Below are 68,725 nucleotides of genomic sequence, written 5' to 3'. Positions count from 1 at the left end.
AAATGATAAAGTAATAGACAAAATAATATAGACAAGACACTTCTCTACCTTAATCTCTCTCTTACTTTACCATTTCTCCATTTTAACTATATATTATGATTTTTACAAAACATGTGTGCAAAAGTGACCGAGACTCCTAAAGTGAGACGGTGGGAGTATAAAGTAAATGACAATTTCCCTTAGAGATACGAACAGTTTTTAGGAACGAGTCTTAGGTAATAAACACTAATAGTGTGGATTTATTTAAACCGAAATTGAATATAAACTTGACACAACAGTATGTTATGGCATATTAAAGAAAATAGTAGTATTTCTAAGTCTCAATTACTATTATATTTTCTAAATGCAACTATTAAATCAAGCCACTCACAACAAGCTTTCAAAGACAAAAAAAAAATCCTTCAATATACGCTATCCAAGCGAAGCAAAAAGTCTTTCAATCACGAGAAAAAAGTAAAAAGACAAGCAAAGAAACAAAAAATGTAAAACAAAATTATTATCTCACCCCCTATGTATAGCGTGTTAGGTAAATCACTTAGAGATTTATCAAGAACGATGATCTGATTACCTAAGAGCATCTCCAATGTCGGCGTCAAAATCGCGACGCCGATTTTTCGCCGACGCCGGTTCTGACGCCGAACCATTGGAACCGGCGTCGGCGAAATCGGCATCAAAATCGGCGTGGCCATCCCGATTCGCGCGATTACGCCGGTTCCGACGCCGATCCTCACGGCGCCATTGTAGGACCCCTATTCGGCGTCAAACCGGCGTCAGATTTTAAATTTTTTTTTTCGAAAACACTATATATACGCGCTTTGAACGTCATTTTCATTCGCACCACTTGTTTTAACGAGTACTCTCTCTACCTTACTTTCTGTTCAAGATCAATAATGAGCAATGGAGAACAACTACGAAGGTACTCCAGTGACTCCCGGGGGATGGTCTCAGACTCCCCCGCCTCCCGGAGACGAGGACGGCGGCGATGAGTAATTTTGTTTTACTTTTTTAAATTAATGTACTTTTTAATTTTTGTACTTTTTTTAAAATTATTGTACTTTTTTTTAAAAATTAATGTACTTTTTAAGTTTTAATATTACTATTCGAATTTTCCGTATTTGTCTCGTAAATTAAATTCCGTATGTTGATACGAGTGTAAATTAAATTATATAATTGTTATTAGTGATGTGGATAGTTAGTGTGAAGGCTATGTAAGGGCTATTTGCTGTCCAGTTGATGTGGCAGGAGAATTGTAGTGCTGATGATGTGGCAGTGTGAAGGCTATGTGAGGGCTATTTGACGTCCAGTCTTACTGGAGATGCTCTAATATTGTCACCTAATAAATTTTCCATTTCGCAATTATTTCATCATTAATATTTTATAAATTTGGTATTGGGTTGTCATATTAAAATGATGTGGTTGGATATAGTGTGACATTGTCGCATTTCAACATAGATGTTGTAATCAATATGGGTGGCACAATGCCATGCCTCCATCACCATTTTGCACCACAAAATGTGCACTTTATGAAAGTGGATTTCATTCACTCCCTTGATTAGACAGTTTTTTTGAAAAGTAAAAATAAGTATTAAGGCAAAGGAGGTCCATGGAATATTTATATGTCCACTCTCCACTACGTCCGGTAACAATTGCTACCCACTAAATGAATTTATTGCACACCATGTGTTATTACAAACATATATATATATATATATATATATATATACAGGGTCTTGTTAGGTTGAGATTTTTTAGCTTAATTGAGAATTGAGATGCATTTTCAGCCACTCATTTTGAAATGTCAACTGCAAGTAGATTATGTCAACTAAGGGGTATTATCGTCATTTCATTTCAATAGCCAGAATATCAAATGTCAACAACTCGTATTAAAATGTCAACAACTAAAAAAAAATTAATTTTTTTAATTTTTTTAATTTTTTTTTAATTTTTTTTAATTTTTTTTAAAATTTTCGCGCGATGTCAACTACTGAGACATTATGTCAACTACGATGTGTAGTCTGCACATCAAATGTCAATAGCTCTGCACATCAAATGTCAACAGCTTATAATTGACATTATATATGTGTAATTGACATTATATGTGTGTAGTTGACATGAATTGTATATGTAGTTGACATTACATGTGTGTAGTTGACATGAATTGTATATGTAGTTGACAAAAAAAAATAAAAAAATAAAAAAATAAAAAATCGAAAAAAAATAATTTTTTTAAAAAAAATAAAAAAATATTTATTAAATAAAATATATGATGAAATTACAAATATGCCCTTTCACAATTAATTAATGTAAAAATATTTTCCATGTGGCAAATTCTGGACCACTCATTTAATAAAAATGAGTGGCTTATAATGCATCTCAATTCTCAATTAGGCTAAAAAATCTCAATTGATCACAACCCTATATATACATATATATATATATATATATATATATATATATATATATATATATATAATATAATAAGATAACTGAAAAAAGTCAATAAGAAAATCAAATTCAGAAGATTTTATCATTAATGGTATTTTACTATCTACTCCATATATTTTCAATTTTTAACGAGTCTCCGACAAATATGTTATTTATTTTAAATTATATTTAATAATTTATAACAAAAGTTTACTAATGAGAAGCACATGTTCCAAGAATAAATTAATATGGATAGAACAATCTGAATTGAACATGTGTTTCATTCGAAGAAAATAAAAAACTCAGAATTTTGTAGTATTTGACTTTTCTTTATGTTTTTCAGTAGATAGAAATTATCCTTTCATTCTCCACGTTTTCCAACCATACTTCAAAAATATTTTCTTCAACTTGAAATCTTCTTAGAATGGATGAAATGAAAATATAATGTAAAATTGACATTTTGTGAAAATGGATGGTTTTTTTTCACAAATATAGGACATAATGCACAGGAAATAGATTCATGAATTGGTTAATTAAATTAAGGGTAAGACAGCCTTCATGTTAGGACAGTGTGTTATCCTTATTCCATAATGATGGAGTACGGACTAAACAAGCCCAACAGCAGTGACGGTCCATCAGCCCAAAGCCCAAGGAAGAGTATCAGATCGGCATTACCAAAGAGTTCGGCCCCAGCCTACAGCTCGGTAAAAGCCAACCAATCAGTTCGGCATTACCAAAGAGTTCGGCCCCAGCCTACAGCTCGGTAAAAGCCGACCAATCAAGCTCTACTCTCAGACCGGCAAAAGCTGCTCGGCAATAGTTCAGCAGTTCGGTCTCAGTATTTGACCGAACTGGGAGATCGTCAACTCATGTCAGAACCTCCACGATCTCCACTACACCCACGATCTATTTAGTGGTGTCAAGCAGTCATTAACTCATGCAGGATAGTGGGCCCATGCAGGATCGCATGACCTCCACGACATCCACAACCATCATTAGTGGTGATGCAAGCCACGATCTTAGTTCAATGTATAAATAGAACTTAGATCAGATAGATCAGAGAGGCTCTCTCTCGCTCTCTAGAGAAAAAATATCAAATAGCAAGTTTGTATTTGTAAGCTGTAGAAAACAGATCAAGCAATACAACTCTGCCCTCTTTTCTTCCCGTGGACGTAGATTTACTTCAGTAAATCGAACCACGTAAATTCTTTGTGTCGTGATCTGTATTTTCCTGCATTCACTAACATCAAAAATTCGCGGATCCATCACTGGCGCCGTCTGTGGGAAACAGAGAACCAAATTTGTGATAAAGCGAGTTTTTGATCCTCTTCTACCAAAAAAATGCATACCAGATCACATAACACCCGTGCCTCCGTCCGTGATAACCATGAGGAAGCTAATCCAGCAGCCCATAGGCCTGGAAAGCAGCCTCGTGAAAAATCTACTTCCAGTTCTCACGGAGAAGGAACAAGCCGCTCAAAAGGTCCACACACCGAGTCTTCCCAGCAGCCTGATTTGAATGAGGCTGTCAAGCTGTTCTTGGCTGAGAAGCAGGATGAGTTCTTAGCCTTCCTGCAAAAGAGCCAAGAGCCGAAGACGAAAAGGGTGGATTCTCCTTCCTCCTCCAGACATGAAAGTCACTACCGCAGTAGTGCCGTGTCTTCCGGAAAGAAGAATCCTCAACCCCGACATGTTCCTGTTCCTCCTCGGTACCGGAACCACAGGAGAACTCCATCTCCTCCGTACCGAAGAGATGTCAGTTCGTCTGAAACGAACTGCAATAAGCCAACGATTGTGAGTCAAAGCTTCTAAAGAGGATACAAGACCACAATTCAGCTTAAACAAGCAGTTCGTCTGAAACGAGCTGCAAGCTAACGATTGTGAGTCCAAGCTTCTAAAGAGGATACAAGACCACAATTCGGCTTAAACAAGCAGTTCGTCTGAAACGAGCTGCAAGCTAACGATTGTGAAGTCCAAGCTTCTAAAGAGGATACAAGACCACAATTCAGCTTAAGAATCAAGCACTTCGTCTGAAACGAACTGCAACAAAAGTCCGATTCACGCGATAAAACTTGCCTGAATTAGGACAAGGGAAAGTCCGATCCACGCGATAAAACTCGCCGAATTAGGACAAGGGAAAGTCCGATCCCCAAATTAGGACAACGGAAAGTCCGATCCGAGCGATAAAACTCGCCAAATTAGGAGACAAGACGAGTCCGGTCAAAGATGTTTATTTCATCAGACCAAAGACGAGTCCGGTCAAAGATGTTTATTTCATCCGACCAAAGACGAGTCCGGTCAAAGATGTTTATTTCATCAGACCAAAGACGAGTCCGGTCAAAGATGTTTATTTCATCAGACCAAAGACGAGTCCGGTCAAAGATGTTTATTTCATCAGACCAAAGACGAGTCCGGTCAAAGATGTTTATTTCATCCGACCAAAGACGAGTCCGGTCAAAGATGTTTATTTCATCAGACCAAAGACGAGTCCGATCAAAGATGTTTATTTCATCAGACCAAAGACGAGTCCGGTCAAAGATGTTTATTTCATCCGACCAAAGACGAGTCCGGTCAAAGATGTTTATTTCATCAGACCAAAGACGAGTCCGGTCAAAGATGTTTATTTCATCAGACCAAAGACGAGTCCGGTCAAAGATGTTTATTTCATCAGACCAAAGACGAGTCCGGTCAAAGATGTTTATTTCATCCGACCAAAGACGAGTCCGGTCAAAGATGTTTATTTCATCAGACCAAAGACGAGTCCGATCAAAGATGTTTATTTCATCCGACCAAAGACGAGTCCGGTCAAAGATGTTTATTTCATCCGACCAAAGACGAGTCCGGTCAAGGATGTTTATTTCATCCGACCAAAGACGAGTCCGGTCAAAGATGTTTATTTCATCCGACCAAAGACGAGTCCGGTCAAAGATGTTTATTTCATCAGACCAAAGACGAGTCCGGTCAAAGATGTTTATTTCATCAGACCAAAGACGAGTCCGGTCAAAGATGTTTATTTCATCAGACCAAAGACGAGTCCGGTCAAAGATGTTTATTTCATCAGACCAAAGACGAGTCCGGTCAAAGATGTTTATTTCATCCGACCAAAGACGAGTCCGGTCAAAGATGTTTATTTCATCAGACCAAAGACGAGTCCGGTCAAAGATGTTTATTTCATCAGACCAAAGACGAGTCCGGTCAAAGATGTTTATTTCATCAGACCAAAGACGAGTCCGGTCAAAGATGTTTATTTCATCAGACCAAAGACGAGTCCGGTCAAAGATGTTTATTTCATCAGACCAAAGACAAACATCAACTTACCCCGTACCTTTATCCAGAATACCGAAGTGACTCGCTTCGCCGAAGTAATTCACTTCGCTTTTCGGGGGGGGTAGTGATGGAGTACGGACTAAACAAGCCCAACAGCAGTGACGGCCCATCAGCCCAAAGCCCAAGGAAGAGTATCAGATCGGCATTACCAAAGAGTTCGGCCCCAGCCTACAGCTCGGTAAAAGCCAACCAATCAGTTCGGCATTACCAAAGAGTTCGGCCCCAGCCTACAGCTCGGTAAAAGCCGACCAATCAAGCTCTACTCTCAGACCGGCAAAAGCTGCTCGGCAATAGTTCAGCAGTTCGGTCTCAGTATTTGACCGAACTGGGAGATCGTCAACTCATGTCAGAACCTCCACGATCTCCACTACACCCACGATCTATTTAGTGGTGTCAAGCAGTCATTAACTCATGCAGGATAGTGGGCCCATGCAGGATCGCATGACCTCCACGACATCCACAACCATCATTAGTGGTGATGCAAGCCACGATCTTAGTTCAATGTATAAATAGAACTTAGATCAGATAGATCAGAGAGGCTCTCTCTCGCTCTCTAGAGAAAAAATATCAAATAGCAAGTTTGTATTTGTAAGCTGTAGAAAACAGATCAAGCAATACAACTCTGCCCTCTTTTCTTCCCGTGGACGTAGATTTACTTCAGTAAATCGAACCACGTAAATTCTTTGTGTCGTGATCTGTATTTTCCTGCATTCACTAACATCAGAAATTCGCGGATTCATGTTAGGACAGTGTGTTATCCTTATTCCATAATTTCCAATTTACTATCAAAAGAGAAAAAACAATTACCACAACAATTAGTATATATATATGTCTCGTTCGAGATTTGTAGCTATGACGAATCCAAGCAAGATTCTAATCAAATTGAGAAGTAGTATTATTTTTTCTGGCCTCTTTCAAATGATAAGTGAAAAACCAATGAATTTCTAGCTCAGATTTTATATGTTTACACATGTATATAATGAATATTCATGCTTCTCATGAGATCAATGTCAGACTTATTTTATACTCCCTAAACTAGTATTTTTGAAAGTAGGAATTTATGAATTACCACACGTGCAAAACCATTCTTTCATATTTCAATACAAAATATGTTTATTATTTTTAAATTGAATTTTTTTAGACTTACATATTTGCTGATGAACATTTAAGACTTTGTAAGTACAATATATATTTTTTAATTATCATTTAAGATTTACTAAGTAGTAGCATATATTTATTGAAGTACCGTGAAATGTTAAGTTTGTTAGTAGTTGGGACCAATTTTGCCGATTTTTATTAACACAGCGTTGGCCTTGTGGCCACAATCTCTCACTCTCTCTCTAAGCAGCAAATTGTAAACTAACGTTCAAATACTCTGCTTTAACCGTTCCACTCCTGACAAAAAAAAAACAAATTTCATTCTATATAAAGGCAGTGGCCTTCTCTCTGAGTCTCTCTCAAAGACACAATTTGTTGATCAAAAGGAAAATGGTGGTGAAGATGATGAAGTGGAGGCCATGGCAATCGAAGAAATTGGAGGCCAGAATCACCATTCATCATCTGAAAAGCAGCTTGGTAGGCGACGATGGGTCCAAATATTCGGTTCAAATCAAATGGAAAGGCGCCAAAGGGATCATCTCTTTGAGTTCTCTGAGGAGGAAGAGTGTGAGAAGGAATTTTACAAAGGAGATGTTGTTGAACCAACATGGAATTGCTTCTTGGGAAGAGGAATTCCGATGTTTCTGCGCTTTTTCTGCTTACAAGGACGCCCTCTTTCATCCGTGGGAGGTCTCCTTTACCCTTTTCAATGTCAGTTCTCCATCTCTCTCCCCTTTTCTTGATTTTTATTTCTTTTTCTCTTTTTCTTTTTTTGCTGGACTCATTTTCTCTTCCTTTATTTTTTTGACTACTTATATTCAAGTGACACTACTGCGTTTCTCTTTCTTTTTTTTTTGAACAACAAAGAAAATGTTTATGATCGCTCTAATTCAGTGGTTCACGTTTCTGATTGAACAAATTTTGTTTATTAATCAAAACCAAACTAACCATTACCTCTCTCTTTGAAAAAAACGAATCAACCACTAAAGTTGAATTGTAGTTGAGTTGGAATAAGTGGGTGATTGATGTTGACTGTGTGACAAAGTTTGTGATGCTAAAACACTGGCTGGGATTATGCAGGGGTCGAACAGTGTAGCCTCTGCATCATTGAATCTTGCAGATTTTGATAAACAACGCAGAGACATCGATATTCCTCTTGTCATCAATGCTTCTCTTCATGTAAGCAATCTTACCCAAATTTTGCTCTTTTTTTTTCTTTCTTTGTTCAATGATAAATAACTAAATAGTAATATTGTGTTGTTCTTGTGATGCAGCTCTCAATCCTTCTTGTTGAACTGAGAAATGTCCAAGATCATCCTGAACCAGCACCAAAACCCATTCTCATGTTTCCTCGATCACCATGCTATGGAGAAATGTTCTCCCCAGAGAAGCAAGATCTCTCAACTCTCAAGGCCAGCCCCATCAGAGTCAACATCTTCAAAGGTCTCTCCGCGCTCAGGCCAAAAAGAGCCAGTCAAGACGATGGCAGCAGCGACGGGAGGAGCTCTGATAGGAGTGATGGCGGCCTCTACCCACTTGACTCTGATTCAGACGACCACAGCTCTGGTGAAGGGCTCTCCGAGGAGGATTCTGGCGACAGGAAGTCCTTCAGTTATGGGACTTTGGCTTATGCCAACCATGCCGGAGCAGCGTCGGCTCACTCAAACATGAGCAGCGGGGAGGATGAGGACTGGCTCTACTACACCCATCACACCAAGCCCACTTCACCTCCTGATCATCCAATGCAGGAGCAGAACTCTAAACGTCGGCTTCTGCCATGGAGGAAGCGGAAGTTGAGCTTCAAGTCTCCCAAGATGAAGGGGGAGCCGTTGCTGAAGAAATGCTATGGCGAGGAAGGCGGAGATGATATTGATTTCGACCGAAGGCAGCTTAGCTCCTCTGATGAGTCCACCTTAACGGTATGTTTTCGACCATAGCCATACTCGATTCTGGGTGGTTGAAAAAAGTTACTGAATTGGTCTTTTACTCGTGCAGAAAGATGGGGAGAGTTCTGCTATGTCCGTCTCTGCATTTGGAGACGATGGTTTCGCTATTGGCACCTGGGAAGACAGGGATATCACAAGCCGCGATGGCCACATGAAGTTGAAAACAAAAGTTTTCTTTGCCTCAATCGACCAGAGGCATGAGCGCGCAGCTGGTGAGAGTGCATGCACAGCTCTGGTTGCTGTGATCGCTGACTGGCTGCAATCCAACGACAACGAGATGCCGATCAAATCCCAGCTTGACAGCCTCATCCGCGAGGGATCACTGGAATGGAGAAATCTCTGTGACAACGAGACGTACAGGGAGCACTTCCCGGACAAGCATTTTGATCTTGAGACAGTGTTGGAGGCGAAGGTCCGGCCACTTTCTGTTGTACCTGAGAAATCATTCGTTGGATTTTTCCATCCGGAAGGATTGGATGACAAAGGGTGTGATGTCCTACAAGGTGCCATGTCATTTGACAACATATGGGATGAAATCTCTGCATCTGCATCTGCATCAGAGATGCCTCTCTCGGCTTGCCCTCTCATCTACATCATCAGCTGGAACGATCACTTCTTCGTCTTGAAGGTCGAACAAGATGCATACTACATCATCGACACTTTGGGTGAGAGGCTCTATGAAGGATGCAACCAAGCCTTCATCTTGAAATTTGACAGTGATTCCGCAATTCATCAAAGGAAGAACGACGATAAGGAGGGCTCTACTGGGAAAGAAGCGGTTACCAATAATCTTATTGAAGGAAAGAATATGGAAGAATCAAGCGAAGTCTGCACGGGCAAAGAGTCGTGCAAAGAGTACATCAAGAGCTTTCTAGCTGCAATCCCCATCAGGGAGTTACTAGTTGACCTGAAAAAGGGACTGCTGGCATCGACGCCTCTACATCATCGCCTGCAAATCGAGTTCCATTACACCAAATGCCTGCATCCACAAAATGAGCTTCTGGAAGCAGAAGTAGTAGATGATACTAAGGGAACCTTACGTTTGGAAGAAGCATTAGAAGCTAAAAATTTGTAGAGATACAAACCCCTTTTCAGTTATGTCTAATTTTCATGTTTCTGCATGACAATTGACAAGGTATAATGTGCTAATTGTGCGCTAAGCTTAGTTTTAGCTTTCCTAACCTTTGGCCTTCACATCAATAACCAATTTTCGGAGAAATGTAAATGAGTTGAATAAATATATATATATTATCCTTCTTTATATACTTCCATTGAAAGTGCAGTCTATTTAAGTATGGATACATAATACTGATAGTCCTAGTGGCCAATGTCACAAAGAAATTGCCCCAAAACATATAAGATATCACGGTGCGATTGAATCCCGAGGTTGAAGAGAACACCTGCATCACATTCCAAAGCAATATTACTAAATCTTTCTCAGCACACATATAAATCAAGGAAAACAATGGAAGCATCAAACCCAAAGAACTCACTCGATCAAAATTTGGCTGACAGGCAGGTACAGTCATTTCATTTTGGGAATAAGGGATCACTGATTACCACATCCATTCCTAACAGTTGAGCAAAGCTGAGATGCAAGCTTAACAACTCCCCACATGGATGCGTCGTTCTGTTTCAGTAATCAGCAAACTTATATATTTTTGTTGATAAGGATTTGAGTGATGCATGTAACAGACAGATACACAAAACAATGAGGTGGATCTACAATATAAGCTGAAATCCGGTAACTCAACTGAGTTCCTTTATGGATAGTGCTGCAAGGCTGCACCATTTTCGCAGTCTTATTTTGCCAGAAATTTTAACAAATCTATGGCAAAAGTCTGATGTAGACCATAGTGGTGGACAAAGGTGAGCATACATGTGTGGAATTTCTGAACTGTGCTGCTACTTACCAAGTACACAACATCGAAGGCTTTCTGGTAGCTGTCACTAGAGCTCTCAATGTTGTCGTTCCTGCATAAAGAACTTTCAGGTAAGACAACTAAAGATGTGTCATGAATGCATCAGAATGATGCCCTAATTTTTTAGCTACAATATAAAAAAGAAAGGAAGATGATAACATAAAATAACTCGATTGTAAATGTCATACTTTGAAAAAAGTAGACACAACCTAACTTAATAGGAGAGACTAGAGAGAACAATCCACTGGTTCAGTAGAAACACTGACTTAAGCAAACGCATGTCAGAGTTTATGAGGCACTAAGTAACAATAAAATCAGGAATAGAAGTTTAGCAGCTTTATAAAATCAAGGCTCATGAAATGGAGTATTATTCAAAGATAATAGCATTCTGTTATCTTGGTAATGGTTTAGACTTAAAAAAAATTGGAAATAACATCAGCATTCTCACAACATTAGATGCAGCAATGCGAGCAACATATTCATAATATTTTACACCAGAAATTATAACTCACAGGAATCCCACTGATATTCTTGTACTGTAGTTCAGACCATCAGACATTCCAAGATCTCCAATATGATCACCCAAGAGTAGTACATTAGTTCTCAGTTTCACAGAGGAGGCGTCAGGCGTGGACTCTTCTGAGTAGCCAAGCTCCTCATGAACCGGACCAGCCATGTCAATTGCATGTTCATTCTTATTCAATACATGGATTGTTTTTCCTGTAACAAAGAACAATATCCAGATGATCTATATTCCTCAATGATGCAAAGGAAGGAACACATGCAAGAAGAAAGATTCTTGCGATACCATCTTTGTCAGTCACTGAAACAGTTTTGGAAACATGAAAAGATGACAACCTGAAAACAATATTTCGAATAAAAGCTGTTTTTGAAACCTATAGCATATAGAATTAAGTTAGTGTCTGGAGAATGAAGAGAAATTGAAAATTTTATCTTCCAACCATCTAAAGAGTTTTAGATATAAAGACAACAGTGCATACAACTGGCTGCGAGTATGAGGCTGAAAAGAATTTTTTATATACAATAACAAATAAACAGTACAAAATCAATGCTTTCACTACAAGAAAATCAGAAAGAAAGGCACAGCAGATCATTCCACTTAATTAGTTATCCTTGTAAGTTCTAAGTTGTAATAGGAAATATACCCTTAAATGATACAAGGTTACCATTCTGGTCAAAAACCATTCGATTGGATACAATTTTAACATTCTTAAATGGCCTATGGAGTTTTTGTCTGAACACCTGGTGAAAAAAGCATAAAAAATTAGCATACCATACAGTATACTCAAAACTATACATAGATGCAAAGCATCACTAAAATCAGACATGGGTAATTGGAATCTCAAGGCTAACCTCTTCAATAATATCTGCAAGTCCAGCAGAAAATATAAGGACCGGAACATTACTTCTCTGCAAATATATGATATCATCATTATAACTTTGCCCTTAAATTTAGGCTCAGTAAGCAAAAAAAAAGCTAAATGAAAAATTAATATGCTCAGGGATTCTGGTGATGTCTACCTCCAACAGTTCAAAAAGTTCAGTAACCCCATCTCTAAATGCAATCCTTGATTTAACCACAGAGCTCTTTATGGCATCAAAGTTGAGTCCTCCCTCAACAAGAAGACCATGTGTTTTTTCCCACCTGCATATACAGAGTCAAAAACTTAAAATCCCTCAGAGCCAATTGAAAACTTTCAGAAATTCAAATATTTGATAGAAAAAGTATTGAGGAATAACATATTAGACGGCTTAAGAACACTTCCAGTCTCTAATAAGACGAGCTAATAATGAGAGAGCATACGAAAGTGAAACACAGTTGTAATTCCATTCTTAGGATATGTAAAGTCACATACCACTCTTCCATAAGTTTTGCTTTCTCGTCAAGAGGAATGGCAGGGTCAATTTCTAATGGATGGTAATGATCATATAATTCTTGCCTCTTTAAATCATACTCAGGATTTCCCTGTTGCAGGAGGGCATGACTACCTACAATTTTAGTATTTAGCAAAAAGTTAGTATGGCCATTAATGGCTCGGAAGCTTGTTCTATAGGTGGCTATATTTGGAATTAGTGAAAGAAGAATCAGATATAAATGAAATGAAACATGGTGGAACATAATCCCAAGTGTAAAACAAGTATAACATACTATGCCCTCGCTGCCCATCGACCAAATACTTAGTTAGTGTGGCGTCAAAATCTGCAATAACCTGTCATTTTAAAGTAGGATACATGTTACATATATGCACAGACGGGCAAGAAGTATGCACATTTGAATTCAATGCCAACCCTCAAAAAGTGGACGGTATGAATAAGTATAGAGAACAAGACATCAGCAAACATGACTGAATATAGAAAATAAAATAGTACTAACTATTTATACATTTACTAACCCTTAACTAGCTTCTCTTATTCTTAATTGACAGGTGATCTCCACAAAAAAATCACAAGATATAGCTGATAATTATTTTGCAGGTCATCCCCCCCCCCTCCCTAACTTTATGTTCCCAGATGCCTCTAAATTCTTATGTAGATATTCATCCAGTTATAACTGAGTCTGCCTTTTACCTTTTATGTAAATATATAAACATTGCACTTGCACTCTAGCAGTCATTGTAGTTTCAATTCTAAACAAGTAGAATACGGCTAAATATTGTATGTCAGCCATCATACGGACCAAGAGTTATTTTCCATGAAATAAAAGATATGGAAATCACTATTCTCCGAGCAATGTTAATTTCAGTTGTAGCGAGACTGAACATGTAAATGAATATGCTGTAATTTAGCATTCATAACAAAATTATGGATGGATATCTTATACTAGTATCTTAATACAAAATTCCACAATTATATAGTACGTAGCAGTGTAGCACATATGAACAAAATCTGCTTACATATTGAGGTTACACAGATTAATATAACTACAGAATTACAGAAATTCGACAAGTACATTATCTGGTTCGAGCGCAGAAACATAACAACTTTCCACCAAATGAAGACACTAATGATTAATCTAGACGAAACAAAACCTGCAGCTTCGAAGTGCCATCGCGTAGAATAGATGATATTTTGGTCTGTAGCAATTGAGGGTCTCCCACCATCACTTGAGCACCATCAAACACAACATGTTCCATAGTTTCGCCTCGATTGTCAGTGTTCCTGCAGGTGTTTCTATACGAAACCCCACACTCTCCTCTGTGACATACATATATACACACTAAGCCATTTTCCAGCTCAATAGCAGATCAAAACAGCAAAAAATAACCCATTCCAAAAAACAGAGCAACAGAACAATTTTTAGCGGTTTATAATATAAATGAGAGAAATGCGATGCAGAATTAAGGAGAAGAGCGGTCAGTTACCTGATTCTAAGGTGGAAAGGGGCGAAGCGAATGGGGAGAGAGGAAATTCGAAGCCAGTAGCTCATGAGGAAGTAGACTGGTGTGGTATTTGATACCTGTCGAAAAGGGTGGGTCTGAATAAATAAATATAAATAAAATAACATGGGAAAAATGTCTATGTTTGAGTCTAAGAGCATCTCCAATAAAAATAGCTCAGTCATAGCTCAGTCACAAACTCCTTCTGTCACATCATTAGCACTAAAACTCTTTCTGCCACATCATCAGGACAAGCAATAGCCCAGCCACAATAAACAAAATTATTAAAAACAAATAATTAACAATCACACAAAATACGGAATTAAATTTACGACACATATACGAGAAAATTCAATAATAATATTAAAATTTTAAAAAGTACATTAATTAAAAAAATTACATTAATTTTAAAAAAAACTCCTACTCCACGTACGAGCCCCCCGCCTCCGCCTCACGCCTCGCTGTCGTCGCCATCGTCGCCGCTATCCGGGACCCCCAAATCTGCGGCATCTGAGCCCGCGTCTGAGCCCCCCACCTGTGCCGCGGCAGCAGTCAAATCGGCTCGCATACTCACGAGCAGTGCGTGAAAAAAACTCTTCTCCTCGGGGTCAGTGGCATTCTTCCAGTCAGATATGACCTTGTACATCTGAGCCAGCGTTTGTTGACGAGCCAAGAAGACGAGGTCGCCTGTCGGGCTGCCAACAGTGGGGGATGGCGACTGGACCTCCTCGGACCTCTGGCGAGCCCGTTGCGCCCGCCTTTGACCAACCGGGCGAGTGCGGCGAGTAAACTCGGGAGGGGACGGGGTCTCCTGAGCATCTTCGGGGAGGTCGTGGGAACCGCCGCTGCTGCTGCCGGCGTAATCACCGGTATAGTTCAGGCGCTGCTTCTTCGGCCAGCCAGCATCGACTCCTGCCCGAAACTTCTCGGAGTCCATTAGCACCAGGTAGCAGTTCCAGTAGGTGAACTCCTTGTAAAGCTCGGGCACAGGGAACTCTTTCTCCGCCATCCTCCTGCAGTCCACGTCAGTTTGGCCACTAGACTGCATTCGGAGGGCGTTGGTGTACAAGCCCGAAAATCGGGAGACCCCTTGCCGGATTCGGTCCCACCCCTTCCGGCACTCCTCCTCGCTGCGTGGCCTCCTCTCCGGGCAAAATGCCTTGTAGGCTGTTGCTATTTTAGCCCACAAGTTGACGATCCTCTGATTGTTCGAGGCGAGGGGATCATTGCAAACACTCACCCACGCCTTGGACAGCGCGACGTTCTCCGCGTCTGTCCACTTCCTCCGTGCCGGGCTGTCGTCATCAGCCGGCTGCGACGACTCGCCGACCACCCTCTTGCCCTTCCCCTTCTTCTTCTTTGGCCCGCCCCGACCCCGCCCTACTCCCCCCGTTTGAAAGGGGGTGTCCGCATCCCCGAGATCTATCGCCAACTCCTCTAAGGAGAAAGTATCACACCCAGTGAACTGCGTCTCCGCTGGGGTCGATGTGTGCGAAGCAGCAGTAGCAAAATCAAGACTGGGGCGATAGACGTTGTCCCCCCGGCGTCCCCTGCATCCCCGGGTACCCTAGTGTCATCTGCATCCCGGGTGTCCACCCCGGCATCATCGGCATAGGGGGTTGCATCCCTGGTCCCCCCTGCCCGCCCGGAACTGCCGGCCCGCCCTGCATCGCCGGACCCCCCCGGCATCCCCTGCCATCCCGGCATACCACCCTCGGATGCCACCCCGGGCATCATCTGCTGCCAAGGGTAGTAGTACCTGGGCATCGGACCCCATCCACCTCCTGCGGGTACCGTCGGAGTTTGAGACATGCTCGTCACTGGAGTAGACTCGTTGTTGTGCTCCATTTCGCGTTGTTGCTCTTGTACAGAAATTAAGATAGAGAGAGTACTCCTTAAAACAAGTGGTACAAATGAAAATGAAGTCCAATCGCGTATATATAGTGTTTCGAAAATTAAATAATAAAAAAAATCCCGCTCGCCGATCGCTCGCCGATCTGGAGCCTGCAATGGCGGCCAGGAGATCGGCGAGCACATCGCCGAACGCTCGGGAATCGGCGTGGGCTCGCCGTTTTTCTCGCCGATTTGGCGCTCGCCGGCTGCAATGGTTCGGCAAGCGGACCGGCGAGCGCCAAGAATCGGCTAGCCGGTGCGCTCGCCGCTATTGGAGATGCTCTAAGTATGAAAAATGAAAGATAAAAAATATATATGGACTGAAATTTACAATATGATTAAAGCTTTGCTGGATTATAAAACTATGGAATTCTAAGACTTTATCTTAGGTCATGTTGTGACAAACTAGGGTTGGATTTGGACACTAACCAAATATGCACTTAAGTATATAACTTTGTACTTATACATTATTTTTCAATTTAGTCTTAATTTTGATTCATTTTTTATATAGCATGAATTTTACAATTTTTTATGTTCATAACCTCAACTTGAGAAGATATTCGACAATAAAAGCTTCTGGCGCTGAAAGTGAAATTAATGATAAGTAATACGATATGAATTTTCAATTTTCCATCTCAATTGGAACCGGCATCGTTCATGTCCACGTCATCAAATGAAAGTATCGTCCATATTTTTGTATGATGATTAAGACATTTCAGAATTCTACCCATGTATTCATGGGAAGGATCCTCTGCTGTGCACGAAGGGGGTGTGCTTTAAAACGCAGCACTTTAGGAATGAAATGCAGTTATGCTTCTTTTTCTTTTTCTTTTCTTTTATTTAATTATGTGGGTAGGAAATGGCACAGTGCATAGAGGGGATCCATTTCTTGTATTCATTTTTTAGGTCATCTTATATTCATTTAACATCTCAATTCAATAGAAAAAATTTTTCTCATTTCAATAGACTACTACAGGTAGATTACAGACATTTTAAAATAATTCATCATTTATACCATTTGTTCGGAGCTTGAGTGTTATTCAAAAGTATCCTTCACATTTAATTGAAGGGGAACGAAATAAAGTCGTACTTTTTTTCTTTGAAAATATAAACATGAATGGTTTTGTATTTAACTTATTAATTTAATTTACCATGATGACAGTCACATTTTTGAATTCCAAATTTCTAATTAAATTGTGACTGAAAAATTTCCTTAAAGTTCATGTCATACAAAAAATTAGTGAAAGTTAAAAAAAAAACGAAAGTTCAACCTAAATAAATTAAAGTTAAAGCTATATAAAAAATAACTTAAAGTTGAAGCTAGTACTAAATATAGTACGTGCAAACTTTACCAAAACACATAGGTGTATGTGATGTTACTTGATGTTTTGATCAAATCAATTTGATAGATTCTAGGTGTGTTTATATTTTAATATGTACTCCCTCCGTCCGCCATTAGGAGTCCTGGTCACTTTTGCGCACGCATTTTATAAAAATGATAATAAATATTTAAAGTGGAGAAATGATAAACTAAGTGAGAGAATAATGTTGGGAAGAGTCTCCTTAACATTATTTTCTCTCTTACTTTACCATTTGTCCACTATAACTATTTATTATCATTTTTATAACATGAGTGAGCAAAAGTGACCGGGACTCCTAATGGCGGACGGAGGGAGTAATTGTATTTTAAACTTTTAACAACAGTAAAGCATGTAGAATAGTTTCTCATACAAACATTTTCATTATGTATATGACCAGGCACCAAATATAAGATACCATATTAGAGTCCAAAATAGAGTAAAAATAATCTTTCTAATCTTGTACTGTATTATAGTACATAGAAGCAGACAGTAACAGCAGTAGCATTTCTTTGAAAATAAATACCAAAACTACACATGAATTGCATGTGAAGTGCAATCAAATACACAAGGCTATATGGAGAAGATCAATCTTCAATATCAACACATAACTTATCAATTTTCTCAACGAATAAAAGAATCCCAATTATACAAAAATTAACAAACAAATAATGTAGTAATTTCTGGATTCAGCAGCAAAAAGGGCAAACGATGAGCCCATTCTCATTACACTCACTGCAAACAATAGCCTCACCGTCCCCCTCCGGCATAATTTTCCGGCTTCCGTCGCAGTTGAAACAAACAATAAACCTCAATCCAACGCATCCTTGGCAGCACCCTCGCCTCCCATCATCCACCGTAATCCCCTGCATCAGCGGCTTCAGCCTCCCCTGCTCGTGCAGCCCGATCACCTCCTCCACTCCGCCGATGTACCTCCCCTTGATAAACAACCTCGGCGGCGCTATTTTCCCTCCCAGAATTCGCCACATCTCCTCCTTATACTCGCAGTGCATCGACACGTCCCTCTCCAAAAACACTACCCTTAGATTCTCCAGCAGCAATCTCGTCTTCTGGCAATCCTCGAACGTCTCGCGGATCGCTCGCAGCCCCGTCGTGTACAGCACTACCGACTCTCCCCCTCCCGGCGGGCACCTCTCCTCAAATTCTGCCAGCGGATCGATCCTTCTCGACTTGGAAGGCGGTTGTTCGTCGCCATCTCCCTCAATTCGCTTCCTTCTCTCGGCTTCTCTCTCCTTCACCTCCATCACCGCCTGCTCGAACGCCGAGAGGAGATTCGGATCGAAGAGGCTCCTCGAATACAAATCCGGCCGCCTAAACGACGTCACATCGATCTCCGACGAAGGAGGCTTCGATTCAACAACATTCTCGTTTTCCTCTGGGCTGACATTCTCTTTATCATCATCCGTGTCCGTCTCTTCATCTCGAAGGTCCGTTGAATTAGGGCATTCTTCAATGGCGGCCAAGGGGGGGCGAGCTGGATTGGGAGGCGGAGTGTATAAATAACCGCTGACCTGAAGGATCGTGTCGGGCTTTAGGTAGCCGATGGCCTTGACCGTCTTGAGCTTCTTCAACAGCTTTCCTTTCATGGCCTTCATCTCTGAGAATGGAGGTTTTGTGTGAGAATAGGGAAAGGTTAGGATGAGATAGATTTCTAGGTCGTTTTCATTAATTGCTACGGAGAAGAAGGAAAAGAGCTAATCCGATGATGACAAGCCAAATGTTAACGGCTAGTAATTTCTGATTGGCGTTTTCAAAATTTAAAGTTATACTGTGCGTGAGGGTGCACTGGAAGGGTTCTCTGTCCGGAGACTTTACATATTTCGTGCAATTTACCACAAAAATAAGAAAATACGTCTATTACCAATTTCTTTTGTGTCACAGTCCTAAGCTTATTTAATTAGGGCAATATTTTGCTGTTATTATAAATTTTGGCTAGATTTTGAATACTATTTTTTATAAATTTAAAACTTGATTGTAAAAATCATAAATTTTATAAGAGCATCCACAATAGCGCCTAGCGCACCGCCTAGCCGAGCGTCGGCGCTAGGCGGTGCGCTAGGCGGTCTATTGCAGCCGCCCAGCGATTTTCGAGAAAAAAAACCGCCTAGCGCTCGGCGGTTCCGTGGCGCTAGGTGGTGCGCTAGGCGATCCGCTAGGCGCTATTGCAGCGTCCGGATCGCCTAGCGCACCGCCTAGCGCGAATTTTTAATTTTTTTTTTGTTTCCGAAACACTATATATACGCGACTTGCCCGTCATTATGTAATTTTTTTTAATTAATGTACTTTTTAAATTTTAATAATATTATTGAATTTTCTCGTATATGTATCGTAAATTAAATTGCGTATTTTGTGTGATTGTTAATTATTTGTTTTATATAATTTTGAGTGATGTGGCTATTGATGTGGCTGGGCTATTTATGATGTGGCTAGGCTATGGCTGAGCTATTTATGATGTGGCAGGAGGATTTTTAGTGTTGATGATGTGGCAGGAGGAGTTTGTGGCTAGGCTATGGCTGGGCTATTGCTGGGCTATTCCTATTGTGGATGGCCTAAATGATTTAGATTACCCATATTTGGCAATTCCAGCGAAATTCATTCTAACATTAGTTGCCAGATAATCTAGATAACTGAAACGATGTCAATTTGAAAATCTAAATGTCTACAGGTTGGCCCATCTCACCAATTTAAGCATAGAAATATATACATATAGGGTCCCCTTAGAGCATCTCCAATGGTCGGCGTCACCACCGGAGCGCCGATTTTTCGCCCACGCCGGTTTGACGCCGAACCATTGGAACCGGCGTGGGCGAAATCGGCGTCAAAATCGGCGTCGCCATGCCGATTCCCGCGCTGACGCCGGTTCCCACGCCGATCCTCACGGGCGCCATTGTGGCTCCCGGATCGGCGCCAAACCGGCGTCGGATTTAAATATTTTTTTTTTTTTTTTCGCAAAACACAATATATACGCGCGTTGAACCTCATTTTCATTCGCACCACTTGTTTTAACGAGTACTCTCTCTCTACCTTACTTTCTGTACAAGATCAATAACGAGCAATGGAGAACAACTATGAAGGTACTCCAGTTAATCCCGGGGGATGGTCTCAGACTCCCCCGGCTCCCGGTGTAGGGTCTCAGACGCCCCCGACTCCCGGGGCAGGGTCCCATACTTCCCCGGCTCCTGGGGGAGGTGGTTGGCCTCCAATGAGCGGGTACTACAACGTGTACCCGTGGCAGCAGATGATTCCGGGGTGGGCACCCGGCATGCAGCCCCCTATGCAGATGATGCCGGGGTGGGCACCCGGCATGCAGCCACCGGCGCAGCAGATGATGCCACCGGCGCAACATATGATTCCACAGTCGCAGGCGACGCACGGGGGGGACAACGCCTATCGGCCGACTTTTGATTTTTCCACCGGTTCTTCGCACACATCGACCCCAACGGATGCACAGTATTCGGAGACCTTCTCCTTAGCGGACTTGGGTTTTGATATTAACGACGTTTCTGAAACTCTCATTCAAAGCCAGGGAGTAGGGCGGGGTAAGAAGAAGGGCAAGGCGAAGAAGGTCGGCGAGTCGTCGCAGCCCCGCGCCGAAATCCGGGGCCGGAGGAAGTGGACGGACGCGGAGAACGTTGCGGTTGCCAAGGCGTGGGTGAGTGTTTGCGACGATCCTCTCGTTTCAAACAACCAGAGGATCGTCAACTTGTGGGCGAAGATAGCTGCAGCCTACAGGGCATTTTGCCCTGAAGGGAGACCGTGCACCGGGGAGGAGGTCCGGAAGTGCTGGGACCGAATCAGGGCTGGCGTCTCTCGATTTTCGGGTTTGTACGCCAACGCCCTCCGCATGCAGACCAGTGGCCAAACAGAGGAAGACTGCAGGAGGATTGCGGAAAGAGCCTACCCCGATCCGGATAAGAAGTACTATGAGTTCACCTACTGGAACTGCTACGTTGTGCTCAACGAGTCGGAGAAATTCCGGGCAGGCGTCGACGCTGGCTGGCCGAAGAGGCAGAGACTGAACTATACCGGAGATTATAGCGGCAGCAGCGGTGGTTCGTCAGACCTCCCCGAGACGGCCCAGGAGGTCCCGACTCCTCGGTCGTTCGGTCGCCGACCTCGCCCGGTTGGGCAAAGGCGGGCGCAGCAGGTTGCGAGGGGGGGCACACCGAGTTCCCAGGATGTCCATTCGGCATCCCCCCTCGGCAGGTCTACCGAGGAGCTCAAATTCTTCGCGCGCCAACAAACGCGCGCTCAAATGGTGAAGACCTTAGCCGACTTCCAAGCGGCGGTGGACCCCGAGGTGAAGGATTTTCTTCGCGTATTGCTCCAGAGCCAGCGTGAAGAACTGGAGGCGATGAGGAGGGACACCGGCGGGAATAGCCGCGGCGTAGGTGGCGACGGAGGCGGCGGCGACGGCAGTGAAGAAGCGTTGGGCGACGACGGAGACGAGGACGGCGGCGATGAGTGATTTTGTTTTACTTTTTTAAATTAATGTACTTTTTACTTTTTGTAATTTTTTTAAATTGTTGTACTTTTTTTTAAAAGTAATGTACTTTTTAAATTTTAATATTATTATTCGAATTTTCCGTATTTGTCTCGTAAATTAAATTATGTATGTTGATACAATTGTAAATTAAATTATATAATTGTTATTAGTGATGTGGATAGGTAGTGTGAAGGCTATTTGATGGCTATTTGATGTCCAGTTGATGTGGCAAGCTGATGTGGCAGGAGAATTGTAGTGCTGATGATGTGGCAGTGTGAAGGCTATTTGACGGCTATTTGACGTCCGCCAGCATTGGAGATGCTCTTTATATGCACAACACCTCCTTAGTGTAGAACTAGAGACCAAATATTAACCATTGGATTTAAAGTTTAATGGAAAAGATGAGATAGAAGTATATGTCATTTTCCTCATTCATCCGGTGATTTAATTACTTGAATACAATCCTATATATATATATACATATATATATATATATAGGGGAGCGTTATTCTCCTCTTCACATCTTAAATCCTTTTTCCTTCTTAATATTACGCGTTAGATCTAAGGCATCAACGGATCAGATTGATTCTATAAAACTGGTTCCGTGTTGCATTATAGAAGGTGGTTGTATGCATTACAGGGTTATTATTGACATTTGACGGAAAAGTAACTGCCACATTTTGGTATCTGCAAATAATGCACCACATGGTCACGAGTAATGCATATAATTGACTATATAATGCACAATATGTGAACTGCAATGCATACGAATAAGATGTACCATGTTATGATGTTTGGACACACGTTTCTTGTTTCCCCTAAGGGTTTAATAAGCTTAGGGGCTAGGGTATAGTACGTAGACACGTATGTAATCTTCACATGGTAACGAGTAATGGATATAATTGACTATATAATGCACAATTTGTGAACTGCAATGCATACGAACAAGATGTATTGTGTTATGATGTTTGACACACGTTTCTTGTTTCCCCTAAGGGTTTAATAAGCTCAGGGGCTAGGGTATAGTACGTACGCATTAATAACAAATTATAAAACGATACGAATAATTCACCAAATTGTCACGAGTAATGGATGTTATTAACTATATAATGCACAATATGTGAACTGCAATGCATACGAATAAGATGTACCATGTTATGATGTTTGACACACGTTTCTTGTTTCCCCTAAGGGTTTAATAAGCTTAGGGGCTAGGGTATAGTACGTAGATATTACTAACAAATTATTGTTATTGGAATATACGTATGTGCATTATTTGGTTTAGGTAGTGCATTATGTAGCTGTTAATTGTCATTATCTCAGTATATTATGCATTATTAGAGGTATTGTGTATATGGGTTAATCAACGGATTGAAGATTACATACGTGCATTTAGTAATGTCTACGTACTATACCCTAGCCCCTAAGCTTATTAAACCCTTAGGGAAAACAAGAAACGTATGTCAAACATCATAACATGGTACATCTTATTCGTATGCATTGCAATTCACATATTGTGCATTATATAGTTAATAACATTCATTACTCGTGACAATTTGGTGAATTATTCGTATCGTTTTATAATTTATTATTAATGCGTACGTACTATACCCTAGCCCCTAAGCTTATTAAACCCTTAGGGGAAACAAGAAACGTGTGTCAAACATCATAACACAACACATCTTGTTCGTATGCATTGCAGTTCACAAATTGTGCATTATATAGTCAATTATATCCATTACTCGTTACCATGTGAAGATTACATACGTGTCTACGTACTATACCCTAAGCTTATTAAACCCTTAGGGAAAACAAGAAACGTGTGTCTAAACATCATAACATGGTACATCTTATTCGTATGCATTGCAGTTAACATATTGTGCATTATATAGTCAATTATATGCATTACTCGTGACCATGTGGTGCATTATTCGTAGCGGTTTCCAGCCATTATTAGATTACTATTGTACCCTCATAATGCACAAAATAGGACAAATAATGCAACACGAGATTAATTACCCAATGTTGATCTTGATCGTCCATTTTTCTAATCTAATGGCTGATATTAAGAAGGAAAAATGAGGAAATATAGGAAAAGAAAATGAATACATCCCTATATATATATATATATATATATATAGGTTGGCCCATCTCACCAATTTAAGCATAGAAAAATATACATATATGTATATATAGGTTGGCCCATCTCACCAATTTAAGCATAGAAATATATATATATATATATATATATATTCAATTTTAAATATTATTTTTCTTCATCCCTATATAAACTCTCCCCCATATTTTTTAGTGTTTTTTATATAATTTTTTTATATTTGTCAAAATTTAATACTCCATCCGTTTCTTTTTGGCATGGAGTTTAAGAATAATGTGTTAAATGGACGATGAAAAAGTAAAAGAGATGAATAGGGAATAAAGTAAAAGTGATAATTACTTTTTGCCAAAAATAGAAATGACTCAATTAACTTGGAACTTTCTAAAATATAAAAATGACTCTATTAACATGAAATGGAGAGAGTATAAATTACTATGTAAAGCCTGTATTAATAATTCAAATCATCCAAAAAGTACATTTCTATACAAAATTTGGGCATGACTCCTATCAATATTATTTTCGGCATCTGTCTCTATCTCGACCATAAGTTCTCCACCCCCACTCCACTTCGTCAAATGTCAAAAATTCCCAACGCCAATGAAATTCATCATATTACTAGTAAAATTATATTCGCGAAAAAAATATGAAAATGGGTCCAAGTTTGTGATATTAACAATTTCATCATGTGTAGTACGTATTATTTTAACTTCAATATTACTCCAGAATCGATCCTTATTGTTTCAGCCACCCCTGTTTCCAAATTTTGCCGCAATCTCATTTTTTTTCATTTTTATTAATTTTTTGTTGTCCTCCTACTTCATATATTTACTTAAATTGTGATATTTATAAAATAAAAGCTACTACTTTTTACTCATAATTAAAGTTCCTAAACATTACAAAAATGAAATACATAAAATTAAATAAGGAAAAAATACGCATAAAATTAAATAAGGTAAAAATACGAAATCTAAAGTCTATTTTTTTAGTAGCTCGAATAAGGCTTGATGATGCTGCCCTCTAACTTAGTCATCATCGACGTGTCTTTGTCAAGCTCTTTTGAAAATTACATTATCAACATCGTGTAATCAAATATTTGTAAGACATAAATATAGTCGGGAACCTCAGGCTCATCTATAGGTAAACTACTTGGCTGAGTGATATGGATCTTCATTGTTGGTTCCATTAAACATGCCCAAGATGTGCCCAAGTGTAAGATCTTAAACAATTAACAGGGAGATAGGTGGTTCGAGCCTAAAATATTAGATCCAAAAGAGAAATTGATGATGATAATTAAGGAATGAGAAAAAGTGTATGTGAAGAGGGGATCTAACTAGCTAGGGATCTTAGGGACCTTCTCCAAAAAAATGAAGGCCAGTCCTATACAACTTTCTATAATGCAAGATAAATTATCGGGATTGCAATCCGCAGAAATCTATCTACAGCGTCCATTAATATTTATTTTGCATTGTAGCGTTGTTAACTTGCCTTATACGCGCTATGTGGCATCACGAGTTAAGAAATATATTATGGCTTTAAGATTAGTGATTTTCTAAGCACTCCCCTATGGACTATGGTTATATATCTAAGTAATAATCTCCATAAATGTGTGTTTGCTACTTTCAGGATATGTACAAACTATTACTACTAACTAGGGTAATCAATAATTTAGCTTTTACAATATGATCACTGTTGTAGAGTTGAAAATTTCCATGGGGAAGAACTGGCTATCCTTTGCTAAATCAATAATTGATTTAAACTTGGAATTTATATTTTCATTTTGAGCTTTGAACTCGATTTTGATAAAAAGAAGTGAACATATATATACAATTAATGATGACTATAATTTAATCCCGTTGGAGCAACCGGCAAGGGCGAGTAGCGGCAAATGGGGCAAGATGAATGAAGTAGTAGCCATGGATCAACGCAGGCGAGATGGAAGAGATGGGCGCAGTCAGGAAGCAGCCTAAGCAAATCGCCGGTGGCATAATCAGCCAGACAAATGGAGCAGGTGTCGCCGGGCTTGGCATCCGAGTAGGTAATCTGCGGGTAGGAGGAGAGGGTTGACTCGTCCAATCCGTTCATGGCCATCGAGTGGTGGTCGTGGGTAGTTCCAATCGCCTCGTCTCGTCCATGTTTGCACATGTACAAGGCGTAGGTGACAACAAGCATTACGATGGGCAACCCGATGCAAAGGCCGAGGGTGTATCCACTGCCGTCTTGTGGATTGGTGGTGTCTAGACCAGAGTTGGAGGCGTGCGATGTGGAATTCATTTGATTTCGGTTTGGTTTGGTTTGGTTTGATGGAGTAGTTGACATTTTAATTGGTGGCTATTTTTGTCACTTGTGATTAAAGAAAGTTTTTATTTTTAGAAGACGGACTAAAAAGAAAGAATTTCTATTTTTAAGAAATGAGAGAGTATTGTTCAACCCAAAATAATATTTTCATAAAAAATTTTGTCATCCATAACATGAAAAAATAGGAGAGGGAAAAAGAAAGAGAAATGAGAAGTTGTGCGAAAAGAAAATAGAGAAGAAATGAGAAAAAGACAAAAGAAAGTCGTTTACGCCATTTTTAGAGTTAAGAGGGTAAAATGAAAATGAACAGACCTTAGTATTTTTTTTCTAATTTAGAAACTTGTGGCGATATTTTTCCCTATTCAAGGATTTAAAATGTACTAAAGGTGCATTTTCCATGACTAAATCTGAAGTTCAAATTTATCAATTTTATAGTAGTGTTTTTTCTATTAATATAGTTTATGATAAAAATATCAACTATTTATATATAATAAATCCTTGCTTAACATTTATCATTGAGTTAAAAATTATATACTCTAATCATGGAATAATAGATCCAAAAAAATCAATTTCTGAAGTTGAGACAAATTAGTTCCACTTTTCAAATTAATATATTAACTGTTTATTAGCTTATATTGTTTTATAACATTATTTTCAATTACTCACACATAAATACTTATTTTGTAGTAGTCCATATATTAAAATTTGAATCAATAAAGTAATAAGATAATAATAATAAATACATAAAATTAAATTAGTAAATTTATAACATTTACAAAAAAAAATAAAAAAACACAAAAATACACAAAATAAATGAAAATAAATTTTTTAAAAAACACGAATAAAATAAGAAAACCAAAGAAGATTATATTTTTTAAAATGAAAATAAATATTGAATAAAAAGCAAAAAAATAAACGAAAATAAAATATAAAAACAAAAAGTAATTAAAAATACAAAATATGAACAAAATTATGAAAACCAAAGAAACATTAAAACTGGAATAAAGCTAACGGCTGGGTTTTGAACTCAGGTCTCTTATTTCTGGCTTGATGCTACTGAGCTGCATGACGTTATTATTCTAAGTGTAGGATTGAAACTCCAAAAACTAATAATGTGTTTGGTTCAAGAGATTCAATCCCACAACTCAATCCTAGATGGATAATCATGGGATAATTAGTCATAGACTCATAGCTAACCCCGTATGACTAAAATAATCTCACAGCTCAATCCTAGATTATATCTTGGTACTATTTTATGTTGGAAACCAAACACCACCTAATAGTAATTGCTGTGTTTTAGAACCCCAACCACTTTGGTGTTTTTCTGCACTATATAAAGAAAGAAAAAAAGAAGTTCTCAGAGATTTGTTTTCTAAATTCGCCCCAAATTCCATATCTTCCTCCAAAAAAAAAATTGGGCTAGGGAGTTTCTAATGTACGTGCATATTCAATTTAATGAAATAACTATAAAAAGGCCCACTAAACACAACATTTAGGCCCAGATAACCTCAATATTTGATCATTGCTTCTTCGGCCTTATTTTGCCATAATGAGTAGTACTACTTAATAATTATAAGCTCAAACACCTAAAATATTATGCATGAGCTAATTAATTGTTGTAGTAGCATATAAAATTAGTGTATTTGTTTTAGTAAATTAGAGTAATTTTGAACGGTTGAAATATTATCGATTAAGCTATAAGTACAACATATGTTTATGTAATGATAATAACGCCCGGATCATCTTCAAGTAAATTATGAAATAAAGAGATAAAAAAAAACTTTTATTAGTTAATGATTTCTATTATTAAGAAACGTAATACAAAAATGAGTACTGCAATAGTTGAAACTTGAATGATAGTACTTGTTTTGTTGGATTAGAGTGACAAAAAAGAAAACGACAAATATAGTTAGGAAGATGACAAGCCATAAACTACAAATATGAAATGTATACGGAAATCAGTTGGATGGGAATGGGTTCACCATAAATTAATCAAAAATTATTCGGAATTATGTGCGCAATCCACTACTAAGTTAGTTACATGACCAATAATTTCAACAAGTTGTTCCATCAACTTGTGTCATTTCATTGGAAATTAATTCTTAAATCGACCAATTGTAGTAGTAATAAATTACTAGTATTATTTTGTCGATTTTGCAACTTGCACCTTCCAAACTAAGATACGATAACACGTTCAGTTGCCTCAACCCACAAGTAGACAAAAACCATTTGGTGCTGCACAATAAATGGATATAATTGATACATAAGAGAAAATACTAAGTAAATAGTTTTAATTATATTTTGCATTCGTTGAACGGCTGTATAATTTGTACCCAAACAAGATTGTGATAGACACAAATGGTGACAGCTCAAAACAAAAATACTAATCCTATTCCTACGTTAAGACTCTTAAAGATATACTACTAGTATTTTAGTTTGAGTAGTAAACATGGGTTATGCAAGATGCTATTTATACGATGAGTATGAGATTTACGTTAAAATGAATATTAATTTGGCCAACAGTTGACAGTGATAGTAACGGAGTAAAAAATTGTAGTAAAACCATTTCGTCACATAGGAAACAAATCTATCTATACATATATAAAAGCGGAGTTTTGGGGTATTTATGGAAATGTCATTTTAGTTGAAATACTATTACAATTTTGTTGATGCATTTCAACATTGTTTTGGATTCTGTCGATGTATGAATATTAAATACAAAACATGAATTCTCATTATTATTGTGCATTATTAAAAACTGAACCCAAACATTTACAAGCGACTCTTAATATTCATTACGGAAACACGTTTACAAATAACAAATAATAAACCCAGCCCTTTCATTTCATTTTCTCCATTAAAAGTGGTAGTCAACCCTAAACATTCCTAAATGATTTTAGTATAAAAGTGAAAAGTTTTTTAGCCCTTACAGAAAAGTTCTTAACAAGTAGTAATTCACTTGCTAGAGAATCCTTCCGAATTCTCTTTTTCTTAGAGCTCTGTTACGGGGAGCACAATAAGAAAGACAACTCGTCAATATTTATAAAAATATAAAGTATCATATGGAAACAAAAACACATTAAAAAAGTTTAGAAACGGTTGATTAGTCCCTCCAAGAAGTGAAAAAGTTTTTTTTTTTTATTTTTGTCATAATTGAGGAAGTGAATGGTTTTAAAGGTTCCATCAAGAGGATACACGTTTTTGGTAGATAGTTTTCTCTCAAATTTATAAGATTATTTATCTGTGTTCTTCGTTATGTTATAATTAATATATCTTCATAGTAAAATATGTAAGTATGTTATTAATATATCTTCAATGTAGTACACCCTCAATTTTATAACAGTGGAGTCATTTTTCTATTTTGTGACTTTCCATCATAGTATAGTCATTTTCCTATTTAGCAAAAAGTTATATTTTCCCCATCTTACTTTATTTTCTCTACTTTTCTCCTTTTCCTACTTTATTAAAGTGCTTTATCCGTTCCCTAATAATTGTCCATTTTGATTTCGGCACGGATTTTAAGAAATTTAAAGAAAAGAGAGTTGAAAATTTTAGTATATAAAATGGGAGTTTTGGGGGTATTTATGGAATCTTAGTTGAAAAAATATATACAATTAAAGATAAAATGTAAAATGTGTGATTAAAGGGCCTCTAAAGATATGATTATATGTTAGAACGTATGATTAGTAGAGCTCTAATAACTAATAACGTATTTCTTTAATAAGTGGAAGACAATGACCATTGAAATCAAATTTAATTCAATAAAACCTAACAATATGGGTAGTGGTTTAACTTCTACACAAATTTGGTTCAAATTAAAAAAATCTTCCATTGAGAACGGTTAAATTTTTTTATGCCATTTATTACTACTTCAATTTATAATAAATTATAATTGGAATCACTAAGAGTCAATAGAGAAGAATGTAAAAGGAATTACCGCATTAGAATGGCAAAGGCTACTAAATTTTCTATAAATACCAATTATGTTAATTAAAATTGTCATGGACTCATGACCGTGGTGGAAAAAAAAATGTCTAGCTTTGCATTTCATTTTTTTAACCTTCGTATATGTATTCCATTCCTTCTATTACATTCATGCACATGTGAAATACAATTATTTGATTAGATAGAATACAAGTATAGCTTCAACAAAACACTACTTCAGATATAATAAATAATATCATTGGATGAATAGATGCTTGGATGAATGCAAGCAAGATTTTTTTTTGTTTACCGTTCACATAGCCCTATTGTAAAGCACTTTCTTGATATGAGCATATAAATAGATTTACAGCCAATATTCAGGTAAAAAACCTCTACTATCAGTAAGGATTATCAAGTAGGCCGACCCAGTGTAAGATATTGAATACAGATCTAAAACCCACAAAATAGAATAAGTGATCAACAAAGTAAAATTGAACTGGGACGGAGGGAGAATTTTATTGATATTTGGCTCATTTGTTGGTCATGATGAGTATATTTTAAAGTTAAGGGTTTATGATTTAAGTTTCAAGGTTTGAGTTTTTAGTATATAGGGTCACTATATTGCAATGAAATGAAGCTCGACTAGGAAATGTCTCACTAGTGCAATCTTAAATTATAGCTTTTGATAAACAATATCTTTAATCTCATTAGGAGAAATGGTAATTATACATTCTTTAGGTTTTTTTGTTTTGTGTGATGTAAATTTGCTTTATTTTTTAGTCTCACGGTCTGAGTCATTTTTCCATTTTACAAAAATAATGTATAGTATATAATAAAACGTGAGTGGAATAAGTTAGTGGAATGTGAGAGCTACTTACCATTTTTGGTAAAAGTAAAAATGGACAATTAATGAGGGACGGAAGGAGTATTTTTGAACACTTAATAAGATATTTTTATGATGAAAGAATTGTGCTATCGTATACAAATAAATAAAATAATAATAGTATATGTTGGAATTTTTAATAATTTGCATAAGCAACTAAAATGAGGGAAATTATCAAAAGTTATATAATTGTAAATGTATGATGGATGTTTGTGGTAATAATCTAACTGTAATATAATTTAAATGAATATGAAATTATCAATTTGATAACCAAAGTATACAATTGTAGTGAATAGATAATTAAATTAAACTATAGTTTATATTTTCTCTCTTTTATTAATGACCTATTATTATATTGATAAACTCAATTTTATATCTTTATGTGAATGTTGTTTTATACTAATATTTTATTTTTATTATAATTCAACTTTTCCAAAATTGATATATATTCTTTAATTTATTTTCAAGTTTATTAACACAAACAATGTTAGTGTGTCGTAATATTTGTGAAATTTTCTTATTTTCTCATTATTTTGTATAAGGCAAAATTATTGTTACATACAGTACATACCTATTTATACATATCTTGAGTCGCAAAATTATTGTTGCATACATATCTAGAGTTTTTCGGATGCGTAGGGCACTCTACTACTACAATAACATAAATGTACCCACTTTATTGTTTCTTCCATCTATTGGAAAAACGTCATCCGAGTTGGCGTCTTATTAAGTAAAAATGCCAACCAAGAAGGCGTTTTCCAATTTATTTTTAATTTTATGTAAATGTAATATTTATTGAAACACGCCAATCTGGTTGGCGTGTTTATCATATTGTAACTATGGCTTTCTAGGGCTTGTTAGACACGAAAATGGATAAGGAAAAAAATTATGCCTAAAAACGCCAACTTGGTTGGCGTTTCTTTACAAAATTATGCAGAGGGAGGAATCACCACAGAGGTAATGAATCCGCCATTGATGAGCATAGGCTGGAGAAGGTTTTCGCGCAGGCAGGAAAAAGGGTTTTCGATTTGGGAGAAGAAATGGAGGTAGGATTCGCGATTTGGGGAGAATTTGATTTGGGAGAAGAGATGGAGGTAGGGTTCGCGATTTGGGGAGAAAAACTCTCCTGAATCCGTGAAGAGGGAAACACGCCAACCTCATTGGCGTGTGTTCAAATTTTTATTTTTTAATTACTTATAAAAACGCCGACAAGACTTCCGTTTTCTAGTATTTACATAAAATAAAAAATTAATCGTAAAACGCCTTCTTGGTTGGCGTATTTACTTAATAAAACGCCAACGCGGTTGGCGTTTTTCCCATAGATGGAAGAAATAACAAAGTGGGTACATTTTTGTTATTGTAGTAGTAGAGTCCACCACACATCCGATTTTCTCTACATATCTATTTATACACATCTCGAGTGGGATGAAGGGAGTATTATATGAGAAGTCCCCTATGTTGTCATATTTGGTGTTTGATTATTTCTTCTTATTATTCGTTTATGAAAAATGTTTGGATCGTGCATCGCACGTGGGTGGATACTAGTATCGTTAAAGTGAGAGTAATATTTATTTATGAGTTTTATTATTACATGTTTTACACGTAAATGTTGAAACTCTATTAAAAAAAATTTTAAGGATGGAAATTTCCTTCGCATATTCTCATTTTTCCGTCAATTTACATGTTATCGATGGATTACTGACGAAAAATTTTCGTTAGTAATTTTTATGGCGACGGAGTATAATCATTCCATAGGACAATTCATCATCGGTAACACTGTTTACCAGAGAAGATTGCCTACTGTGGGTAAACCTCCCTTTTTAGTGTCATTTTGCAATAAGTTATTGAGCCAACTAGTTAGTCAATAAGTATGGAAATTTATCATTGCTTTGTAGTGGAACAGAGGGTTCCGAAGATTATTTAATTTAATATATGGATATCTACGCTTTACTAAATAGTTACTCGATACAAGGGTACATCGAAAATTCTATCGACCAAAGGTGTTAAAATAAATATTTCAATAAAGAGATTATGTATAAAGTTAAATAAAATTGCTTGGGGTGGTGAAGCTCCACCCAACACCACAGTATCCGTCTATTATTATCAGTAGTTAACATTCTAAGAGCCCATATTTCTTTTCAAATCACTAGATTCAAATTCGATATTTCGATATCTTAATAAAAGTATTAGTGGCTTTTAATATTTTCATAATAAAGAGTGAATTACATTGCTCATTCGTGCCTCTAGAAAAAATATCTTCAGAACTCCTTGAAATCTACAATGTGCACACAAATATAAATATCACAACAGATGCAGTATTGCAAAATCAAGATTATGCATTACTATTAATAAAATTAGATTGTGTATGTGATCTGCATTAATATGCCTTTCACCAAAATATAAGTACTACACAATTCAATCTATTTTAATAGTACTAGTAATAAAATTATTTTTATAAATAATTTTTATACGGGTTATTTTAGAATTTTTGTTATATAAAGAAAACATAGCTTTATTTAAATACTTGTTTTGGGAAAACGATATTTAGTAGTTAAGATGTAGATAGTAAAGTAAGAGATAAAATAATTTTAAGAATTATTAGTTTTATAATAAAATGTGAGTGTAATAAGCTAGTGCAGTGTGAGATTCGCTTACCAAAAATGAAAAAAAATAATAAGACTTTAAATAGTGGACGCCCAGATATTATGAAAGATGTGGATATTATTTTATAAAACGGATAGACTATTTATTTGGAATGGGAAATGTATCAAAACCCCATTATGGCTTAGAGGGCATTTGGTCCTAAAAATTGGAAAAATTGGGAAGTGGAGTTTATGAACATCTCATGATACTTTCAAGAGATCGCGAATGTGTAAATATCATAGTTCAAAAACGATTATGGAGTTCACTCAATAATCAAAGAGACATAAAAGTTATTTCATCACTAATGCTCCATCCGTCCTATAAAAATATCTCATTTCCATTCATGGAAAGTTCTCTAAAACTTATTACCTATATATATATCAATTTTTTTTACAACTTATACCAAGTATAACCCACCTTTAGTACTAATAATAATATGGGTCCCACTGCCGCTAACACTATTTTAACTACTCTTCTCCCCATATTTCTTACTCTACCAATTTATGCATTAATTCTCGTGTCGTCCCAAATATCTCATTTTTTAAGGACGGAAAGAGTTTATAGTAAAAGAAATATCTAAATTATTTACACTAATTATTTTAATTAGTATTCCACATTTACTATAAATGGTCTACAAATCCATCTATAAAGAAAACAAAGACTTCTATACGCGAACCGATGCACATATCCTCATTCCCTTACTTCTTCTCATCTCCTTAGTCATCCCATTGTCGTCTCCTTAGAACATCCACATCCATGCTCTTGCCGAAGAGCATGGATGTGGGCCCGGACCCACATTTATTCATTTTTTACTCCCTGCTCTTCCGCAAGAGCACAACACCCACATCCATGCTCTTCCGCAAGAGCATGATCAAGGGTCCCACAATTCTATTATTCAATTTAAATACTTCAATTTACTAAAAACATTTCCACAATATTAAAATGCATAAAAATACCCGAAATACTATTACAAAATACTAAAAAATAAAAAAATTACATAATTAAAATTCTAAAAATTAAAATTTACATAATTAAATTCATAATAAAAAAAATTGAAGTATAAATGAGAGATAATTTGATGTAAAGAATGGATGATGAATGTAGGTATTTATAGATGATTTTGGGAAAAAAAATAAAAAATTTTGAAAAACAGTAAAAAAACGGCTATATTTTTTGGGAATCTACAAATATTTTTTTCTTTTTTCTGGATTATTTTTGATTTTTTATGAATTAAAAAAATAAAAATTTAATGGAATAAAAACGAGCCAATAAGGAGGCGTCACGTAGGCGTGCTCTTCGGCACGGCGGTGCTGATGCATCGAGCATGGTCGTACCGTCGGCAAGAGCACAGCGGCGAGCAGGGTGTGCTGTCGGCACGGCGCCTGCCGATGCATTGAGCACCGATGCAAGTGCTCTTACCTCATCCATTTGACTGATATACTCCCTCCATGTTTTAAAAATATCAACTTTTTCCATTTTAGTCCATTCCTTAAAAATAGCAACTTTCAAACTTTATATTTTAGGAAATCTTTACACCCCTATATATCAATTTATTTACCACTTATACCACGAATAAAGTGGACCCTCATAATCCACTAACATTAATTTTTCTCTCCATCTCTCTTACTTTACCATTTTTTTCTTTTTCTCTCTTACTTTACCACTTTTTTTTCTCTCTCTCTTACTTATCGATTTTTCTCTCCATCTCTCTTACTTTACCAAATTATGTATTAAAACTCGTGTCATTCTAAATGTTTCTATTTTTAAAAAACAGAGGGAGTATAAAAGAAATATCTAAATTATTTACGCTCGTTATTTTAATCAAAATCCCGCGTTTAACGGTCCAAATCAATCTTTTAAAGAAGATAAAGACTTCTATACGCATACCCACATCACATTCCCCTACTCCTCGTCTACTTACTCGTATTCCCTTTGTCGTCTCCTTCCAACATCCATCACCATCGCCACCTCCTCGCATACTCCACAGGAGAGATCACCTATAACATCTTCGACTATATCTCGTACCCTAATCCCCTCCATCGCCGTAGTTGTTGCCTTCTGTTACGGACTCAATTCCCACATCGGTTGTGAGAACAACTGATGTGGGGTATATAGACTAAATGAGCTCTCTCTCCTAACAGGCTAGTCTTGGGATGAGTTCTCCTGTTTGGTCTGTATCAATTGGTGCTTTCATTGAGAGCCCAAACGGCTCGGAGTGGTGGCCGGGCAACGAACTCGCCGTGACCAACGAGTGGATTTGGGACCGCTCGGAGTGGTGACCCACGGAGTGGTGGCCGGGCAAAGAATCCGTCGTGACCAACGTGATCGTGACCAACGAGAACTCGGAGTGGTGGCCCACGGAGTGGTGGCCCACGGAGTGGTTGCCTGGCAAGAACCAGCTGTGACCAACGAGAACGTTGGCCCTTAAAGGAGGTCGAATGTTACGGACTCAATTCCCACATCGATTGTGAGAATGTTACGGACTCAATTCCGACATCGATTGTGAGAACAACTGATGTGGGGTATATAGACTAAATGAGCTCTCTCTTCTAACAGACTAGTCTTTTGGGATGAGTTCTCCCACATCGATTGTGAGAGGGGTATATAGATTAAATAAACTCTCTCTTCTAACAGGCTAGTCTTTTGAGATGTGTTCTCCTGTTTGGTCTATATCACCTTCTCCACCCGCCACCCCCAGCCTCCACCTTGTTGCTTCCTCCAGTTTTCTATCCGGGCCAAACACAGATGTTTAGCACCACTCTATAAAGAATAACAAAAGAAATAAATGAAGTTTCCAACAATAAAATTTACCTTAAATGTCCAAATGTATTCTCCCCAAGTAAAGATGTACTACCATGTGTGTATATTAACGCACGATGTAGTTAAGGACATTTGCGGTGATTTGGAAAAAAAATCGCATGTAGATTTCAGTTCCATCTTAATAATTAAAGCATATTCAAGATTCTCTCTCTTCTTTCCTCCTCTCTTTCGCTCTCAGATCGGTTAAACCCCATACGTGGGGTTCAATAAATAGACCCGTTTCGTGTTTCAAAAATTCAGCGATGATGACACTCCATCACCCCTTCTCCCTACAATATGTCCCTTCTCTTTATTTTCTCCTCTGATTTCCTATAATGCCGCTTCCTAAATTGCATATTTGTTTCCTTGTGCGGTTGTGCCGAATTGTTCTCTATCTTGCTGCAGATTAGCTCTTGACTGAACACGTTTTTTTTCTTGTGATCAACAACTTTTCTGAAGCCCGGATTTTGTGAAAGGTAGTATCTTTTTCCTTTTATGTTTAGCAAAGCGTTTGAGGTTTCTGTCTACTGTTTCATTGCGCCTGTATTTTTTTTTCCTGCCTTTAATTTCAGTTATGTCTAATAAATGGCGTTTGTTTGAGGGAAAATATGGTTGATATGTCTACTTGAGAGAGTTGTAGTCTTGAAGGTGGTGTTGTTTTCTTGAAGCTGCTACAAATTTGTTGAATTTTAATCAATTGATGCCATCTTTGTGGTAATTCCTAATTTTAAACGGCAAGTATTGAAAAGAAGATATTGTGGAGATTGTTTGTCGATAAGAATTACAAGTAAAGGTTACTACTTTGTTAGTACATGCCTGTATCTCATTTATCCCTTGTGAAATTATGGAACTGACAAATTTTAAAGATGATATAATGTTTTGATTTCTTCTTCATAGGGGAAGTTTTACTTCATCCTAGAACGTGATATTGATTGTTAGAATCTGTGTTTTCTGTTAGGGGCTTGTGTTTTTGTTAGCAGTTTCTTACACGAGGTTCAGTTAAGAAAAGACCTTAATTCTGTAGTTCTTGCATGCCTGTGTACATTTATCCCTTGGCTGAGTCCTTCACCAAGGTTCATCAAGACTATAGTATTCTTCAACTATAAGATTTCGACTGATATTTCTCAATGCCATCTTATTTCGTTTTAAGTCTGCTTAACTTGATTGTTTGCACAATGGTTAATATCAGCCACATGCTGTCTTGAAAATATTATTTCATGTTCTTGATGTTTTAGGGCTAGAGAAACTCACATTAGAAAATAAAACCATGATGTTATGCAGAAAATAAGCGCAACGTCACTATGTCAAGGCATGCTCAGCTCCCTCCTCGCTGCCCTCTCCAGAAGAAAACTGTAGCTCCCCAAGTTAATGCATCAATGTCCCCATTCTCAAGCAACGATATTGAGTTCCATTCTAGGCAAAATGGACAATACAAAACCAACTCCGAGAGCTTCTTATTTGAGGAGCCACCACCTTGGCTAAACGATCTGTTGAGTGATTTAGATTTAGATTTAGATTTGGAATCCGAAAGTTCATTACCAGATCTAGATCAACTTAGTGAGAAGGAATCTACGGGGTCTGGTGAGCCTAATGATAAAGTAGGCTCGTCTGGCATCTATGGCCCTAATTCACCTCGAAGGAGAAACATGTTAGACATCCCTGAAAATGATATTGCATCAGCATTTTCCGAATATGTTGGGCAACATTCTCTGCAGAATTCGGATGGACATTGCTCTCTCTCTGGAGTACAACCGGACTCATATAGTGATGTACATGCTTCAGCTGATGAGATCAGTTCCAACAGGAAGTGGAGGTAGACCCTACTTTGAAACATTTTTTTCTTCTTCTAAAAACGTCATTTCTTTTGTCTTATTATTTGCTGCTTAACATTTTATAACTGTTATGACGTCTAGATTTAACATTACTTCCTGGATTCATTAATTTGAAGCTGTCAAAGTTTTGAGTTTAACACAATGCTTTTTAAATGCTGCAACTTTTCTTTGATTATATAGTCTTTTGGCTGTACCCACCTGAGTTATGCTATCCTACCTGCATCACGAAAGTTAATCTACCTTTTGTTTCTAGGAAGGATAACATTTATTGAAGGTCTCATAAAATCATGGCTTTTACTGCTTTATCAACTGTTAATATCAAATAATTTTTGGTTTACATCGGGTAAGGCCAAGTCTAGTGGTTAGGAATCCAAGCAACCAAGAAAATCATTGAATGTCTATTGCCGTTGTGTTCGGAAATGTTTGGCGATATCATTTTGGAGAGAATTGTATTGGGGAATACATATTAGTATTTGATTGTACATTGGAGATTGGGATTTTTTTTATAATATTAGGAATAATTTGAAGAAGTAATACTCAACGTAGTCCGGATTATTCGATTTCTCGTAAATCTGATGACAATCTTAATCTAAGGATTGGGTGGAGTAGGTCGTAAGCGTAATCACTTGAAAGATATTAGTAGTCTATCATGGCCAGTCTTTGCTGCAAACTGCTGAAACTACCTAGAGATTCTGCATGCTATTGCTAGTACCATCATTTTATTTCTATTTTATATCCTTCTCTTATATCTTACATCTTTTCCTATTCCATTCATATGTGTTAACATAGTTTGCATGAAAGAATTCAGAGGTATAACCATTTGCCTTATGATATACGTCGTCATGTTATATGCAGTCACCCTGGGCAGAAGACTAGAGCTCGAAAGGTTCAATATATTTCTGAGCTGGAAAGGACCGCTAATTATCTTCAGGTGCAAAGTCACAAAGAAGGATTTTATTTTCCTTTTCTGTTATAGTAGTCATCTTCTGCAGATTTATGTGGCCAGTAGTTAATGTGCATGTGTTTTGTTATAGAGGCCTATTAGAGTTTATGCATATCCATTTATGACCTAAATTTGAAACCATATACTATATCAAATAATTCTTCAAAATATTTGTATATATTATTTTGGTATACTGCCTAATATTATGATTTCTAGAAAGGTATGTAATTCAAAACACTGTATTTAGCTGGAGTATACAAACCAGTACTTCTCTCATGGCTTTATGCCTGTACATTTATGACCTAACATGTGAAATTCCTTATGATAACTTGGTTACAGTGGAAGCACGCATAACTTCAAGCAGGATCTTAAACCAGTATTTTTCGCAATGACCTTATGCATATATATATTTCGCTATAACTACTTTTTTCTGTATCATCTATTTGTAGCTTTACTTTTAGCGGCTTGTTAGTATTTGTTTTGTTCTTTTCGTTGCGGTTTGATCTCAGGTTCCTGTTGCAGAATGTTGGGTCCGAATTGGCTGTTAGTGTTGCTTCCCTATTCCAGCAGCATGCTGCTTTGTCCTTGGAGAATAACTGGTTGAAGCAGCAACTTTTTAGAATGAATCAGAAGAAATTCAGTGTAGATAGTAAGTATTTTATGATGTTTTTAAAGATTTATATAATATCCAGATAAAAGTACTATCTTTCTTTCCATTCCAGCTATTTTATTTCGATGAAAAGCTATGCCCTTCGGAGATTTTCTTGATTGAGGAATTAACGAATTACTGCTGAACTATACACATGTCTGTCCTTTATCAATCTAAATGTTTCTCAGGAGACTCTACTTTTGGAGTCCTTGTGAAAATCGTAAAAGTGCAACAAATTCGATATTGATGCATTCAAGTGTAGTCGAGTCTTGCTTTCACCTAAATTCTTAAACAAGGTTAAGAGATTTGATAGAGCTGTACACCAAAAACTTTGATTATTTTGGAGCTTTAGGTTTGCAACGCAATGATTAAGAATTTGTTGATCCATGGAGAAGCATTAGTATGTGATTCTTTGTGGTCCATCATGCCATGTTCTTCTATCATTTCAGTTAAATGCATATATATTTTATTAACATTGCGTTTCTGGTTTTTGCAGATGAATACATAAGTCTAAGGATAGAAGTAGAGAGGTTGAGAACTGGTTTAGCCGTTTCCACCGATACCAACAAGTTCCACAGCAGGCCACACTCCGTTGATAGTGCCATCTGGGACATGTTAGATATACAAAAACTTAACCTAAACTAAAAAAACCAGGGTGTCTTCTTCATCCTCATGGGCGAAGCTCATCACTTTGGTTTTCGACTCATTTACGATTTTGGGTAGGACTAGTTTTGATGGTTAGCAAAGAATACGGTGTCGATATTTGCACCCTCTGGAATCTTGTCACTTTTCTAATACCCTACATCTATTATCATTATATGCATAAGGTTATCTTTCAATTTGTGTCGACAAACAGAATTAACAGATGCATTCTAGGCTCCTTATTATGGTGTATCTATCTGCAGCCAAATCTGGACAATATCCTGTGTTACCATTATATTTAAGTGGGCATTATACAAAGCGAGTGTTCGGTTAAAAAATGTGTTGATAACTGTACAAATATCCATTAGATGTTTTCACTAAAAATGGGTGGTATTTTAAGGGACAGGAATGTTACTTGAGCCTATGGATAAGTTTATAACTCATTTTGGTAAAACCTTGAAAACTTAAAATGGATAAGATGATTATCCCTTCAAAAACATAACCCCAAATCATGCGCTATGTCAAGGTTTAAAATTTAGAACAAGCAAATGAGTCGTACGAAGCCCAGAACAATCTGCTAATCAGAGAGACCAACAAGAGATGTAGAGAATCTATACAAAATCCAACTTTGGGTTCGGGTTCAAGCACCATAAGGAGGATAAAGAATCACATGGCTATCAACATCGTATGCACCCGACGCTCGACTACTTTTTACCTGGTCGGAGATACAAGAAGATATCACAGACTATAGAATTGTTTACATTAAACTTTTTCCATAATATTCATTTGTTTACTAGGTCCATGGATTGCACTGTTACTCCGTCTTAACCTCGGAGGGTAGCCCGAGGGACAGCAGGTAAACCAAGTTCATCCTCACCCTGTCAACATCAAAGCATTATATCAGACAGTTAGGCAGAACAAGCACCACAAATACATGAATAGAAACAAATCCACGGGGAAGCTGTAATTTTCACCACAGTTCAAAATGCAAATCTACAGATGAGCAGTAACAGTTTTAACTAGCATGATTAATATACATACAAACATATAAGGAAGTAAAAATTCACAAAATGATCTGCACAAGATTCTGCAATCGTTCATTAATAGCATCTCTGCTCATAAAAATCATTCTTCCTCATCTCCAGATGAATATTGTGAACAAATTTTAATAAATGGAGTACTAAAGAGTTACTCCTCAGTTCAAAGAACTTCCAATCATCACTATTACAAACATAGTAAAACTATGAACAACAAAACCCTATCTCCAAAATAAAACTACAGCACCCAAGAAAGGAAAACAAACTTAGTACAATCATTTATTCTAGATCATTGTAGAATATTACATGTAATGCATGTCTAAAAGAGATTTCAAGTTTTGCATTAGTGTTCCAGTGGTACTATAGTACTCCATAAAATTATAGAAGGCCTTTTAACTCTTTGGCCTACAAGGAGTAAATTACCTGCATATTTGATCTGCCTGCTGGATTTGGAGCATATCCACTTGGTGCTGACGGCAAGTTTAGTTCTGAATCTAGATCAGAATCCTTATCAGGTTGAAGATAAGAAGGTACTCCATCACTCTCAGTTTCAAATCCCATGTCTGCTTCCAGCGCATCGAGCTCTGCGTGACGAGATAAAAGGATCTCAAGTCTCAACAAGAGTAGTGTATGGAATAATGGAAGTACTAAAAATAGCTAATGATATCTATACTAGCTGAACCGAAGTGTAATATGAACATTTAAGAGTAAAGTAAGAAAGTCAGTTCCTAATGCTGGTGGATCATTATTTTGACTGGTAAATCAGTTGAATAAACACAGTTAGTTCCAAGTGAATCTAATTCTTACCACCCATCAGATCATCCTCATCGATATCATCAGGTACATTATAGCTTCTACCAAGAGACTCTTGGATTTCATTGCTCACATCCATAAGATCCATCATCTCATCTTGTAAGCTCTGTATGCACAAAATCCACTGGTTAATTCAATATCATTATCAACAACATATCCCTAGAAAAAAACATGAGATAACTGAAGATACAAACATCTATGTCTTGGATTTTCACAGTCTTCATCATCCCCTTACGCTCTTTGTTTGCTGACTTCAAAGCTGACATCTGCCACGAATGTGGAAAAATTAGTCATGGACTAACCAACCTATGTGCCACTCTTAATGAGACAACTGAACAGATATATAGTACAATTCTAGAGGGGCAGCAAAGAGGCAAATCCAACTTAAGCAGACATATAGAGCAGCCTATGCAATTATATGACATAAGTCAGTCACAAAACATCACACAGCAGATATAGGCAATAGGTCTAATCTGTACTACACAGTAAATGTCATGTAAAAGCATTCTAACCTTCCTGGGAAGCATGTTTTAATCTAATTGTTAAGAACATAAATAGAAGAAATCTCTTTGACATGCATGTTAGTAGAAATCTAGCTATTTTTGCAACTATTGATCGGCCTGAAGAGCATATATGGATCCCCGTAACCCTCTTTTTCATTACTATTGGAATATTCTTAAGTATTTTACAAAAAATGGAACGAAATGATCTTGTTTTTTGGTCCTTGGTTTAAAAGAGATGTCTGGAGCAATCAGAGAAGCACTTAGATTAACAGTTTTAATACAAGAATCTCAAAGCATCATCCTACAAAATTACAACTACTCAAAAGCCCATAATCATGCAATAGATTAAGGATATATAAAAGCACTAGAAAATAAAATTAATAGGTCCCCATAAAATGCTCTCATCTATGTCCAGTCAAAAGATCAGGACCAGAAAAACAAAAAAGAGATGGTGAGTTCATGCAAAGAATAAAGCAGCATCTCAAGCACATACTGTTTGTTGAGCATCTTTGATTCCTTCAGCAGCAAATGAAACTTGATCAAGGTTGAATGTCTGATTGTATAGCATATCGCGCTGACCTTCATACCTGCCAATTTGAGAAAGATGCTTATGACAACATTCCAACCCTTGGAACACATTAAAACTAAACTTGCAAAACCTGGACAAGAAGGCCAAGATTTCATGCAGTAGCAACTTGGATTAAGATTCAATCATTTGAGAACAAAACTGAAACAACTAACATTTTTTTTTGCTTGAGAACCCTCATGGCTCTAGCCTTAACAGCTTCTTGTGCTGGACCTGGTCGCGTCTTCTTGATCTGCTCTTTGTATCTCACTAACTCAGCATCAAGTTTTTGTATCTTTTCATCAACATTTTCACCTCTTTTATTTATCTGAAATAGAAAAAAATTGTTAACTGTGCATCTGGTGTAACAACTCAAATGACATAGAAAACAGCGACAATGACAAGAATCTTCTAATGTATGTATAAACAAGATCATAGAGGTATTAACAACATACAAGTGACCATACAGTGATTCAGAAAAACTCATTTGGATAATGGGAAGAGAGGAGGATTAAGGAAGTGGCTGGTATAACATTCCTTTTTATAATAGGAAGTGAAGGGGAAAGGGACAATAGCAAACCAGAACAAAACCGATCACTGGAGATGGATTGCAAAATGGCAGATCAGTAAAGATATCTCTTTTTTCACTTGTATGTATACCGAATTGGGTGAGTTCAATCTATTACCCCTGGATAATACCCAAAACTTTTGTGGTTTCTTTAAACCATCTATAGAACATCCGAAACCCCTCCCCTCCCATTCCCTTGCCACAATATATCTTTCTCTCTCTCCACGAAATGCAGACAGCATTTTTAATCCAATAACAAGACGAAATGCAAATTGAATCAGTTGAATTTCAAACCCGATCAGATGCATCTTGAACGGACGGCGGCGGTTCCTTATCCTTCTTCACTCCGAACACCCTCCTCATGCTGCTGATTTGTTAAGCAATCGCAATTTGAAATTTTCGAAATTGAGTCTTAGGGTTTCAAAATTGATCTGATATTTCTGTATTCTTGCAGATGAAAATTGCAACTAACAATATAATTGAAACTGAGGGTGAAGGAGAAAGAATGTTGACGAAGTAAAAGGGAGAATTTTCGTACATTAAAGAATTTGCAAAATGTCAGAGCAAATACTGGTAATTTAATTGTCAAATTCATTAATTTGTAATTTGATTTTTAATTATTAACGGGAAAATAAGGGGTTTAGTCAGTAGTAACTAAGGTCTAAGAATATCCACAATAGCGGACGAAAGCACGTCCTAGCCATTGGCTAGCGTATCGGGCTTCACGGACGTCCGCTATTGAACTCGGCGAACTGGACGGACAGGAACAACATGGACGAGCGGTCGGGAGTGGTCGACGGGCGTTAGCCGATCGCTAGTCCGCTATTGCGGGCCCTCGATCGGCAAACGACATTTTTTTTTAATTTCAACTCTATATATACTGCTCGTTGCACTTCATTTCATTCTCACCACTAATGTTAACGAGTTTCTCTTCCTCCTATCTTCATTTCTCATATGTGGATACAAAATGACTCATGATGGTGATGTTGATCCGTCGAGGCGACTTGACGAAGAGTTGTGGGCCTCTACGTCCGGGGAGATAGATCGGTTTGTGCAAGAGTACTTGCGCATACAGGAGCAGCCGGCGGTCCCTCACCCCATCAATCATCGAGTTGTAGTCCCCCGGGACCACCTCGCTGCCCACCAACGGTTGTTTGACGACTACTTCGCTGAGGAGCCGCAATTTGGGGAGTCCTTTTTTCGGCGGCGTTTTAGGATGCATCGACCGCTATTTATGTGTATCGTGTCGGGTTTAGAGTCTCGGTACAAGTATTTCCGGTTCAGGGAGGATGCGAGTAGTAGACCCGGCCACTCGCCGATACAGAAGTGCACCGCCGCAATCAGGTCTACCACTCGCCGATACAGAAGTGCACCGCTGCAATCAGGCAATTGGCCTACGGAGGCGCGATCGACATGTTTGACTAGTACCTTCACATATGCGAGACGACTGCCTGCGAGTGTCTGCAGCATTTCTGTCAGGGCGTCATTCACATATTCGGGGAGGTATCTTCGAAAGTCTACCCTTGACGACTGACAAGGTCTGATGGATATGCACGAGAGGGTGCACGGTTTTTCCAAAATGTTGGGTAGCATAGATTGTATGCATTGAGAGTGGAAGAACTACCCCACCGCTTGGAAAGGGATGTACACAACCGGCTTCAAAGGCAAGAATCCCAGGATGATCCTCGATGTCGTTGCTGACTACCGGCTATGGATTTGGTATGCGTATTTTGGGGTAGCCGGATCGAACAACGACGCAACATCCTCCAGTCGTTGTTCTTTTTCAACGAGCAGTGCCTGGGCGTTGGACCGGCCATCAGTTTCGTCGCCAACGGCAACTAGCACGATATGGGCTACTATATTGCGGATGGGATATACCCTAGGTGGCCCGTCTTTGTGAAGGCGATCAGATGCCCAACGGATCTAAAGAAAATTTACTTTGCACAACGACAGGAGGCGGCGCGCAAGGATGTCGAGCGGGCATTTGGTGTGCTCCAGTCTCGATGGGCGGCGGTAAGGGCCCAACACGCCCGTGGTACACTGATTGCATTGTCGATGTCATGTACGCATGTATTATCATGCACAACATGATAGTCGAAGTTGAAGGTGCAGAACTCACTGATTGGGCCGCTGAAGATGTTGCCGGTCCAAGCCACGGTATGGCCACCGCCAATGTACGAATGAGGATACCCCGGAGGGACGTCGAAAGGGTCCAAGCATTTGCTGATATCTAAAATGAAGAGTTATGAGCGCGTAGGATTGCACGCTGATATCTAAAATGTAATTTGTTTGAATCATTGTTTTTTTTAATTGTACTATGTAATTTTTTTATATTTAATAAAATTATTATTGCACTTTCTTCGTATTCGTGTCGAATTTTTAATTTACGTATTTGTGAATTTGGTTGCTTGGCTAGGGCGTTAGCTAGTTCTAGTGCTAGCCTATTACTGGACTGTGAGAAGTCCTGATGATGTGGCAGATTATGGGAAGTCCTAGTGATATGACAGGAGGTGTTTTTGACTAGTCATAGTGATAACCTATTGGTTAGTCCGTGCAATTGCTCATTTGACTCAGAAAATAATTTAATTCCTAATTATTAAATTATGAGAAAATATGAAACATAATTTCACCAATTTGTAATTTAATTCTCAATGTCAATATAAACATAAGTTTATGTGTATGGGTGTGATTTCTACTATTTGGACCTATATATAGAGTTAATACTAATATTTACTCTCACATGACAATTCCAATTATATCCCCGGCCACAAAGACTCTCCTGGAATTTTGAATAGACAATATCAGTTAAATAAGGGTTATTACTGTCGATCAATATTTTTACCATGTCCAAATCATATGAAAACCTATTTAACCTATATTTGCGTACTAGTAATATTTAAATATCAAAATATGTAAGAATCAAAGTGACGTGACAATGTAGAGTGGGCGTGAGCGTGAGCGTGACGCAGCATGGACTATTAAGAAAAGCCGCCGGCGCAAGTTGCACGGAATCTAATCTACTGAATCGTGATCGGACTAATTGCAGCACCAACAATGGCAGCAAACGGAGTGAAATTCGAGCAGCGCCACGGCAAATCCAGGGTTAGAGTCGGCCGGGTTTGGAGAGAACCGAGCGGCCGCCACCATTTCGTCGAATGGAACGTCAGCATCAGTCTCCTCTCGGACTGTCTTCCCGCCTATACTCGCGCCGATAATTCCGACATCGTCGCCACCGATACCATGAAAAACACGGTAACCACAAGATCTATTGGTTTGCGTAGGATTTAAGCGAATTATGTGGATGATCAATTGATTGATTGTACTACATTTGGCTGGAAAATAGATAGATTTGAGTTTCATAACTTGATCCATTGTCACGTTCACTTGCGCTTGCCCCTGAATTTGATTATGGAGATTTGGTACTGAATTGGCTGCGGTGCAGGTATATGTGAAAGCTAAGGAATGTCGCCAGCAGCTTTCGGTGGAGGACTTTGCCATACTACTTGGCAACCACTTTACGTCTTTCTATCCCCAGGTAATAGTTAAGTTAGTGCAAATGAGTCTGTCAGAGTTTGTGATCCCTTCAATTCGAATAGAATCGAGGGATAATTTAAATGAAATGACTCATTGGCGTCCTATGAATGACTCTCGATGATGAAACGCTGAAAACATCTGGGGCACATTATTTTTTTATTTGGTTGATGTCTAGTAACCAGTTGAGTATCGATAATCCCCACCATATAAATATATGAGAGAGAGATGAACATTAAAGTCAAGACTTCTCGAATTTGATATGGCTTGTTTTGATGTTGAAAACCTCCATTACGGTTTACTTCCTTTCGAGTAACCTAGCCCTTGTGTATTTGCCTTGCCTTGTTTCTGGATGATAGCATGCTAAACTAGTTTTAGTTATATGGCTTAAGATTTGAAGAACTGTGTGACTTATCATTGGGAAGATGAGTATCTTTTGGTAGGTCTCTGCTGCAATTATCAACATAATTGAGAAGCCCTGGGAACGTATCAACATTGATGGCCAGCCACATGATCATGGTAAGTCTACCTGATAGGTTTTTTCTACATACAGCTTCCTTCCAAATATGTGATGTAAGTATAACTGCTTAACCTTCTTAAAGTGATCAAGAGTCCTGGATCTATAAATGTTGATCAAATGTTAGTCCTGACCATGGATTGATATCCTGATCAATCAGCCTGAGCACCAACGCTCTGAAATGATATAATCTAATAATCTTTCAAGATTCACTCTTTTGGCTTTATGGGCGTGAGAGGATATTTCTTACATGGTGTTTGTGTAACATTTGGGAGGGTAAATATAATTTTATGATTTTATCAATTTAAGTTTAATTGATCATCTCAAGGTTTCAAGCTTGGATCTGAGAAGCACACAACTGAAGTCGTGGTAAAGAAATCCGGTGGGCTACAAGTTATTTCTGGTATTGAAGGATTGGCTGTGCTAAAGACCACCCAAGTGAGTAATGCTATCTCGAAAACTTGTATGTTGACTCAGGCCTGCAGCCTGCTTTGCCTGGTTTAATGTTACGTCTTTTCAGATGCTGGAGAAATACCATGAAATCATCCACCGACCAACCTTATCTACATATTCTAATTGGTCACTTATTAACATGTGCTCATATATCACTGATTTTAACTAAAGATATTCTGAGATTTTGCATTTGATTGTATTAATCATCGAGTAAATCACATAGATGATGAAAAGATAGAAGTAGTGTGCTCTGCGGGTGAAGAATAACTTGTAACTTAAAATGTGATATTCTAATTTTTCAATACAGAACCTTGACCTATGTAACTTGATTCCATCTGTAACTGTTTCCTCATCTATATCTCATACTATATCCATAATTTGACAGTCAGGTTTTGAAGGCTTTGTTAGGGACAAGTATACAATTTTGCCTGAAACTCGAGAACGGATGTTCGCAACAGAAGTTACCGCATCTTGGAAGTAAATTTTCCTATCTTGATTTCATAGGGACTATATTGAGGAATCTATTATCCAGTTAGATCATAAGATATTCCTGTATATAGTTATCAGATTTCTGCCACTTGAAGTTACAGATGTTTTCCTTCTTCACAGTTGTTCAATTTTCTTCTATAGGTACTCTTGTGAGACCCTTCCAAGTATCCCTGCAAAACAGTTATATTTCATGGAGAAATACATGGATGTGAAAAAGATTTTAATTGAAACATTCTTTGGGCCTTCTAAAGGAGGAGTATACAGTCCATCTGTTCAAAGTACTCTCTACGACATGGCAAATGCTGTGATTGCCAGGTTACCAATTTTCTTGTATACTGACCAACACACTCATAATGATGCCACCATCCCTGCATTGTAATGGAGAGTCCCGCTTCTTGAATTTCCTTGAGGCATTGCCTGTACTCGATCATTTGGCCTGTCGGCAGACATGTTCTTCACAGTTTGAACTTAGAAAGGCTAAGCTTGTGTGCGCTTTAAAACAACTCATAATATGTTTTAGAGTATTTGAGCTCCTTCAGAGAGTGTGTTAACTATTTGGATTAAAAAGAACCAAAAGCATCTTATTGCTTCCAAAATAAAATTATAGAAAGCTCCTTTGAAATAGTAAAGACTAAAGATAGCAAAGCTAATTTGGAGAAAAAAAATCCATCTTAGGATTGCCCAAATACTTTAGTTATTGTATGGCAGCTTGCCAGCATTGTAATCTTACAATATCAATATCCTTACACTACAACTTATGTTCTAAGTAAATCTAGCAGTCTTATTAATTTCACACATCTTATTAGTTCAAAAAAACATCTCATAAGATATAGGATTATACTCCCTCCGTCCCCAAAGAATATGCGCTTTGGGGACGACACGGGTTTTAATGTAAAATTGGTAAAGTAAGAGAGATGTAGAGAGAAAAAGTAATTAAAGTATTGTTAGTGGAGAATGGGTCCCACCTCATTAGATAGAAAAGACTTTCCAAAACTAGAAAGTGCATATTCTTGTGGGACGGACTAAAAAGGAAAGAGTGCATATTCTTGTGGGACGAAGAGAGTATATACTAGTACTTCTTAACGCCAAACACACCCTCTTAGTGACCCTGTGCTTGTTTCATTTCAGGGTTCCCGATGTTTCAGCTATTCAGTTGAAGATGCCAAATATTCACTTTTTGCCTGTCAACTTATCAAGCAAAGATAATCCTATAGTCAAGGTATGATTCCTATCTTACAATAAACACAACAGCAGAAAGAATGATTGAGGTCATTAATGAGTTTCCTGGATGGTTCAGCACATTAAAGCCTTAATCATACGGAAGTTCAATATTCTTTCTTTTCACTGTTTAGTCCAGGCTCTATTTAGTTGTGTTGGTTACTAAATTCAGGTCATCTATCAATAAAGATGCCAAAGTCGACTATGAGACTTTACGATGCTATTATCGTAAGACTCAGTTTGTTGCTTCCCATGAGAAAAAACCATTTTCTAATGATCCTACTTATAGATTGAATGCTCAGAGCTTCAATAGTTTCATTGGATATCTCTGATGGATTCTTTCTGCTTTGTATTGAAGTTATATGCACAAAGACTCACAATTGTTTTGAAAAAGAACTTCATGTGAACCTTTTGCGGAAGTGAAGATCACCAACCTACACTGAATTACTGACATTATTAGGTTGCTAGCTCAGCAGCTCCCCTGCTACACCAATCTCTTCTGAAATTGCCCACAAAAATATGTCACTAGCACCTACGGTTCACTGATACTAACTCACAAATTCATGTATTTATGTGTTATATGAGTAATCAGTATGTCTTTGAAGTTCTAGAATCTCTTTGTTTTTCCATCACCATTTTTTCAATATTATGCAAAGCTAAAAGGTGGAGTAATATCTAATGCTGCATCATTTTCTGATATTTGTAGTTTGAGGATGATGTGTTTTTACCTATGGATGAACCACATGGATCGATCCAAGCTAGCCTGAGCCGCCTTCACTCAAAGATGTGAACGAAACTCACAGAAATGCTTCATGTCTGAAATAATAAGAAATCGTATCCTGTCTGTTAAAGCTGGCATTTGTTGAATGACTGATCAGTGTTTACCATCAAATCCAATCTGTACATTTTTGTGAAGGTATATTTATTTTCTTATTGCTTGATTTTAATGTCTGTGAATGTATATTTATTTTGTTATACTTTTTTTTTCCAGAAAAAGTTGAAATTCTGAACATTCGATCCGTCATTGAATGTTAGTTTCCTAAACATATGTGGTTACACTTCTGAAAATTCTGAACAAATGTTTTTATTTTATTTATTTTATGCTTCATAGCCAAACTTGTGAAATATAGTTTCCTAAACAATTGTAGCTAGACGGTTGTTATACTTGCATTCAATTCGGAATTCGAATACAGATCATAATTAATGGATTGAGTCTTGTCAAACTGTGCCCAAAATTCAATTGCAACCCTAAAATGCCAAATCATCCATTAACTAGAGAGATTACATTAGATTTAGTCTATAGTTGACATAAATTAGACTTGGGACTTACCATGTCAGTATAGAAACAAGAAACAACAACCGACATAGTGAGATTAAGATTCCATCTCATCGCAAGCCTCAGCCGCAGCTATTTCTGAATCCAATTTGTTCATCAACTGCTCACTTACATGTTTAGCAGCCGATATCATATCGAGTATAACAGTTGGATGAAGGCCGGCGCCCCCTCTTTTTGTCAGACCACAAATCCGGCCTTGCCTGTTGATTGAGACCGACACAGCTGAACTCATCTGGGATTCCTCTTCCGTGGTTGCATCTGCAATATAATGTCGCCCAACCTGCAAAAGTCAAGAGCATCTCAGAATCCAAACCCCAACACTAAAAAAAAGACGGAAATAGAGTAAATATGAAAGTTTGCCTTTGTTAAAGTGACTATAACAGGGACCCCCGACGTGTCAAATTGTAGAAACTCCTCATCGCTCACATCAACCTCCGGCTGCTCATCAGAGGGGGCGTTGGCAGAAACTTGAACTTTTGGAATAGCTGTATTGCTTAGAGCAGCCTATGGAAAGTTAATAAAGTTGTTCATTCCTGTCGATAAACCACATTGATGAAATGCAATATGATTACTCCAAAGCTAAAAGAGAAAAATTATACACCTTAACGGCAGCGCCCAAAGCATCCAGCACATTGCCATCTGAACTAACAACAAGACCATCAATGTAGAGATCCCAACAGACCTTCCCCCGAACAATGCACAGAGATGACAGATCAATTCCAGCACCTGGAGCAAATTCAGGAGACCATATATTGTAATAACTATTTATCTAGCGAACATGAATTGCAGACCTAATCATCATGTGACCTAATCATCATGTGCTTGTAAGTCGTACCTGCACCACTTTTACCACCCAACAAACACCTTTCAAGTGCTGAACAGAGCTCTGTGGATAATTCTTCACCCCCTCTGCCCTGTTATTAAGGATTAACAGAAATTGTCACCGTCCATAATACTGATATAGGTGTACTATCCACAAAGTGGATATCGGAAACCAATTGTGTATTCCGTAGTTTTCCAAATATTAATATGATATATCAATCACCCAATGACAAGGCGCATATAGCCATCTTCCCAAAATATTCTTGGTTACGTAAGTATTTGAGATTCCAATAACAAACCAGCACACAAACCAATTCACACATTAGAAAGAAATGAGATTTCATAAACCTCAAAAGATGGTTCAGCAGTCGGACTGCAGTCAACATGTATGGAAACTTTTCCCTTGTCGGGATACGATGGATTTGGCCTTCCAAGCTCAGCCTGTAATAAAATATAGAATGGAAAAAATTCAAGTGTCAGAATATCCAGAGATAAAATGGCATAAAGCAAGAGTTCCAAGACACCAAAAAAAACATAACAAGCCAAATACCTTTACACTGGCAATAACATCTGTTGCCCCCAGCTTCACTCTTGCTGAGCCACTTGCCTTTTTAACATCAAAGAATACATAAGTAAAGATGTAATCTACCAAATGTATTGAAGAACGCCTCAAAAGGTCAACTAAACTGTACCTGAGGAATGATACCAGTTTCAACAAAAATGGGTCGGTACGTTAGTCGTTTCCTACCATCAGTACGTAAATCCTGATCAATCCCACCTTTTATAAATGTTTGCTCCCCTAGCGAGAGCCCCACCATAGCTGCAAGAACATACATGAAAAGCTGAAAGGTCAAATCCATATGTCAAACCATTAAAACTCATGCAAAGAAGCATCATCTTGTTATTCTAGTATGTTTTTGCAGGATGATTCCCAATTTTTCAGTTCAACTTCTTGTTTGGTGGAAGCAAAGCATCCCACTTTAGCATTGGAGAGATGGAAAAAGCCAAAAAGCAATATCAGAGAATATGAGTACTGGAAGAGCTCTTTAAATATCCCAAAAATGACCAAAAAGAAGCATGCAGGACTACAGACAGTTAAAACATGAACAACTATTGAAACTTGAGGGAATCAATGGAATATACAGTCATAAATCATGGAGTTTGAAAATCTTATTTCTTCTTTGCATAGGAATAAGAACAGTATGCTAAAAGAAACAACTTATTAGAAGATGGATTTGTCTTTGCTTTCAAGGAAAGCTCAAAAGGCAGCTGTTAAGCAAGTCAAAGCTGCCAGCCTTCAGGGAGAGAAGAAATTCAAGTCTAAAGTCTATGTACTCAGCCAAGCAAAGCACCGAAATCTAGCACGCTGTTGTGATCTTGTTCGGAAGAAACTCACATTTAACTTGTTTATAACCAAATACTGGTGAGAATATCTTTTTAGAATGTATATGTGGCAAGACTTTCAGAATGATTCCCGTACTTAAACAATTACTCAAATTAAAAATGTGATCTTATCCTATAATTATTAGGTCATCTTACAGATTTCTATCGAAGGGTACCTCTGTCAAAAAAATAGCTTCTTCTTAGTATGTTGTTTCTGCTCCACCTCAGCTGGGTGATTTGGGCATTTGTCAAAGGAAAATAATAAACAACTTAACAGAGGTCATTCATGTAGTAATTCACCCGAAGTAGTTGGTTGGGACTCTAGGATAAGTAGCACTAGAATTGCAGTTTTCGGGAAAAGGTCGAACAAAACAGATTCACATAACAAAATCGACTAAAAAAACCTACTACTATTTCTTATGATTCACATCAAATCAATGTTAATCTTACATATAGAGATAGATAAAAGTACCAATAATAAATTCGCAATGTCTTCAAACCAAATTCCAATATGCGAAGAAATAGAGAATAAATTGAAAAAAAACGTAACAAAACTGATAGAATAAGCCGTGAGTTGCGTATGCTTGTTTGAAACTACCAAATTTCGCAGCTAACAAATCTTCAATAAACCATTTAGAAGAACAAGGTAAGACCCGAAGCCATAGCTAAAAATAGCCAGAAGGAGCGGAGGTACCTAAATTCTGATGACACGGACGCAAACGGTGAGTTGAGACGGACGCCTGAGAGTGGACTGAATGGTGGCGGCGGCGATACCGGTATTAAAGCGCTTGCGACGGCTACCGACTAGTAGGGCTTATTTGATTGTGCTGTGTTTGATTTTGTAGAAGTGAATTAGTACTATAAATTACTCCTATAAAATAATCACCGTTCTAATTCTAATTCATAAATTACCTATCAATGGTATAGGTTTAAATTTTTAATATCAATTCAATTTCATCTATGATCAAACTATAACGATTGTCAAACTAGTCATTTGAAATCTTAGTTTATACTAGTACTAAACATAAAATATAATTACCAATATGAACTATTAACAATTTCATTAAAAATTAATTAGATATACGAAACTGTTATTTTAATTTAATTTAACATTCATAAATTTATTTTTTTTGTAACTTCTTTTTCATAATATTTTTATTTACTGAATTTATGGTTGTACCTCAATTATAATATTTTGTAAAATAAAATAAGAGTACTGGTTACTCATTCAAAGCAAGCTACCATATATTATTTCGATGTTGCAAAGTAAAATGAGAGTTTACAACAATGATGACATTCACGAAGCATAGTTACGTTTAATTACTTTGGTATGGATGATGAGGACACCAACGATGAAGGTGACAATGAAGAGGAGACATTAGAGTCACTATATGATAGCGATAGCTTTACTATGTTCGACCCCACCGATTTCTATTTTTGAATTCGTCTCTACATCTCACAAGACATCCGAAGACACACCTCTAGCTAGAAGAGGACATGTCTCGCTCACTAAGCTTCACTTTTTTGCATTGCTACAGATAAACCTAATGCAGAGTAATTATTTATCGGAAATCTAAGTCTAGTAAGTGACTGACAATGTCAATGCTGTGCTAGAGAATTCAAGCTACATGCTTCTAGCCAAATCTAATATTATACTCCGCCGTCTCATAAGAGTATGTACTCTTTTCCTTTATAGTTCGTTCCACAAGAGTGCACTTTCTAATTTTGAAACCTCATTTCTCTGTATGAAGCGAGACTCAATCTCCATTAACGATACTTTAATTACTTTTTCTTTCTATCTCTCTTTTACTTTATCAACTGTGCATTAAAATCAGTGTCCAACTAAAAGTGCATATTCTTATTAGACAAAAAGAGTAATAATTTAAAAATCTCTCATCTACGTAAGTTAATGCATTCCTAATTAATTGCTCTAGATAACTCTAGCAATGTTGGTGGATACAACTTTGTCAATAGATCTGTATATTGGACTCTTATTTATGTGCTGAATAATCAGAAGATTAATACTCATGTTGTAGTCATTCAAAATGAAACTAGTATACAAGATTGGTGATCAAGATTGAATTTTTGAATGTTTCTTGAAGCTACTAAATAATGATTTTGAAATGTTGAGGTACAGTTGTTACATAGTTCCCATTAAAGCCATGCAAAAAATAGGTTGTCCAAAAGCAAGATTTCAAGTTTTCAACTTCTGTGGCTGGAAAAAAATATTACAGTCATCTGCATCTGATTCGCTCGTCAAAAGTGGAAAGATTTTTTCCCAGACAAATATAAATGATTGGGACCATCACTTACTATTTAACACCAATACTATGAAAATAGCCATACAACATTTAATTTTGCAGATTAATATTCAAACATTGTAATACTTGTGGAATTCAGTTAAAACTCTTCACTCACCTTAGTCTGATCTCACTAGACATAAAGAAAATTTGGACCGTGGTTAGTAGTTGAAGCATCCTTTTTCTATGATGACCTTGATGATAAAAGGAAGAGATTTTCTTCATTCACTCTTATATTTTACAGCCTGATTTACACCCCTTTAAATAGGTTCAACAATAGCTAAACATGGTAAGTATCCTTTCCAATTATTTTCCTAATCACATGGTAATTTTCCTAATCACATGGTAATTTTCCTTAACTACGTGATTCTAATTGATTTCTTTCCAATATTCCCCCTCAAGTTAAGTAATGGGATCACCCATTCTTAATTTGCCCAATACTTCGCGGAAGCTTCTTAAATCCACAGCCTTAGTTAGAATATCGGTCAGTTGGTCTTCAGATCTCACAAACGGGAGCTCTACTATCTTGGCTTCTATGTTGTCTTTGATGAAGTGTCTATCCACCTCGACATGCTTTGTCCGATCGTGCTGAACAGGGTTTTCAGATATACTGATTGCCGATTTGTTATCACAGAACAACTTACACGACTTTTGTGACTTTAGGCTTAGCTCTGTCATTAGCTTCTTCAGCCATAAAATCTCAGCCAGACCACTCTTGATTCCTCGAAACTCAGCTTCTGCACTAGACAAGGCAACCACCTTTTGCTTCTTGCTCCGCCACGTAACAAGATTCCCTCCAACAAAGGTGAAGTACCCTGCGGTCGACTTTCTGTCATTTGGGTTTCCTGCCCAGTCTGCATCTGTGAAACCATGGATCTCCAAGTGTCCATGATTTTCGAACATCACTCCATGTCTTGGCGTCCCCTTTAGGTATCCTACAATCCTAAGAGCCGCCTCCCAGTGAGCTGTTTGGGGTGCGTGCATGAACTGACTGACCACTCCAACAGCATATGCAATGTCGGGTCTGGTGTGAGACAAGTAGATTAATTTTCCCAACTAGACGCTGATACCTTGTGCGATGAGTAGACTTTGCTTCTTCAATTATCTGCAAACCGTGATTCTGTGCCATAGGAGTATCCGCTGGTTTGCAGTCTAGCATCCCAGTTTCTGCCAGCAGATCAAGTACATATTTCCGCTGGCTGATAAAGATTCCCTTCTTCGACCTTAGTATTTCAATTCCCAGGAAGTATTTAAGTAAGCCAAGGTCCTTCATTTGGAATTTTGCAAAGAGATTCTTCTTCAACTGCTTGATCTCATCATCATCATCACCTGTGAGGATCATATCATCTACATAAATGATCATACGCGTAATTTTTTCTTCTATCCTTTTAGGAACAGAGTATGGTCGGAGTTGCTTTGCTTGTATCCATACTTCTTCATTACCTTAGTGAACCTCCCAAACCATGCCCTAGGGGATTGTTTCAGCCCATACAGTGTCTTCTTAAGTTTGCAAATCTTTCCTCCTTCAAACTCGCCAGAGAAACCAGGTGGTGCCTCCATGTAGATTGATTTGGATAGCTCCCCATGTAAAAAGGCATTTGTCACATCAAATTGGTGTAGTGGCCATTCCCTGTTCGCCGCTATAGAGAATAGTACTCGAATAGTACTCATCCTTGCCACTGGGGAGAAAGTTTCAGCATAGTCGACTCCATGTGTCTGAGTATATCCCTTAGCTACCAATCTTGCCTTATACCTTTCGATCGATCCATCTGGTCTTCTCTTAATAGTAAAGACCCATCTGCATCCTACAGTCTTGACCCCATCTGGTTTCAAACATACTTCCCAAGTCTTGTTTTTTATCAGGGCCCTCATCTCCACCAACATTGCCTTCCTCCAGTGGGCAACATTCATAGCTTCTTATGCCGTTCTAGGGAGCTCTTCTTCCTCATAAAGAGCAGCTTCAAATGCCCTGGCCATTTCACTCAAGTTTGCTTTAGCCAGATTTGCCATAGGGTACCGACTCCTTGAGTTGGTTCTTTCTGGACTGTATCGTTTAGGAGGCACCCCACGAGTGCTTCTAGGAGGTAAGATATACCGCCCAGTATCACCATCAATTGCTGCATTTTCTCCTTCCTCTGCATCAGGTTGGTTAGAGCCTTGAGCTAGTTTCGGGAATTACCTCAGATATCACTGGGGGAGGATCTGGTCCAGGCAATGGCAACTGAGGAGGCTCCACAGTGGACGTAATCTGCTCGGCGATGACACTAGCTTGCTCTGTTGGCTCCACATCAGAGTTGCCTAATTGTGGCACATCCCAATGAAGGGGTCGAACACTCTCCCTCTGTCTTGGAACACTCTCCCCCTGACCCCGAATTTGGGTGTGATAGAAATACTCACTTTCTAAGAAGTTACAGTTCATGGTTGTAATAATCTTCCTAGAAGTTGGATCATAACACCTATATCCTTTTTGATTCAATCCATAACTCATAAAAACACATTTAATGGCACATGCAGAGAATTTACTTCTTTCATGCTTGGGACCATGGACATAAACAGAACAACCAAAGATTTTGAGAGGAATAGTCAGGGTTCAGGAATATTTGTTGAGGCTGAAAGAATTTGCAGAGGAGTCTTCATACCTAAAATCTTTGTAGGTACACGATTTATTAAATAAACTGCAGTGGCTACAGCTTCAGGCCAAAGAAATTTTGGGACATTTGAGTCAAAAAACAAAGCTCGAGTCATTTCCAAAATCAGTCCATTTTTCCGTTCTACTACTCCATTTTGTTCGGGAGTATAGGGACAAGTCGTTTGATGAACAAGTCTCTTGCTCCTAAAAAACGATGTCATTTCCTTATTAACAAATTCCCTACCATTGTCAGACCTAAGAATTTTAATAGAGGTTTGAAGTTGAGTCTGAATCATAGTAAAAAAAGTGGTAAATTTTTCGAAAACCTCAGATTTATTTTTCAAAAAATATACTCATGTTAATATAGTGCAATCATCCACAAAAATTAAAAAATACTTTAAACCATGATCACTAGAAATGGGCGCTGGGCCCCACACATCAGCATGTACTAAGGAAAAAATATCCTTAACTCGAGTATCACTAGATTTAAAGGATTGTCTATAGCTTTTGGCCAAAACACATGACTCACACGTAATATTCTTAAACGTAGAAAACTTAGGAAACATAATTTTGAAATAACCCAAAGATGGATGCTCTACGGTGCCACAACCAAGCTTCTCTTTCAGCAGATCCGTGAGCAAGCATCGCGGTGCCACCTTGTTGAGTAATCTCATCCACATAGTAGAGGTCTTGACGCTCAGTGCCATGCCCAATTATCCTCCTCGTCCTGATATCCTGTAATACACAAAAATTTGGGTGCATCAATAGAGTACAGTTTAGCTCTTTTGTAACATGGATAATGGACATGAGTTAATGAGACAGTTTGGGCACATAAAGATAGTTGGAGAGTTTTAAGGTGGGAGAAATTTCAATGGTTCCACTCCCACTAACGGCAGTCAATTCCCCATCAGCAGTTTGTATCGAACTCTTTGTAGCATCAGTAAATGCAGAAAAATCATTTTTATCATAAGACATTGTATCTGTGGCTCCATAATCAAATATCCATCCATTCTCCTTAGGATCAGTTTTACTTTGGGCCATACATGCTATAGGGATTTTTTCCAACGGTGCAAAACGATTTGGGCTTAAAAAGGAATTTTTAGGCAATATAGGGGTAATTTTTCGAATTTTTTAAGTCTGGGGACCTTTTTGCACAGGATTTATACTACAGGGACTGGACTTAAAAATATTCATAGAATGGGGTCCCTTTTTTAACATTTCCAAACTTGAGGGGGCATGCAATAAAATTGATTTATTAAATTGGGGATTAGTGTTGTCACTCCTTAATCCACCGTTACCTCCGACAGAATTCCCCCTCCGTTCGGCAAATGCGGCCTCTCCGATTCGCTGGTCCAGTTCGCCTCGCCTGCCGTCGCCGCCGCCCTGCTGTTGGGTGGTCTCGCCTGTTCTCCCTCGGGCGTTGGCAGCTTCTCGGTTGCCCGCCATTTTTTGGAACAATCCACCTCCTTCTCCGACTCCGATTGCGAGTCGTGCTTTCATCCCACCATTCTGGGAACCCGACGAGGAGAAAACAATTTTCCTTGGTGTGTCTCGGTCGTTGACGATGGGTGCACCACATTTTGTATTTGTCAGGGTTGAACCCTCCTCGGCGGTTTGGTGGTGGCGCGGCGGCGCGCGGTGGTTGGGTTTGGTGTTGTGGTGTTTGAGTTCGGGCTGCGAATCCCAACCCTATTCCGCCAGATGATGAGCCATTGTTGGTTGCACCGGTTGGGAGATCCGAGTTTGCTGCCGGCGCGTTGATCTTGAGTCAGGTAGCTTCTCGTTCTACCCATCCGCATGCGGCCTCGACTGAGGGCAGTGGGCATTCTTTTAGAATGTCCCGTCGAATCCCATCATACCGTTCGTTCAGTCCCGTTAGGAACTTGAACAAACGCTTCGTTCCTCCATACTTTCTGAACTGGCCGACGCCCTTATCACAACAATCGATTGGACATTTTTGGCATCGATCAATCTCGATCCAGAGCCCATGTAGATGGCGCCAGTAAGTCTCGAGCCCCTGTTCTCCCTGAATCATTTTTCCCGCTTTTTCTTCTAGGTCGTATAGTAGGTACGGATCCGAGACGCTCTCGAAGGTGACAGATAGGCTCTCCCAAAGGGCCGGTGCAGTGTGGTGGTGAGCAAAATCCACCACAATATCCGTATCGATATTGTTGAGGATCCATGAAAAAACTATCATGTCTGATTCCTTCCATTCGGTGTAGCCTTTTTCCCCTGGTTTCGGTGGTGTTGGCACACCCGTGATATGTCGGTTTGCCCGTTTGCCGACAATCGCGATTCTCATTAGTTTCTTCCAAAGTGGGTAGTTTGTCCCGTTGAGTCTGACTGCTAGAGTAACGTTTTTACTCATCTTTAACCTCGAGTCGTCGAGGTTTGGTTTTTCTTCGTTGTCTGACATTCTGTGATGTAGGTTGAAGCCGTTTGGCCGAGATTTTGGTATTTTAGGCTATGATGATTTTTTTCTGAGCCTTTGCTCTGATGCCATGATAAAAGGAAGAGATTTTCTTCATTCACTCTTATATTTTATAGCCTGATTTACACCCCTTTAAATAGGTTCAACAATAGCTAAACATGGTAAGGACCATTTCCAATTATTTTTCTAATCACATGGTAATTTTCCTTAACCAATTATTTTCCTAATCACATGATAATTTTCCTTAACTACATGATTCTAATTGATTTCTTTCCAAACGGACCTAACTATAACAAGTTTAGTGCCAAATCAGTACAACATTTAATTTTGCAGATTACTATTCAAGTAACAGTTGAGGGAGGAATATGAAGGACATACTAACTCACTTTGCCATCAAAACCTTCACTAAAGAGCCATATTTTAGGTTGTTGAAATGGCAACCAATTTTTGCCCTTTTCCTTTCAAACTTGATCTACATCATTCCTTTTCCAAGTCTTCTTCATTTCAGGTGTTAAGAAACAGAGAGATTTTCCTTAAATTTAAATGCAGATCACAAAATGCTGAGCAAGATTTTTCAGGATATGGTTTCAGTAAGTTTGCTCCTTTCTTTGTGTTGTTGTACAATTTTTTCTTGTGTTTTCCTTCTTGCTTTTCCAAGTTCCATAAATTTTTGCGAAGAAATACTGAAAAAATAATAGCACAATTTAGACCGAACTTCCGTGATTTGAAAAAAAAAATAGCACAAATTTTCATTTGGCCCTATATTTGTATTCTCTGCCTCGTGATAATGTCTGGGTTGCAAATATGCATGTCCACAACCTCAATGTGCAGTGCACCTTCTTTTGGAATACCAACATTTTCAGTAGAATCTTCATTGCGGGTATTTCAGCATCTCCAGGCCAACTACCGACTTTCCTAAATTTTCTGAATCAAGCTCTATCCTTCTTCACCGGATCCACAACTAAATTTATACTCTCTCGCCAACTAAGTTGAGTCATTTCCTTTTTTGAAAAAACACAAAACTTCCAATCACTCTTATTTTATTTCATCACCTACTTTACTTTCTCTTTATCTTTTCTATTTTATTCTTTTCTCTTAGAGCATCTGTAACGCGCTTGGCCGGGCTGCAAGTCGCGAGTCCCGGCCCTTCCCATGCGTTACACGGAGGCGAGTCACGGCCCAGGCCGATCCCGGGGCCGCGTTCCCGGCCTGGCGAGCGTCCCGCGTCCCGGCGAGGAGGATGGGCCGAAGAAGTACAGTCCGCAAGAGACAATGTGGCTTGCGAGGAACTACATCGACATCGCCGAGGATCCTATCATCGGCAACCAGCAGACCAGCAAGGTTTTTTGGGAGCGGATTGCTGAGAAGTATAACGCTGGCCGTCCTAAAGGGTCGATCGAGCGTAGCTACGTGAAGCTGCGCAAGCATTGGGGCCGGGTCCAGGCGGATATGAGCAAGTGGAACGGAAAGTGGGCCAACGTAGTCCGGATGTGGCCGAGCGGGCACAGCGAGGCGGACCTCGTCGAGAAGGCGAAGGATGCGTTCTTCGCTGACGGGAAGAAGGCCTTCAAGTACTTCGAAGTTTGGAAGCTCGTCGAGAAGAGCCCGAAGTACACCAGCGGTGCCGAGCCGACGGCAACTGGGGCGGCGAAGAGAACCAAAGTTTCCGCCTCCGGAAACTACTCTTCGAGCGAAGGAGGTCCGGCGATCGACCTCAACGTGACGGACGACGACTTCTTCTTCTCCTCTCCTAGCATTCAAAGCCGGCCGATTGGAACAAAGGCGGCAAAGAGGACAGCAAAGGGGAAGGCAGCTGCGAGCAACTCCGCTATGGTGCCACCGCCGACCAATCCGTCTCTGGATAAGATGTCCGACACTTTGTCGGAGATGAGTATTACATGGCGGATGAGCCAGCTGACGGAGTTGACATCGAAGATGTCGGAGGACGATCTCGAGTTGCACCGTGAGATGATCGCCTACCTTCGCGCCCAAATGAAGAAGTAGTGGTTGTGGCCAGGGTTTCTAGTAGTTTAAATTTGTTTCGTCTAGTAATGTAATGTTAATTTCTAATGAACAATGTATTTTCTCGATTTCAATTGTTCAACGAATTGCGTTTACGAGTTAAATATGTTGAAGTTGTTAATAGTGTCATTTATTAGTTTCGGCCCGAGTTGCGGCCTGCAGGGTTACAGCAGTTGGGGCCTGAGCCGCAACTGTAGAGGAATGATGTCGTGGAGGGGACTTAGGGCCGGAAATGGGGACGGGGTTATTGATGCCCTTATACCTTTCAACTCAATTTCTTAATCTCCGTGCCCAAAAGTTTAACGTAGCTGGGACTGAGGGAGTACTAAGATTAGTAGCTTTCCGCATTATTCTCATATGAGTGGCTCTTTGAGTCCAATGTCATTTGTATAAATTAAATTAGTGATAATTGAGTTATAATGATTTTGACCATTGAAATAATAATCCATTAATAAAAACAATTTTAATCAATAGATAAATTTTTTATTAAAATAGTAATCATGTAAATTTTCCCAAAACTCCTCTTTTTTTATATATGTATAGATAGATATAGATTAAACTAGTCTCAAATATAGTTATCCTAATATAGTTATTCTAATATATGTATCATCCAAACAATTAACATGCATCATTAAAAAGCTTCATTACATTATCTATATCTTATGAAATCATAATAACCTTATAGAGAGCACTTTTGTTTTGTGTAACCCTTTAATTCCACCTTTATCATCTTCACATGACTGGCCTCCTTCAACACCGTAGCTTTGGTAAAACATATATGCATATGCATTTTACAAGTAACACATATTGCTCCTCTACAATGATAGATTTTTGAATCTGACATTCTTGTTTATGGAAAAGGTGTGGATGCCAAGACTACTCCTGAAACTGATGAACTAATTCTTGATCATAGCTTAGTAGTGCCTCACACCAATTCATACGGCCATTCTTTCAGGTCTCTCTCTCTCTCTCTCACACACACATTAGCCATCCATATACTATACTAGTACTATTCTAAGTGAGATGTTTGGTTGTAGGGATTATGAAGCTAAGAACAAAAGAAGTGAGATGGTTGAGGAACTCTATCGCCTCAGCCACATCAACCAAACATATGACTTCGTAAGGATAATCCCACAAGACTAACCATGTATTTTTCACATTCTGGTGCTGATGGTAATAGAGTGATGCAGGCGAAGCGTATGAGGGCCAAGTACAGGTCACTGGATCACGTAGAAATGAGCATCTGGGAATGCTGTGAGCTCCTCAATGATGTGGTGGACGAGAGTGATCCGGATTTGGATGAGCCTCAGATTCAGCATCTGCTCCAATCTGCAGAGGCCATTAGGAAAGATTATCCTAATCAGGACTGGCTGCATTTGACTGCTCTCATTCATGGTTGATATCCCCATTTATTCCCATATATAACAAACTAATTACATATCCAAGTAGTAACAATTATGTATTGCTGTAGTAGATCTAGGGAAGGTTCTTCTTCTGCCTAGCTTTGGAGGTCTGCTCCAATGGGCTGTTGTTGGTGAGCTCATCATTTCATCAAACTTGCCTATATTCTCTCATCCTTCTTCTTGCTGTTCATCGTCAGCTTGATTTCAGGTGATACATTCCCTCTTGGCTGCGCTTTTGATCCGTCAATCGTTCACTATGAGGTCTGTCTCCCATCTCTCTAGAACTGCAATTTCCCCATGCCAAGTAAGTGGAAAGTTTACATGACATCTCAATTTTTGCAGCATTTTAAGAGTAGCCCTGATTACAAAAATCCAGCCTATAGCACACAGCTTGGAGTTTATTCAGAGGGCTGCGGACTGGATAATGTTTTGATGTCATGGGGGCACGACGACTACATGTACCTGGTACGACTCCATAACCTCGTCTTCTTGGACTCGGATTCTTGAAATCAACTCTAGTCTCCAAATGATTTTGCAGGTGGCCAAGGAGAACAAGACTAACCTGCCACCGGCTGCACTCTTCATCATTCGATATCATTCTTTTTATGGCAAGTACCTGTGTGCGTGTGTGTGTGTGTGTGTGTGTGTGTGTGTGTGTGGACTTAACTCTTAATCTGTGGTTCAGCACTGCACAAGTCAGGGGCATACAAGTATCTGATGAATGAAGAAGATGCTGAGAATCTCAAATGGCTTCAAATTTTCAAGTTGAGAAGATTTACCTTCTATATTTATTTCCAGTTTTAGAGCTGTTTGTTTGAGATAATTTACATAGTCTAATCACTGCTTCTGCAGCAAATATGATCTCTACAGCAAAAGCAAGTCTGGCGTTGATGTGGACAAGGTGAAGCCATACTACATCTCCCTTATTAAAAAGGTGAAACTCCAAAGATTCCTAACATTATTTCCCTCTTCTTCTTTTTCTTATGCCGTAATTGATGCAATGCAGTACTTCCCACCAAAGCTCAAATGGTGAAGAACTGATGCTGTCAAGATGTGTTAATGAAAGCTTATGTCTGATTATCTTATGCTTCTTTTCATATTCTTGGAATGGAGAATTATATTATATTGTGCATTGGAAGTGGTGAGAGTGACCAAGATTTTTACAATAAAGTTCTTCATTTGTGTGCTACAAATTATTCTTCTTAAAATGAAAAAGGAGCAAAATTAAGACTGAATGTGCAACAGAACCAAAAAAATTGCAATTTCAACAGAACTAATGTCATCCTATGATGTTATTGTTGGGAGCAGTAGCATCTTACAGACTGGGCTTTCGGAAACAACATGAACTCAATTATCTACTCAAGATACGGAGAGAAAGCTTTCATGACTTGTTCGTACACAGGCTTCTTGAAATCCACTGCCTGCAGATAAAAAATACAAGGGTGTCAGGTTGCCATGAAATGATTAGGTCTTGAAACCATAGTTTTGGATGAGAAAGAGAGCTTACATGGTTGACTATCTCCTGTGGAGACATCCACGACCACTGTCCAAACTCAGGTTTTTCAGTTCCATTGCCCAAGAGGTTGACCTCCTCATCCTTCCCGTTGAATTTCAACAGAAACCTCAAGTTACAAGTGTAATGTCAGACAAACTGTACTTCTGATTCATATGCAACAATTAGAGTACTATCATGAAACAAAAATATTAAACAGCTCTGGCTTTCGCTATTCCTATTTTGTTTTCCGGCTATTCACAAAACTTTGGCATGCCGCTAGTATCAGATAGCTTGTTTAGGATGCTCAAAAATACCATCACAGTGTTCTCTTGTCAGCAGAATTGTGTACAAATCTAGATAATAAGAGTGGATATCAACAGATTGCAAATGCAGGAGTTGTTTGTATCATTTCTAGCTTCGTATATATTTTCGAGGAGATATGATCATTCATGCCACATCTCCACCCTTAGTCCCTACCACCAATCTGGAACAACATTACACAATAGCTGCTGCACGTATAATCTAGTATGGGGCATGTCAGTAAAAGAATCATAAATGCGTCCCTGATGCTAATGTGCATACCGACCATTGGACCGAAGATCTACAAGAACCATTTAAATAGACTATGCATGGCCCTTGAACCCTGGCAAAGTAGTACACTTTTCAGGAATGTCTAAAAAGACACCCGAGATTACAGGCATAATGGCATATTTATAGCAAATATTTCAAAGTTGTGAAGCAATGAGAAATAAGCATAACTACCATTTTTGTGCTTGACCCTTCCAGTCTGAACCCCATTGCAGCTTGAGCTTTTGCCTCACCTCTGGTGGGAAATCATATGTCAACCAAAATGGTGCCTGCATTGATTACTTCTTAGACATAACAGAATACGATATTAAAAGCCCATTAAAGTGCAGACTTTTCTGTATAAGACAACTACATCAAAAGCTTAGATAGTACAGGTGATACACGTAGAAGAAGATCTAAAATACCCCCGTTCACATATAAAGCTAGATACCGAAAAACAGCAATACAAATCAAGTTTCTACACATACCTCGGCAATAATATCAGCTGAAGTGACTCCAGTTTCTTCTTCCAATTCCCTAATGACAGCATTTCTAGGATCCTCATTTTCATCAATTCCACCCTAAAAGAAACTCATACCATGTCAAGATTCCTCAAAAACTTACTCATTATAATAGGAGTACCAACTAAATTCAACCTCACATTCCCAATACGAACACAGTCTTTATATTGGCACGAAATATAGGCTTCATGTGAGACTCGAATACCTCAAGACAACCACCATCAACACTCAAACTCATATGTATTTCACTACAATACAAATGTCATCCCTATGCATTACAAAAAATAACAATAACTTCTACATCAGAGTAGACATTCACCAAAAGAAAATGCTAATATGTAAATCCAAAAGTTAAAAGTCTGTACTTTCAGTTGTAACTCACAACCCTAGAATATGAATAGCAACCAATGACAAACTCAATTTTAATAGTGCAATTTTTGAAATTCACATTTTTCATCACATCACCGGAGAGAAACCCCTTTCTACGCGCGTACATCAAAATTTAATCTTTAGAACAAGGTAAAAATCAATAATATTGATCGGTTGAATTAACCTGAGGCATTTGCCAAGCATCCGGAATATCGAGTCTTGAAGCAGCAAAAATCTAACAAAAAGCACAAATCATCACATAAACCAAACAAACAAAATCCAAATAAACAAACATGAATTTGAAAAATAACCCACTTTTTTTGAGGGATTGATAAGACAAATCCCCACATTTCTTCTGTAACCTTCTGGTGGGGTGTCCATGGTTGATGACGAGAGAGAAGAACGCAGAGATGGGAGGGATATGGGTGTAAATTTGGGAAGTTTGGAGGGGCAGTTACGGAAGAGAGGTGAAGCACGATGAAATGGGGAGTTGAAAGATCGGCATAAAGCCATCAAGTGAAGCTCTAGTTGTTCAGGTTCTTCCAATTCTATGGTTTATTTAATTTATTTTAGCAGATGATCATTATCATATTGAATTCGTTACCCAATAAAATATCTTTGAACACTTTGATTGTTTAAGATAAACTTGTTAAATAATTGTACTAATATATTTGATTTTTTAACAAAGTTTGATTAATATGGACTCCCAAACAATGTCATTTTATCAATGAAACACTATGGTTTTTGTACTAAAAAATGAGAAAAATTGTGATTACAAGAATTTAAATAATTGAGTCACCAATTGGGGGTAAGAAACTTGTTATTGATCGATCGTTTGGGAACTTCATATGTTCGAGCCAGATAGGCTGTAGTATTTTCTTAAGGGCTATGCCCTCTCTTGTAAAAAAAAATAGAATTTAAATAATTGATACTACTACTATATTGAAAAAAGTTGAGCGAGAATTGCATATTCAATAAATAATTATGCTGTGTTGGAGCAACTAATGCTAAATAAAAACCAGACATAATTATACGTATAATAAAGTGTGACAAATCAACTTTTTCGAATGATTCGCCCATGTTGAAGGCGCTGTCATGTAATCCAATTATTCTGGCGTGAATTTATGTAGACAAGTTATCTAACTGTAAAGTTT

The 68,725-nt window shown here is 38.2% G+C and overlaps 10 protein-coding genes across 16 annotated transcripts; 4 read left to right on the top strand and 6 right to left on the bottom strand.

The window, feature by feature from the left end:
* Positions 1-7,033: 7,033 nt before the first annotated feature.
* On the top strand, positions 7,034-10,056 carry LOC121792368. The gene is made up of 4 exons (XM_042190279.1): positions 7,034-7,560; positions 7,930-8,028; positions 8,124-8,768; positions 8,845-10,056. Exons 1-4 carry the CDS (start codon positions 7,240-7,242, stop codon positions 9,868-9,870), a joined length of 2,091 nt encoding a protein of 696 aa, XP_042046213.1. The 5' UTR covers positions 7,034-7,239; the 3' UTR covers positions 9,871-10,056.
* On the bottom strand, positions 10,003-14,683 carry LOC121778960 (7-methylguanosine phosphate-specific 5'-nucleotidase A-like). The gene is made up of 12 exons (XM_042176333.1): positions 14,651-14,683; positions 14,101-14,195; positions 13,768-13,933; positions 12,888-12,948; positions 12,595-12,727; positions 12,260-12,383; positions 12,092-12,148; positions 11,884-11,980; positions 11,230-11,437; positions 10,709-10,769; positions 10,289-10,425; positions 10,003-10,195 (listed from the first exon to the last, which is right to left on the bottom strand). Exons 1-11 carry the CDS (start codon positions 14,681-14,683, stop codon positions 10,345-10,347), a joined length of 1,116 nt encoding a protein of 371 aa, XP_042032267.1. The 3' UTR covers positions 10,003-10,195; positions 10,289-10,344.
* Positions 14,684-17,959: 3,276 nt separating this feature from the next.
* LOC121770461 (uncharacterized protein At3g28850-like) lies at positions 17,960-19,099 on the bottom strand. Its single transcript, XM_042167192.1, has one exon. The coding sequence runs from the start codon at positions 18,980-18,982 to the stop codon at positions 18,056-18,058; it is 927 nt and encodes a 308-aa protein (XP_042023126.1). The 5' UTR covers positions 18,983-19,099; the 3' UTR covers positions 17,960-18,055.
* A 6,717-nt stretch (positions 19,100-25,816) lies between these two features.
* LOC121778954 (RING-H2 finger protein ATL70-like) lies at positions 25,817-26,260 on the bottom strand. Its single transcript, XM_042176331.1, has one exon. It carries the CDS (start codon positions 26,258-26,260, stop codon positions 25,817-25,819), a length of 444 nt encoding a protein of 147 aa, XP_042032265.1.
* A 10,402-nt stretch (positions 26,261-36,662) lies between these two features.
* On the top strand, positions 36,663-40,796 carry LOC121765224 (basic leucine zipper 19-like). The gene is made up of 5 exons (XM_042161282.1): positions 36,663-37,009; positions 37,815-38,346; positions 39,221-39,296; positions 39,831-39,957; positions 40,454-40,796. The coding sequence occupies exons 2-5, from the start codon at positions 37,835-37,837 to the stop codon at positions 40,600-40,602; spliced, it is 864 nt and encodes a 287-aa protein (XP_042017216.1). The 5' UTR covers positions 36,663-37,009; positions 37,815-37,834; the 3' UTR covers positions 40,603-40,796.
* Positions 40,797-41,081: 285 nt separating this feature from the next.
* Positions 41,082-44,641, bottom strand: LOC121765219 (vacuolar protein sorting-associated protein 60.1-like). The gene is made up of 7 exons (XM_042161269.1): positions 44,380-44,641; positions 43,694-43,845; positions 43,446-43,539; positions 42,644-42,715; positions 42,444-42,555; positions 42,060-42,220; positions 41,082-41,477 (listed from the first exon to the last, which is right to left on the bottom strand). Exons 1-7 carry the CDS (start codon positions 44,446-44,448, stop codon positions 41,424-41,426), a joined length of 714 nt encoding a protein of 237 aa, XP_042017203.1. The 5' UTR covers positions 44,449-44,641; the 3' UTR covers positions 41,082-41,423.
* A 2,363-nt stretch (positions 44,642-47,004) lies between these two features.
* On the top strand, positions 47,005-51,361 carry LOC121792365 (uricase-like). 2 transcript variants are annotated; one of them, XR_006048871.1, is made up of 9 exons: positions 47,005-47,337; positions 47,528-47,620; positions 48,060-48,135; positions 48,462-48,571; positions 48,972-49,063; positions 49,217-49,390; positions 50,204-50,294; positions 51,000-51,209; positions 51,285-51,361. XR_006048871.1 is itself a non-coding variant. In XM_042190276.1 (8 exons), exons 1-8 carry the CDS (start codon positions 47,140-47,142, stop codon positions 51,081-51,083), a joined length of 918 nt encoding a protein of 305 aa, XP_042046210.1. In that variant the 5' UTR covers positions 47,005-47,139; the 3' UTR covers positions 51,084-51,240. The 2 variants fall into 2 exon arrangements, 1 of the variants encoding a protein (XP_042046210.1); XM_042190276.1 differs by lacking the exon at positions 51,285-51,361 and having other exon boundaries at positions 51,000-51,240.
* On the bottom strand, positions 49,385-54,685 carry LOC121792366 (exosome complex component RRP42-like). 3 transcript variants are annotated; one of them, XR_006048872.1, is made up of 10 exons: positions 54,529-54,685; positions 53,144-53,271; positions 53,002-53,058; positions 52,800-52,892; positions 52,465-52,543; positions 52,231-52,355; positions 51,990-52,133; positions 51,624-51,909; positions 51,022-51,109; positions 49,385-49,511 (listed from the first exon to the last, which is right to left on the bottom strand). XR_006048872.1 is itself a non-coding variant. In XM_042190278.1 (9 exons), exons 2-8 carry the CDS (start codon positions 53,267-53,269, stop codon positions 51,667-51,669), a joined length of 867 nt encoding a protein of 288 aa, XP_042046212.1. In that variant the 5' UTR covers positions 53,270-53,271; positions 54,529-54,685; the 3' UTR covers positions 50,982-51,109; positions 51,624-51,666. The 3 variants fall into 3 exon arrangements, 2 of the variants coding, with proteins under 2 accessions (XP_042046212.1, XP_042046211.1); XM_042190278.1 differs by lacking the exon at positions 49,385-49,511 and having other exon boundaries at positions 50,982-51,109; XM_042190277.1 differs by lacking the exons at positions 49,385-49,511; positions 51,022-51,109 and having other exon boundaries at positions 51,509-51,909.
* Positions 54,686-61,575: 6,890 nt separating this feature from the next.
* On the top strand, positions 61,576-65,812 carry LOC121792363 (inositol oxygenase 1-like). 4 transcript variants are annotated; one of them, XM_042190274.1, is made up of 11 exons: positions 61,576-61,784; positions 64,078-64,171; positions 64,254-64,335; positions 64,407-64,611; positions 64,691-64,750; positions 64,828-64,880; positions 64,962-65,084; positions 65,158-65,227; positions 65,305-65,383; positions 65,472-65,553; positions 65,626-65,812. In XM_042190274.1, exons 1-11 carry the CDS (start codon positions 61,628-61,630, stop codon positions 65,650-65,652), a joined length of 1,032 nt encoding a protein of 343 aa, XP_042046208.1. In that variant the 5' UTR covers positions 61,576-61,627; the 3' UTR covers positions 65,653-65,812. The 4 variants fall into 4 exon arrangements, with proteins under 4 accessions (XP_042046208.1, XP_042046207.1, XP_042046206.1 ...); XM_042190273.1 differs by having other exon boundaries at positions 64,688-64,750; XM_042190272.1 differs by having other exon boundaries at positions 65,472-65,812.
* On the bottom strand, positions 65,759-68,140 carry LOC121792364 (nudix hydrolase 26, chloroplastic-like). Its single transcript, XM_042190275.1, has 6 exons — positions 67,887-68,140; positions 67,756-67,806; positions 67,170-67,262; positions 66,877-66,971; positions 66,127-66,241; positions 65,759-66,040 (listed from the first exon to the last, which is right to left on the bottom strand). The coding sequence occupies exons 1-6, from the start codon at positions 68,082-68,084 to the stop codon at positions 65,975-65,977; spliced, it is 618 nt and encodes a 205-aa protein (XP_042046209.1). The 5' UTR covers positions 68,085-68,140; the 3' UTR covers positions 65,759-65,974.
* Positions 68,141-68,725: the final 585 nt, after the last annotated feature.

The sequence above is a fragment of the Salvia splendens genome, chromosome 2, assembly GCF_004379255.2.
Source record: "Salvia splendens isolate huo1 chromosome 2, SspV2, whole genome shotgun sequence".
NCBI lineage: Eukaryota > Viridiplantae > Streptophyta > Magnoliopsida > Lamiales > Lamiaceae > Salvia > Salvia splendens.
The sequence above is the reverse complement of the archived record's forward strand: the minus strand, read 5'-3'. Positions and strand labels throughout refer to the sequence as shown.

Coding starts and splice junctions, on each gene's coding strand:
- LOC121792363 (XM_042190271.1), top strand. CDS start 61,628: ATGGCAACCAATTTTTGCCCTTTTCCTTTCAAACTTGATCTACATCAT. Junction 64,172..64,253: donor TCATACGGCCATTCTTTCAG/GTCTCTCTCTCT, acceptor GTTTGGTTGTAG/GGATTATGAAGCTAAGAACA. Junction 64,881..64,961: donor CGTCAATCGTTCACTATGAG/GTCTGTCTCCCA, acceptor CAATTTTTGCAG/CATTTTAAGAGTAGCCCTGA.
- LOC121792368 (XM_042190279.1), top strand. CDS start 7,240: ATGGTGGTGAAGATGATGAAGTGGAGGCCATGGCAATCGAAGAAATTG. Junction 7,561..7,929: donor TCTCCTTTACCCTTTTCAAT/GTCAGTTCTCCA, acceptor GGGATTATGCAG/GGGTCGAACAGTGTAGCCTC. Junction 8,769..8,844: donor CTGATGAGTCCACCTTAACG/GTATGTTTTCGA, acceptor TTACTCGTGCAG/AAAGATGGGGAGAGTTCTGC.
- LOC121792366 (XM_042190278.1), bottom strand. CDS start 53,269: ATGGTGGGGCTCTCGCTAGGGGAGCAAACATTTATAAAAGGTGGGATT. Junction 53,059..53,143: donor AAACTGGTATCATTCCTCAG/GTACAGTTTAGT, acceptor GATGTTAAAAAG/GCAAGTGGCTCAGCAAGAGT. Junction 52,356..52,464: donor GGGTGGTAAAAGTGGTGCAG/GTACGACTTACA, acceptor AATTTGCTCCAG/GTGCTGGAATTGATCTGTCA.
- LOC121778960 (XM_042176333.1), bottom strand. CDS start 14,683: ATGCGAGCCGATTTGACTGCTGCCGCGGCACAG. Junction 11,981..12,091: donor TTGCAGATATTATTGAAGAG/GTTAGCCTTGAG, acceptor TTTTTTCACCAG/GTGTTCAGACAAAAACTCCA. Junction 11,438..11,883: donor TAACCTTGTATCATTTAAGG/GTATATTTCCTA, acceptor TCTTTGTTACAG/GAAAAACAATCCATGTATTG.
- LOC121792364 (XM_042190275.1), bottom strand. CDS start 68,084: ATGGCTTTATGCCGATCTTTCAACTCCCCATTTCATCGTGCTTCACCT. Junction 67,807..67,886: donor TTATCAATCCCTCAAAAAAA/GTGGGTTATTTT, acceptor GCTTTTTGTTAG/ATTTTTGCTGCTTCAAGACT. Junction 66,041..66,126: donor CACAGGAGATAGTCAACCAT/GTAAGCTCTCTT, acceptor TTTTATCTGCAG/GCAGTGGATTTCAAGAAGCC.
- LOC121770461 (XM_042167192.1), bottom strand. CDS start 18,982: ATGAAGGCCATGAAAGGAAAGCTGTTGAAGAAGCTCAAGACGGTCAAG.
- LOC121792365 (XM_042190276.1), top strand. CDS start 47,140: ATGGCAGCAAACGGAGTGAAATTCGAGCAGCGCCACGGCAAATCCAGG. Junction 47,338..47,527: donor CCGATACCATGAAAAACACG/GTAACCACAAGA, acceptor GCTGCGGTGCAG/GTATATGTGAAAGCTAAGGA. Junction 47,621..48,059: donor TTACGTCTTTCTATCCCCAG/GTAATAGTTAAG, acceptor ATCTTTTGGTAG/GTCTCTGCTGCAATTATCAA.
- LOC121778954 (XM_042176331.1), bottom strand. CDS start 26,260: ATGAATTCCACATCGCACGCCTCCAACTCTGGTCTAGACACCACCAAT.
- LOC121765224 (XM_042161282.1), top strand. CDS start 37,835: ATGTCAAGGCATGCTCAGCTCCCTCCTCGCTGCCCTCTCCAGAAGAAA. Junction 38,347..39,220: donor AGTTCCAACAGGAAGTGGAG/GTAGACCCTACT, acceptor TGTTATATGCAG/TCACCCTGGGCAGAAGACTA. Junction 39,297..39,830: donor GGACCGCTAATTATCTTCAG/GTGCAAAGTCAC, acceptor TTCCTGTTGCAG/AATGTTGGGTCCGAATTGGC.
- LOC121765219 (XM_042161269.1), bottom strand. CDS start 44,448: ATGAGGAGGGTGTTCGGAGTGAAGAAGGATAAGGAACCGCCGCCGTCC. Junction 43,846..44,379: donor TTCAAGATGCATCTGATCGG/GTTTGAAATTCA, acceptor TTTCTATTTCAG/ATAAATAAAAGAGGTGAAAA. Junction 43,540..43,693: donor GTTCTCAAGCAAAAAAAAAT/GTTAGTTGTTTC, acceptor TCAAATTGGCAG/GTATGAAGGTCAGCGCGATA.